The 60,948-nt window shown below is 36.0% G+C and overlaps 1 protein-coding gene and 1 pseudogene across 1 annotated transcript; both read right to left on the reverse strand.

Annotated features, from left to right (window-relative positions):
- Window positions 1–12,090: 12,090 nt before the first annotated feature.
- LOC122134074 (transcription cofactor vestigial-like protein 2) lies at window positions 12,091–16,254 on the reverse strand. Its single transcript, XM_042755949.1, is given in 5 exon segments — window positions 12,091–12,374; window positions 13,514–13,683; window positions 13,685–13,982; window positions 14,970–15,261; window positions 16,081–16,254. Coding segments are annotated over 5 exon segments (888 nt in total). The 5' UTR covers window positions 16,165–16,254; the 3' UTR covers window positions 12,091–12,330.
- Window positions 16,255–44,412: 28,158 nt separating this feature from the next.
- LOC122144787 lies at window positions 44,413–56,695 on the reverse strand (annotated as a pseudogene).
- Window positions 56,696–60,948: the final 4,253 nt, after the last annotated feature.

The following is a 60,948-nucleotide window of genomic DNA, read 5'->3' on the forward strand; positions in this document are numbered from 1 at the left end:
CAGGAATACAATAAATATTGCTTATGAAAAATAATGCTTGGAGAAAACATTTACATTCGCTATGTCATCTGCCTTCCAGAAGACCTTTCATCCACCCACAAGCATCTCAACTGAAAAAACGATGGGCTGTCCAAAAGCACTTCTGAAAAGTTTATCCCCCCCCCCCCCCCCCCAAGCTGGGCGGTTTTTCATGTGGCTAAAAACGCTTTGGTGGACACGCGGCATTAAGGCCAGTAAATCCTAGTTTTGAAACAAATCGCTTCACTGAATAATTAAAAAAAGGACAGGTCGTTTGTGAGCAACCTAATGGCGTTAACTATTGTAAACATGCAGAGAAAAGGTTGCGGAAAAAAGTGTATTGATATTATAGATCTTAAAAAGGCCATTATTACCACTATAAAGAACCGAGGGAAGAAAAGATTTATGTCAAAGGTTCTTCATGGAACCAAATAGGAAGATGCTATGTTATATTATATATCATAGATATAATAGACATACAGACCAGGGCAAAAGTCGGTAGGCCACTAGTATTTTTCACCCAATAAAAAAAATGGTTTTTAGTCGGTTATTTCGCTGTTTTTGCTGTAGTGCGTCATGTAGGAAAGTATCAGGGTTCATTTCCAAAGATTATTCTTGCAAGGTATTAATGTAATAATCCAGTGAGATTTTTGATTTTGACAAGGAGTCTCGAAAACAAACAGTGCTCCACCCAGAGATCTGATGCTCATCATCATCCAGCGTTGTTGGAATAACATGAAGAAACAGAAACAAACCTGAGACAGGACTAAATCCAGAAAGAACTGTGTGGCAATGTCTGCATATAGATCGTAGGGAGTGTTTATATATTTATACATTTTCTGGAGTTTGTTATGAAAATTGTTTTTAAGAATAGTCAAACTATATCTCATATTTACGCTGAAAAATATTGACCTTATAGAATATGACGTGAACCTACTTGGACCTCAAACTGGATGTCTGTAGAATTTGGCAGGGACTCCAGAGTGTCCCGTCCCTGTAAGAGACAACCACTCTACCTTCAGTGCAGCACCGCTGTGACCCAGTCTGTGTGGAAAGAGAATAACAGCCGCCACAGTAACCCGTCACATCAATCTCTGCCCGCTTGACAGGCGGGGCTATGCCCACCAACGCGTGAGGTTACTGATTTCCTGGGCCACAGGCTTGAGCTACGTGCGTGTCAGTTCTGTGGTCTGGCTCCTGCTTGTGCTTTTCAAGACATCAGAGTCCGTTATGTGCACTTTTATGACCCATCAGCTACTGTTTATCTCACAATCTTATACATTTAATCTCCACTTGGCCTGACATTTCAAACAGCGACAGCAGTGTGATTACAGTATAACTTTCTTAAAGCTCTTATACTTTAGATATATATATATAATATTTATAATATAATATATAACTATTATCTGATAATAACATATATTACTAACTTCAAGCCGATACAATATAATTTATTTTATATCTATGATTTGTGTGTTGTAGTGAACGGATTATTTAAACAATTCGTAATGTACTCCTGGTTGGAATGTTTAAGTGAAATGCACCTAACAGTAAAATAATATTTAAAGACATGGTGATTTGTTACATCATCTTAAGTGATAGTTATTTTCCCCTATGCATTCCAATTTTAAATTTAAAACCTCCATTTTGCTTTTTCTGACACAAACTTTTACGGCATTGACAAGTACACATACCAAAACTGTGAAATGGAGCTTACATCACTTAGTAGGCCTATGCCCTTATCTGATGTGATTAAGTATGAATTGGAAATTTAAGCTAAATCTTTGGATTTAATTGCATCATGGTTTCTCAAGATAATCACAGAGACAAATCTGATTTGAAATAAGTGCCATTCAGCACAAGGTCTGATGAAATATCTTCAGATTTCATGCTAATATTGTGATATATTCTTTATTTCAGGATGCAGTATAAATAACCCATGCAACAATGGTGGTGAAGTGTGACTGTCTGCTGTGACGGGATCCGTCAGATGCACTTAGTAAACTGACCTGATCATGAACTTAGTTGATGCAAGCAACACTACCCAAACTTATCAGTATATTCACCGTGTTTAAAGTTACTGCAACCCTACACTTACTAAATTGTGTTTATTTTATTATGCTCTATACAAATATCGAAGGTAGAAATATCTTATATATTATATGACAGATAGAAAATGCCTACTGAAAATTAGCCTTTACATTAAAGAAATAAAGAAAATGGCAACTGCAATTTAAAATTGCAAATAAAGTATTTCAAATATTACTGTTTTACTGTATTTTTGTCAAATAAAGCAGCCTTGGTGAGCAAAGAAATGTAAAAATTTCTGCGTGAAATTTGTTTAGTATATCTTCATGTTACCATAAAAGAACTCTATTTTTTACTTGCATGTTGTATGCAATTCTTTAAAACAAAAGCCGGGAAAGTGACGTGACCTACATTCAAGTAAGGTGACCATACTCAGGGAATTTGTGCTCTGTGGGGCATCACTGCACTATGCAGTGAACCCAGTCACCACCAAAGAACACCATCACCTGGAGCAGTGGGCGCCCTTTATGCTGCCAGCGCCCGGGGAACAGTTGGGGCAATGCCCGGTGCCTTGCTTCAAGGGCACTCTCAGTCGTGGTGTTTAAGCCGGCCTGAGACTCAAAACCCCACAACCTTAGAGTTAGGAGTCCAACTCTCGAACCACTATAGGCCACAACTTCCCTTAACCATTATGTAACTCCAGGAACTGAAATAAAGCCCCGCCAGGAATATTCACTAGTGGTAAAAAGTTGTGACAACATGCTCCTAATTCTCCCTTTGTTCCATTCGTTCATGTATTTGCATGTGTTGCTGACACAACAATTAAACAGTGTTAAAATGACATTTGACAGTTTAAAATCACATGCACAATTATCAAAAGTTCACAAGGATTCTTATACATCTGTGGTGATTAAACACACTTTACTGGGAGACCTTCTCTCTAGAGGTTTACCTTCTCTAGAGTAAGCACACTTGTTCAGTTCAGTTTCACTCTCTCCAGATCAAAATCCTCATCCTAAATCTCTTTCCTGCATCCCTTTCTCCTTCAGTTGCTGCCTTTCAGCTTGGCCTCTCCTGAAGTCCATTAGTAGCCTACTCCGCCTCCCCTCATCCCATAAAGGCCCTGCTGCACCCCTAAAGGCCCGGCCCTTACTGGCAGGGGGTGGTTGGAGAGTGAGCTCTTAAACGGATCCACGGCAGCGAAGTCAGCGGCTCTCATGTTACCTGAACAGGGTAAGACAATGTTTTGTTTACTTTTCTCACTGCGAACCGGAGTGAGGTCAGGGACATGAAGATTGTGCGAAGCGTTAGAGAGTAGGAGACTTGTTGCTGTTGAAAAGGCTGACACTCAATCCTGAGATCCAGACACATTCCTGAAAGCAAGTCAATATCTGGATCTGACAGTGGTTCGCCGGGTGTGCAGTTATATAACGATCCTCTGCGAGACTTCTCACAAACTCTAAACAAACATGTGTCTGCACTAGTAAACCAAAAGTTGTAATTTTTCTGCACAGAGGGAATAAAGATGATAAGAGTTGAGAGAAAATATTTCATTAATCTCAGTGTTACCTAGTCCACGTAGGTGGCAGTCTGAATCAAGGATAAGGAATATGTACATCACAAATAGACTTTTCTAACAATTTTACAAAAAATAACACCAGTACACTGATATGGTTCACACGGTTTGAGGTCCCGTAAGAGTTTTTTAATGAGAGATATCTCTTAGGTCCACCAAGGCTGGTTTAGAATAGAAAAAGTGTAATATGTGAAATATTAGTACCATTTAAAAAGCTAGTTTCTATTTGAATTATAAAGCTGAATTTTCAAGAGTCATACTTGTCTTCAGTGTCAAAAATTGTCTCTTTAAAAATCGTCCTTCCCGTGTGCTCATTAATTCCTATTAATATACTTAATATATATCGATCTATATATAATATATATACTAACAACTATATATTATTTTTTTTTTTTCTCACTCATTTTTGCAAGACCTTCAACCCTGAAATGTGATGTCAGCATGTGCCAAGGCATGTTTTCTCCAAAAGAACAAATGGAATTAAATAATTGATATTAGTCACGTATTGTTCCAATGACTATTTAGTATTATTTTTTCAGTCAAAGCCTGCATGTTCCTCCAGAAGCAAACATGTCCGGCCTTATTCATGGGCTTTCAGAATGGGCACCAGTCCGTTAACAGCTTTACTTCCCCCTTGTTCCAAGTCACTAGAGATTAACATCAGACAACCTGGACGTGTGAGACAGCTAACCTTTGATCCATTAAAAACGGCCCCAAGGCCCTTGGTTACAAAAATGCGAAAGGTGGTCCTGACGAAATAGGAATAACACACAAGAACTATTTACCTTTCTGTTTAAAAAGTTCCGAATGTTCTGTCCTTAATCTGTTTGTGCTCATTATGTGCAAACACACTACTGTAAACGCGCATTAGATAAGTTGACATGACAAAAAAGGATTCCACAAACTATTTTGCTAATTTTATGAAAAAATAGAAAGATGATTTAGAAAGTCATTGTTCACTGATTGACTCTCATTCTCACACCGACATGTTCTGTCCAGTTATCTGTCATCATACTGCAGGAAAAGTGGTTATTGGGAGTGAGGTATGAATATGTTGATACTGCTGACAAATGGTTAACTTTACAATAGCCATATATTGCGATGCTTTGTTAAACTTTTCACTGAATGACATTGAATTAGCAATAGAGAAACCAATAAACAAAGCATCACTTTACTGTATGTTTTGCTTCTACGTCACGGTAGACAGCTTTATGCACGCGGACGCAGGAAATTTACTGTTTTGGGTCTACTGTTTTCACCTAAAAAGGTCCAATATTTCCAATCAGTAGTTTTATAGAAGTGACAAAACGGAGTACACATTCTCGGAGTGGTTACTGTCAAGCTGGCAATGGTTTTTGTTGATGCTTGTATTCAGCAATGAGCTTTGGGTTGACCAAATGCCGTTGTTTACATGTGTTCTCCCATTCATTTAAAGTCTATCGCGGCACATGCCCTGCCCAGGGTATGAAATGGTAGCAAACCTAAAACACAGTCAAGGAAGAGCCCTGTTGAATTCCCATATTGGTTCAAGCAGGCTTGTGATTATTCGTCCCATTTATCCTGTTTTTTAAAATCCTTCATATGCCACCTAACCCTTTGGCAAATGCCTCCCGTGAACAGAACAAAGTCCTGTTTGAATCCAAAGGCTTTGTGTTCTCCATCAAAGAACTGTGGGCAAAGCACAACAGTTTGTGAGGAATTCCCAGATCAAGACCTTTGGATTCATTGGCTGCTGTCAGGTGTGTTCAGCTTCGGTGAAAACCCAAAACACTGTGCACTGGAGTAAAATGCGATATCTAGTCTTAGCGCTTCAGACACAACATCAGGCCCTCCTAGACCCGGCACGATGCTTAAAGTTAACGCTTCATCTCCCCCAATTCAAGGCGGAATTTGAGTGGATTCTGATTATAGTGTAAACCCTTAAGCTGGGGTATTTTAACATAGTGCTGAAATGAATGTATTAGATATAATTTTAGATATCATATATTTCATTTTTGTGTGTAGTCTTCTTTACTGAACAAAAAAATCTCTGAAAGCATTTTAATCATTACAAAAATGATTGTGGTCGTGGTATCAAATACGCCACAATACTTATTTTCATATTATGGTATTATAGGAAAGTTTTGACAAAAAACAAAACCTGAAAATGTTTTGCAAGGGAAAGTACATGTTTTTCATAATGTTTTTACTTAAATTTTTGAATTTATACATCAGTTAATTTTGTTTAAAGCACATATTTTTTTGTTGAAGGCCGCAAAATGTTATTTTAGTTAATTTATTCAGATTATTTCTGTTGTTATACTGAGATATTTTAAATGTATTTACAACATAATATAAAATATTTAAGTTAATATTGTTGAAATCAAATTTTTATACATTTTTTTGTTTATTTATTACAATTATTTCTAGTCAATTAGTCATATATAACTTGCTTAAATATGTTTTAAAATATATTTCAAACACTATATTTCCTACATATTTTAAGGCAGTTGTATATTTTGAAAATATAATGTATTTGTAATATAATATTATATAATATAATAAAATCTCTTTTTTTTAAAATTTTGTGACTTTAGAAGTTATTTTTGTTGAAACCACGCTTTATAGATCCTATAACATAAAGGGCACAAATAAGTTATTCGATTTATTCTGTAGGCATACTGAGATACTTTATTACTTATTACTTTAATACTTTATATTTAAAAATATATATATAAAAATTTTATGATATATTATAATACTTTATTAGTATTTAAAATCACTAATATAAGTAAAATTATTAAACAATGGTTCCTTCACTATTTTTAGTGATAGTGACATTTAAACCCTTTCAAAAGAGCTGTTTGAAAATCATGGTCTGATGTTTGTTCAGGGGGGGCATTGGTTGTCCGTTTTCCTCCTGATGAGTGACAGCTCTAAGCTTTTGGGGTTTGGGCCCAAAAATAAAGGGTTTTACAACCTGCTGGTCTTAGATGTGGGATCAGTGGCATTCTTCATGCATTAAAGCATCTCTGCAGGTCTCCGACCTTAAAGAAGTCATTACCCTCATAATTAAAATTGTAACATCAATCCTGTGACATGCTCCAAATTGTTTGAACATGGTTTTGTGCTAATTAATTAGCTAGATTAACATATTACCTCAGAGATGTGGTGAAGCGGTAATGCCTTGATACAGAAAGGCACGCATTCCCAGGAACATAGTTTTGAGTCTGGCTTGCTTTAAAAATAAAGTTAAAAATAACCAAAATTTTGCAAATCTATCTTTGTGATCTGTACATTGAAGCTGTCCATCAGATGTCTGTATTCAAATACTTACTGCTTATGTTTGGCTAATGTGAAAAATACCACCACAGTGGGGTGAAAATTGACAGCCATGTGGCACTTGTGGATCTTCTGAATGTCATACAGAGCTTGGTCTTCAGCTCCGCATTGCGAGGTTCACATTCCTTAACCACTAGGCGAGATCACACACACTCCAACATCTGCCTCTTCCAAAGAATAAAACCACAACCCTCATCATTTCAACTGTTTCAGAAAAGACCACACAAGAAGAGATGCCATGCGCAATTGGTTGTCATGAGGTACAACATGAGCTCTTAAAGGAGAAGTTGAACATTCTGTCATATGAGCTTTTCACCCTCATGTCATTCCAAACCCATTTCATTTATGTTTTAAAGTGTCAAGCTCTAAAAATGAAAAAAAAAAACACTAAAGTTTCATAATATTAGTTCCCATATGAATCAAGCACTATATTCCAAGTCTTCTGAGCATATTAAAACTTTGTGCGATAAAAAATTATAAGCTCTCAAATCTAATTTATTTCAATTGTATTTACAAAATGGCATGTCAAAAGTCTTGTATAATTTGTTTTGTATACCTTGATATCTTGTAACTGATATATAAGCACATCATTCCAAAATTTGGAATCATGATTATTAAAGGGGTACTCCCCCCCCATAATGAAAATTTTGTTATTAATCACTTACCTCCATGTTGTTCCAAAACCGTAAAAGCTCTGTTCGTCTTCGGAAATGAATTTAAGATATTTTGGATGAAAAACCCGGGGCCTGTGACTGTCCCACGACTGCCAAGTAAATAACAGTCAAAGGGCCATATAGGTTTGAAAGTCTGTTTCCCTTTTAAATCAAAGCTAAATACATGTAAAACACGCATCCTTGAAGCGCGGATGATCAGAAGGCATACACAGGCATACGGTGCTATGGAGAGACCCCCCCCCACCAAAAAACAGCAGGCGACTGTTGCAATGAATTGTTGGAATAAGTTGTGATTTTTGTTTTTCTGCGGATTAACAACAAGTGTCCGTCGCTTCAGAACACCAGATTGCACGTCTGATGGCAGATGGGAGTATTCTGACGACGACTTTCATACCTTTTAGGAACCTTATGTAATTAACATTGGCCGTCACGATTTGGTCAATGATAGCAGAACGCAAAATATCTTTTAACATAACTCAACTCATCTCCCAAGAATAGATTTGCATTAGGATTGAAGTTCTTTTTATTAAACAGTAAGCTGCAGGTGTGGCACAGTGCGCCCCCATCGCTGCCCCCGCGGTGTTTGTGCAGCTTCCAAGAGTGCTGTGAGTTTATACTGAGGCTAGAATAAAAAAACAGTATTCCCTCTGTGATTTAGGCCACAACACGTCTGTATTAACATTCGCCATCCTCGACTGTTGAGGTTGGGATGCAAACCACAGCGGATACAACCTGAGCTTAGGTTTGGCAGAATTCTGATGAACAGCTCCTACTCGCTTGTTATAGAATAAATGATAGCTGGAAGCTGTAATGCTTTGTAGTTGAGTGCATTCATTCAGACAAAAGAAGGGAGAGCTACAGCACGGCAGCATTAAGAAGTTTCATGCTCATTCAGACTGCATGTGCCTCTTCACATGTTCCCAGCCACCGAGGAGTTAAATGCAATTTCCAAAGAAAAGAAACTAGAGTACTTTTTTTATAAATTAAGTTTACAGTTACTATCGGTAAGTGTTTATCTAAACAGCAGTGGCAGAGAATGGGTGTGTGGTGTGTGTGTGTATGTTGTAAATTATATATTTAATATGGTACTATTAAAGTATTACATTTATTCATATACATTTTATGATATATCTTTATACAACAATATATTGTATTAGTTGTATGTAATAAAACATTAAAACATACAAATAAATATACTATTGGACAGCCTATTTGTTATATAAATGGAAAAGATTATTATATTTTTATATTTATCTAATTAGATTTATAAATTATATAAAATGCTGTGTAACACTTAGTTATATATTTATACAAGATACATGTCATATGTAAAATGTATATATATATAATATTATAATAATATAGAGATATATATATAAGTATATATCTAATATATATTAGATATAATTTAATTCATGGTGCTTTATGTGTGGTATTTACATATAGTTAAGTTAATACATTTTACATATGACATGTAATTATTATATAGTCTATCTGTTTATAAATGAAAATATTTTATATTTATATAAGATATATAAATTATATAAAGTGTGTGTGTGTGTGTAAAAAACAGTTATATAAAATATTAAATTATGTATATACATTCTATATATGATATGTGATTATGGTAGGCCTATATTCCTTTATAAATTAAAACATATGTGTATATTTATATAATTACATTTATTTAATTAAATATAGTATAAAATGTGTCTAAAAATAAATACACATTTCTATTCACCTTCTTAAATTTGAGTTTTGTGTACATTATAATAATGCCTTATATATTAAATATATGTGTTTTATATAATATTTAATAAAATATAACAATTTGTCAGTTTAATATTTTATAAATGCACCTTTAAATGATAGCTTAAATAAAAATGCTGTGAAGGAAAATATATGTAGGAAGATAAATGTAGTAATTGTTAGTACTAGTAGTAGTCCTTGTAGTGTTGCGCACATCTCAGGGTTGTAAACCTTTGTAAATGTGTTAAAAACCAGAGCTCAACCAATAATAATTTTACCAGGCAGAGCATAAGAGTTATCGCATGGTCATTTAACGTAACTAGTTGATTGATAGAGAACATTAGACTCGAGTTGATTAAAATGCCAGCGACCTGTTGATCTATTTTTTTTTTTTTAAAGTGTGGAGGATTTGACCTTTCACATGGCTGATCATGACGGTCCCTTCCACAAAACGGTGGACAAAGTGACAACTGGCCGCCAGAGCTCCTCGACAGCCACTCCAAAAAAATGTACAGCGCGAGTTGCTGTTAATTTTTGGGGGGATAATGTGACTGACAGCTCGGCCTCTCACCCCTATTAGTGCTCGGTAATTTATGAGCTACCCCTGCCGCAAGATTATGCATCACCATCACAAATCCTCCAGTCAGTGATACGGCGGAGATCGAGTGTCGCTCTGATAGTAATTGCGCGCGCTTTGCTGCGGCGCGGCCGAAATAGTCCCAGTCATGATAATCTTGGCGCGGAGTTACCGGGCAGGAGATAATGTGCCAGCTTTGCGTAATCATATGATTTTATGAGCACATTTAGGCATTTGTATATCTAATTATTGCATGCAATGTTTTATTTTTCTATCGCAATTAATTAAGCTAATCATAATCTTTTGGGCATTTGGTCAGTGTTTTAAGTCAAAAGACCAGTTATACGTTTTATATTTATTTATATGCTCTTTAATCTTGGTTTTAACACATCTGTTTTAAAATTAGAAGATTTTGCGAATTCTGTAGGCCTGCTCTCTTATTTTGCACACCATACTGAAAACCACACTGACACACATACTGCTCTTCAGAATAATCTTGTACATTTTAACTGTGTCATGAATTGTCTTTCCTAATTGTTTACTTTGTGAAGCTATTCTTCATTTAAAGCCTAAAACCAGTAGAGCCCCACTAAAGGTCAAGAACTATAGACCTACAGAAAGTAATGTTGATTCCGAATACAGAAACTGACATTTAAATATAATCTGTGACAGCCCTGCTCTCCTCTACGCTTGTAAATTCTCTATATCCAATCTTATGTATTTTTTTCTATATATTTCATTTTTGTTCATATGGCCTAGTGAGCTTGTCAATTTCATTGTCAACAGTACTGAATACTATAGTAGCCTACATTAATATAATGAACTCAACTTTGAACTCAAGGGACACAAACAGGCTACAAATACAACCAGAGTGACCAGAGTTTCAATGTCATAATTTATAAAAATACCTATGCTGCACTTTGCTGTCACAAAAACAAGTTGGCTTAGTAACTTACACCAGTTGTACATTTTGAAATGTGACTTGATCTGCCATATGAACTTTAGGACGCTCCTCAGTGCTGGTTTCAAAAAGAGGCCTTTGTTTTACCCACTTAAGCGAGAGAAACCCCTGGCCACACATCTCTTGTCCATCATTGCTGTTGTCATAAGCCAATATTAATCTACAGCTGTCCGGTATTCACTGCAACCATAACCAAAAAGAAAAAGGATCAAATGGCAGCGTGATAACAAAACTCACTCTCCCCGCTTTCTTTCTCGCTCCCATTTCCTTTTCATTGCCTGATGGCCGAGTGAACAAAACATCACACAGATTAAAAGTAGCCCATGGTTACATTCCTACTCATGTTGCGGACATATCGATGCAGAAACATTATATTGAAATAAATAATTTAATCTCTGATGGTCTCGCTTTTGAGGTTTGGAAGGTTGCAGCAAATTCATAATAGTCTTTTGTTTCCTTCAAGCATTAAAATAATAAATAAAAATATATTTCAAGATGTGCCTGGTATGAAAAATTTAACAAGCTTTCTCTAAAACACTTAAGTGCAGCAAAAAGTGTGTATCGCCTGATTTTATTTCCATTTTTGTTTTCGTACGATGAAGATAGACAACTGATAAAAACAGACAACACCTCATTCTCCTCAATGCACTGGAAAAATACTTTCAAAGGTAATATATTACATGTCATACATTCAAATACACCGTGGTGAGACGTCACTCTATAGGCTGAAGGTGACTGAAAGTGGTTGTTAAAAAAGTACAAATGAAAGAATGAATATTTCTGTCATGCTGTTTGCTACGTGTAGCACTGGAAACACTAAGACACATAAAGTATATACAGCACAGCGTAATGGTGTTTGTATCTACTTCCAGTTAAACCCACACCACTCCTCAGAAACAAATGAAAAGCCAAACCAGTTGTTCCCTTTCGCCGTGTGTCCAGATACAACAAAACGCCTGTTTAATGAAATCCAGGGTGCACAGTGCCATTTGTGTGTGCGTCTGCTAAGTTCCACAACAGTTGTCAGTGACAGGTGCTGAAAGCAATATTGATAGAGTCAAGTGGCTTCAAATAGCCGCTCTCTGTCTTCAGAGATGATAGGGAATGCTGCTCTCGTATCAGAAACTCTATTCTTTTCTGCAAGTTCGTCCCCTTGAAGTAACGTTTGTCTTTTTTTTAAATCTCATTTTGGGTCAGTTTCGCTGAGGGTCGGGGGAGGGAAGGGGTGAGAGCAGCATGCTTGCTCCTCTTTACAGTCTTTTCTCTATTGAGAGAGAGAGATAGAGTTTTGCATTCATCCGAAGGGTTCAGCTTAGGATGGTCCCGCTGCAGAGGGTGTAGCGCCGAGCTGCAAGTGAGACGAGAATCTGTTACAGAAAAAGCCAGAGAAAGACAAGCCAGCGGAGAAAGAAGCGGCCGCAGTGCACTAAAACCAGTACAAGTCCTTGCTCTTATCCTGGCTCTGTAGACCTGAGAGGAAGAAGGAAAAGGAAGAAAAGGATAAAGAAATGAGGAGAGGGAAAACAAGCAGCAAATATAGAGAAGTGAGGAGACTTCAGGCAAAGAAAGCATTGAAGAGTGAGAGTAAAAATGAGGAACGAATATCAGCAGAGCAAAGGTCAAAATCAAAAACCTTGAAGATAACTAGATTTTAAACTCAGAATATGTACTTCAAGAAGCTCTTAGACATTATTATTTTTACTTTATATGTTTGAAGTTTTTGAGCTGACTTTTTATGCACCATTTTTAACCTACAGTGACCCTAGAATGTATTTAGGCACACTTAAAAAATCTAAATGTCATTGCATTATATAATAAAATATTAAACTGAGTGGCATTTGCAGACAAATCATTCTGGAGCTTTTCTCTGAAATAACTTCAGTTTTCAGTTTTCTGATTTAGTAGATGTATGATGTCAATTTTCCTAAAATTCACATAGGCGTCCTTACATAGTAACCACAGGTTTAGTTCATCACATTAACTACACTAAACTATGTTCGTAAGATTGGGGTTAGTAAGATATTTTAAAAGTCAGTAAGTTTGCATGAAATTGATCAAACTGACAGTAAAGATATTTACAATGTTACAAAAGAATTCTATTTTTAAATAAATGCTTTCTATTCAGCAAATAATCCTGAAGAATGCATCACAGTATTCACAAAAATTAAGCAGAATTGTTTTCAACATTGATATTAATAAATGTTTCTTGAGCAGCAAATCAGCATATTGATTTCTGAAGGATCAAGTGACACTGAAGACTGGAGTAATGATGCTGAAAATTCAGCTTTGCCATCAAATAGAAAACATTTATATATAAATGTACAAATATATAAAAACATTTATATATAAATATATCCTCTATAAATAGATCCTTTGTGAACTTCGTGCTTAAAAACTACTAACATCTGGCAACCAGAAAGTTTTTTATTATTTAAAGCCAAAACCTTGTTTTCAGTGACATGTTTTTCTTGCAAAGTGTTCTATTCTTTCAAATGAATGCCTTTTGTTTTGATATTTTGTTTTCAAATGCAGTGACTTCCATAAGTTTTTTAAGTGTAGCTCATGTGAATAAACACTGCTGCTGTATGTAGACTGCATGCCGTTCACACCTGGATCCATGTTCAGACTCATATCAGAGCTCGCCGCTGTGAAAGCTCCGGTCCACGCCGAGCTGCCTGGCTCACTCTTGCTGATCTCGCACGGCGAGGCTCCAGGTGCGGGAACAGTGGCTGGGGGGAGTCTATGCGGCCGCACCGAGGGCACGAGCAGAGAGCTGTAACGGGTCAAAGTGCGTTCCATACATGTCGTGCATGGAGGGCCGGGGGTAAGCGGACCCCTGGGTGCCGATGGCTCCACTGAGTGAGTAAGGGTGATGGTGGTGAGAGGGGTGCCAGGGCTCTGGGGTGGCTTGGTGAAGGTGACTGTGTAGAGATGCGGTGGAGTACGGGTCTGCTGGGAAGGGAAGATCTGTGTGGGAGGAACCCAGGGTGCTGCTGAGAGATGCTGTGACCGACGGCTGATATGCACTGTTCCAGAAAGAAGGAGGGAAGCTTCTCTGGCTCATAGGGAATGATCCGTCTGGGGAGAGAAACATTTAGAGGTTCTGCATGTTAATGCACATAAAAGCATGTGATAATTCAAATATACAACATTATGAACCTTTAAATATTTTGTTTGAGATTAAAATGAAATGCCCACACATTTGGATTCATAAAACATAATTGCAACAAATTGATTGTAGAAATTATGTCCTGAATATCTTTATATCGCGATTTAATTTGCATTAGCTTAAAAAAATCTATCTATTGATACTGAAACTGAAAATTGTGCCTGTTGCAATAATTAATATCTATGCAATCATAATTGATTGTAAAAAATGATATCCTAAGTTAACTAATGTGCATGAGTTTTTAAAACTCTACCTTTTGATAATGCAGCAATCCAAAAAAATAAATAAATTGTGCCTGTTGTGATGACTAATGTGAAACCATAACTGATTGTAAAAATGATGTCCTGTTTATTATTTGCATTACTTTTTTTAAATCTATCTATTGATCTTACAAAATAATAATATTAATAAAAATGGTGACCATTGTCATGACAAATATCTGTACAATCAAAATTGATTGTAAAAATTATGTCCTAAAATTATTTTATATATTTATAATATACTATACTTTAATATATAACATTTTAATATAGTTTGATTAATTAGCATTATATTTTAAAAATCCATCTATTGCTTTTGAAACATTGCAAAAAAAAAAGGAAATTTGTTTCCATTGTCATGACTAACAGCTGTGCAATCATAAAGGATGCAAAGAAAAGTGATATTAAATTAAATGTAAAAAATTCTGTTCTAATTATCTGTATATCTTAATTTAATTTGAAATAGCTTTTACAATCTAACTATATCTATTTTGAAACAATGCAACAAAACAACAACAAAAAACACGAAAAGTAAAATCATTCCCATGACTACAAGCGGTGTAGTCATAAAGGATGAAAATAAAACATATATGAATTATAGGATAAATGAAATTGCAGGTTGCATCAGATTCCCACCTCTCCAGGACGATGTACCTCTTGCGGTTTTGCTGTTGGTGGATCCAGGTGCGTAACTACTGGACTGACTCAAAGCCCGACTAAAATGTTCATCCACTACCGAACTGATGTCCCCTTGGAAATACGTGAATAGCACACATCTGGAGCTGATGTACTCAGCCTCCGGCGGGTGATCTTTCTCCCGGGCGCAATCCTCCTCTTTTATAGGTGGCCCGGAGATATTAGAAAAAGAAGAGCTGCTTCCGCTCACTGTTTCTGGGGATTCTTGCATTTTCGAATAAAATGCCAGTTTCTGAAAGCATGTAAAAAGTGGCAAAAATCAGTTTCCATTCAATATTATTTCCATGATAGAGAATTACACTCACATACATTCTATTTAATACACAGACAGATATAGGGAATCAGTATAGTCGTGTATTACATCAGTGTGTTTGCTGTTGCACAATTTGTGTTCATATAATGTTTCAAACCCTAGCACACAGAAATATACTCTCCATAAAGCATTACACATGCCAGTATTTCTACACTAAATATTAATTTAGGATAACAATATGAAATCTATAAAATACAGAAAATCTGTTTTCAAGTCCATTTTTCTATTCTCGTTATTAAGGATAAGCTTATGAAACAGTGTAAGAAAAATACGACTCAAATTAAAACAATTTCAGAAAGATTAAAAGCACATTTTGCTTAATAGTTAATAGTAAGTTAATAATCAAGTTAATATGTCATACATACTGATCATATAACATAATATAGCCTATACAGTCAATATACACTGTGTGTACATTTGAAATGATTAAAAGCAAACAAGTAGACAATATAACCTATGACATGTCATATTTAAATTCTTGCTTTTAATCATTTTAAAACAACACTTAAATCCCCACTAATACAGTCACGTTTGTTTTCCATTAACATGTAACTATGTGACTTGTTTTAAAACTGTAAAACTATTTGGTCAAGATTACAGGCGCAACAAGTCAAAGAAAGTTGCGCGCAAGGATTCAAACAACATCAAAACAAACAGAAATGCTGTAAAATCAAATTAAAATGCATTTTCTTCTCACACAACAGAAGCATAATAAAGTTAACTTAAAAATGAACATACCTGATGGTGATATGGTGTGTATGCTGCGGTAAAATAAGGCTGAGGTGGACCATAAACTTGATACATGACATCCAAGCAGCTCATGGCGAAGACTGTTATATCACGTATAGAAACTTAATAGCGGAATGAGAGGACGATTCATTTGAAATATAGCGCTGGCTCAGCGTGCACAGACAGAAATGAACCTCCGCGTCGAGACCGGCTGAAGCTCACTGAGCAGCTTTTATGTTCTGTACTCTGTCTTTACGCACAAGTCTGATTCACTTTAAAGAGTCGGTTCATTCAAATGATGAATGGTTCAGTGAGTCGATTCATTTGAATTATCAGTCAAACGGTTCCCACCCGTTTTTATACAGTCTATGGTTCCCACAAGTCCTTGTGCGCTCGATGCAGGTTCTTGCTTGCAGGTAAAATAAATATTTATGTGTGTTGAAAAATCCTCGAACATAGTACTTGCGAAAGTTTTGTAAAACTTCAAATATTACGTGTTGTGTTTATAAGATGTTTCTTACCTCATCATGTTACTATGAAAGTTGAATTTCGCGTGATTAATAGAAAGATGCAAATCGTTGCGTGGAATCGCTAAAAAAGAATCAGTTCAAATAAACGACTCCTGATCGAACCTGTATGAAACGAGGCATTTTGACGTGTGTCTACACCAGAGACCATTATCTCCTTATTAATCGTTCCTGCAGGTAGCATAATGTCCCTTTAAACCATCAAACTGTTTCTGGTTTTACAAATAAAAGTATATTTTAGTTTTTAATTATAGATTTGAGTGCATATTTAATAACAAAATAGCCTACATCTTCTGAGACAGTGACTGCGATTATACAGTAGTCAACATTTGAAGTGGATCAAAACCTTTCATCAAAGTTGTATTAAAACCCTAAAACCAAAATGTGTTCCTGCCTTAGGACAACTTTGATTCATTTTTTTGATCCACTTCAAATGTTGACTACTGTATATCTACATAATTACATTTTCTGGTCTCTTCTGTCGCACGGGAGCAAAATTCAAAAAGCTCACATCATTTGAATAATAAACAACAACTTTCAGCTGAATAGAAAAAAATGTGTATAAGGCCTACAATATGATTGCTTGTACAAACTAAACAGATCAATTATCGTTAAATAAGTGTACTGCAATCTATTTAAAGTGTCATTGTTTTTCTGTGCCCAGTTGCCTTGGGCTCTTTAGATTTCCAGGTCAAAGGTCAAATAGTTTTCACGCAATTGGTACTGGGGTCAAGTGTCATTAGGACCCTTAAAATCAACAATATATTGCAACTGAGAAAACACTGATACACTGGTCCGTCTGAGACAAAGATGCTGCTGCTGTAGTAACCAATACACTTCAGAAGAGCAGCTGAAGTGGTGGCTAAAGCTCATCATGATTTTACTGGGAATTTCACAGGAATGTTTGGTATTCTGTCACGTTACTCACGTAAAACCCACTTCATAGAGTCTTTCACATATTAAGCTAAACTAGCGCTGTCCAGAGTGCTGGAGGTGAAATATTCCAGTTATTTCTCAACAAACACTAATAGCAGTATCTGAGGTGTAAAGTGATCCTCACAGTTGTAACTTCTGTATTTACTGTAGTCGGATTTTCCCAGGATTTGTACATTCTTGTACTAGAAATTCCCATACATTTTCTAAGGGCCCAAACAATGAGACAAATGGTTTTCTATTCAACAACAAAACACTTTCATGAACTTGGAAAATGAATGGCTTGTCATAGAGATCATCTGTATACCACAACTTTTAAGTTGACTCCCGTATAAACATAACCAAGGAGAAAATCCTTGTAGTAGAGGATGTCTGTCCATCCTGTCAATACAAATGACATTGTTAAATAATTGTCCACATAAAGATGACATTGTTAAAAAATACCACAATGAAATAACACATGCAATAGCATCAAAATTATGATGACAATTATGCAAACATATCTTAAAAAAATAGCCTTAATTTAAATAAAAATACAATTTCATATTTCTCAGAAAGCCATTAAATTACAGCAACACAGCAAACATATTGAAAACAAACACTGAACATTTTTTTCATACAATCAACAGAAAAATATAGCATGAAAAAAAAGTTGTAACAAGTAAAAAATACAATTGTAAAATAATCTAAAAACAAACTTTTTAAATCTATAATCAATTATAATTTGAAATAAATAATAATAATATTTTGTTCATAAAATAATTGTAAAAATATATTCTAGAAAACATAAATTGCATTGCTTTGAGAATATGGCAATAAAAGATACAAAATTGCTTCTTAATTCAACTCATTGTTCACGCTTCAAGTTTAGCGCTTTCACACCTGTTCACAGATAGAGTTACAGCGTGCAATAACTCTCCATTTCTGATGTGACAGCTCTCAAACAATGGAGGTTTTAGACTGTGTAACCTGACAAGGTTTCTATTTCTACCCAAATAGCTTAAGGACAAGGAAATGTTGAGTGCTAACACCCAGCTAATAGGACCTAACCTGCTGAAACAACAGTGCATTCAACACATCTAATGAATCAGGGAAGATCAGGGCACATCACTTACAGCTTTAACCGGCCTGCAGTTTTCAACATAGGCTCTTTGCTTTAATATGTGAGAATAAAGGAGTCTCTTGGCTTTGTGCCTCTGCTGACAGAGGGGACCCTTGGTCCCCAGTCATGCATTTGCAGGTAATCTGCCTGGGTACGTCAAAAAACGAGGGAGAGGGGGGTAGGAGATGAGAGAAAGAGAGTGGCAAAGACATTGTCAAGGCAAGTTGAAGAGAGAATGGAATGTAAACATGTACTTGAGTAAAGGATGTAGAAAATGTTTCGACAAATGGTGACAAAAAGTGATTTTTATGGCAAGCCCACATGGTGTTGCAATCCATAAGCACATTTATTAATGCCTGAAGCAAAAAAAATGTTGAAGGAAAGCCTCTCAGAATAATATGAGGGTGAGTAAATGGCAGAATTTTGGACTTAAAATTGTAGGCAAGCATGTCAAGAAGTGATTTTTATTTGGACTGTGGTCAGGGACTGTGTCAACAGTTGAGCTCCATGTGTTGCTGATAAGGCAACAGAAGCCCTTGTGAATTGTAGGTTTGTGACATGGAAGTGAACCGCTGCACTCAATGTGACCACGGCAACTGTTGAGAGAAGAGGGGGGTCTGCTGTGCAACACGAAACAGAGAGTGTCTGTTTAAGGAGAGCTGGAGTGGCACCTGTCCCAGCCGCAGAGACAGCACAACGTATGGACAAACCATTTCAGGCCACTGAGGGTCTGTAGATTTTACTGTTTCATAGTTGTGGGGGCAGAGTTCAGATTTAGGAAATCCAGGTGATATTTAGACCTTCCAACATTTTCTTTATAGAATTGTTTGCTAAAATATTACATTTTCATCTATCTATCTATCTATCTATCTATCTATCTATTCTATCTATCTATCTATCTATCTATCTATCTATCTATCTATCTAAATCAATCTAAATCAATTAATCGAAAACGAAAAAGCTTGATTCATATAAAAATATGACTTCATATTTCCCATTAAAATACAGCAACCTATTACCAGCCATTTACACGCTAAAATCTTGAAAAAGATTTGTACAGCTAAAATATAATAATGTTACTTTATTAATTGATTAATTTATTGCAGTTTTACATTAAATTCCAGTACTTTTACTTTGGGTCATGTCACAATTGAATTGTTGAATCGTAGTTCTGAATCGATTAATCGAAATGGCCAGTTTGAAACGATTCAAAGAAATGGATCGAATTTGCGAATTAATGCTGTTTGTGCTAAATAAGTGACACTAGGACAACATCTGTATGTATTTTATTGTCATTCGTTACACCTGCCTCAGGTCCAAATAAGGATAACTTCTAAGCGTAGTAACAAACAGATGTAGGCCTACATGAAACGAGTAGCCTATTATATCCGAATTCAAACCTTTTGTAAAACAAAAGGACTTTTCCACACTTTGAAATAGTTAATCCTGGGTCATTCTGGGTTAACTTTCTTCATGTTTCACACCGCTTCCTACTCAGGGTTAAAAGTTAATCCTGGGTAGGCTATTCATAAGCTGCTGCTTCACACTGCACATTCCTAAACACATTCCCTTATTTGCATATGGACGAAGGCGGCACGCGATGTGTTTCGTAACTTCTGTAGCCATACGCATCCACATTTACTGTATACTGTATATATGGCCAACTGTCATATCAAGTTACCCAGAATGGATGTTTCAGACTATATGGTCTCCGAGTAGGGTTACATAACCCAGGGTGAAACGTTTAACTCTAAAAAAAATGCTGGGTTAAAACAACTCAGGGCTGGATGAAATATGGACAAACCACAGCATTGTTTTGGGTTGTTTTGACCCCGTGTTTGGGTTAGGCTACATCTGCCCACAACCGTCCGTTTTCCAAAAGTTTCTCATCCACACTGAAACTTCAGAAAAAAATTTAATTCACCTTACTGCGCATGTGTAAAACCTCATAAAAGCTCACTGAGATGATATAAATGGAACAGACATAATAAGTTTTCACACAATTCAGTAGGATCATTACTTTGTACTGCTCTCTTGGATTTCAAAGATTCCGACTGTTGCCTTGAGTTTTTGTGGATGTTTTGCTGCCTGCCCTGACTATCGCCTGTGTCTGGATTACGCTTTTTGTCTTGCCCTTATATATTACTATTTGCTGGTATTCGGACCTTGCCTGTTTTTGACAACAAACTGTTTTAAATAAAGCTTGCAGGGCCACTGCTGGCCAAATGGGTGCTGAAAGCAGAATAGTATTGTTGTGTCAACTCCTTCAAAAAACAAACAAACCTACTATAAGGGGTTAAAATAGAACTTTAATAGAATATAAAAGTAAATTAATTAATTGTAATTTAATTGTATTATTTATAAAAAATACAATTGTAGCTCTAGACAGTTACCTATGGCTATGATTTTATTAATACCATTGTCTGATTGATTTTATAGTCTCAAGCATTCAGAAATCACACAAAATAAAATTAAGCAATTTTACTACGATAAAACCATGGTTAATTTTGGTAAGGGTTGTGATGTCCACATGTTTTTGTTGAAGAAATTATAGAGGGGGAAGCATTTCTATCGCCATTATTACTGACATTAAATATGTTACTGATGTCAACGGTCAAAAAAGTTTCACAGGATTATAAACATTGCCTGCAAGTTTGCATGGGCTTCATCTTGGGCTTTTTTCTTTCTCTTTTCTCTGCAAATGAACAGGCCCTGAAGATCCAGAATAGCTTGGCACGTGTGCTTATACTACCTACTGTGTTCATCATAAAATGCATTTTATATATATATATATATATACTGAGTGTAATGTTAATGTTTAGATTTTTATTTATGCATTTGTATATGTTAATATTTATACAGTTTTTTTTTTTTTTTTTTTTTTTGAGCAACTGGGATGGTGCCCCCCTGGGAGTTGGAGCCCTATGCAAACTGCGTACTCTGCATATAGAAAGCGGCGATACTGAAAGCTTGCATTTGGATCTATAATCGTTGTCACATCAAGTCCTCATTACAGAAGACTTCACCTATCACAGTTCCGGCAGCTTTTATAAAACACCAGATCACCATGGATCCAGCATCACGCCTCATTCGCCTCTGTCAAGGTAATCGCTCCATTGAAGTATATGTGGCAGACTTTTGTGAACTGTACTATCAAGTAGACTTCGATGATACTTTCTTAAAATACATTTTTCATTTTGGTTTGAGTAAGGACATCTTAGCCTTTAATGCCAAGCAATACCCGTTACTGGACACTTGCCTGTTATATTGACTTTGCTTTGCTTTTTTGAGTGGCTCTGCATTTACTGTGGGGATAGCTGTTGAGGAACCTTACTATCCTCTTGTATCCACCACACCAGAGTATTTGCACGTCATGTCTGGAATTATTCACGACATGCCACAGTCCGATTACGTCATGTCTGCTACTCCAGGGCCTGTTCACGTCATGCCTGCCAAGCCAAAGCAACTCATGTCATGTATGCTACTCCAGGGTCTGTTCACTTAAGTGCTCCAGGGCCACTCTGCTACTCCGTCATGCCTGCCAAGCCAAAGCCTGTTCACGTCATGCCTGCCAAACCAAAGCCTGTTCACGTCATGCCTGCCAAGCCACAGCCTGCACACATCCACTCTGTCAAGCCAAACCTTGTTCACAACATGTCTGCCAAAGCCAGGGCCTGTTCACAAAATGGCTGCTGAGCCAAGGACTGTTTACAAAATGGCTGCCATTCAAGAGACCATTCACAAAATGGCTACCAATCCAAAAACTGTTTACAAAATGGTTCCCACATGAGAAACTGTTCAAAAGATGGCCGACACTCAAGAGCCTGTTCACAAGATGGCAACCATGCCTGAGTGTCACCACAGCCACCATCCCAGAGCCTCTTAACACCACAGTCGCCATGCCATAGTCTCGCCACACCTCCGCTGATCTTCCAGAGTCTCTTCACATCTCGGCTGATCTTCCAGAGTCTCTTCACACCTCCGCTGATCTTCCAGAGTCTCTTCACATCTCGGCTGATCTTCCAGAGTCTTGTCATGTCTCGGCAGGTCTTGGCTGATCTTCCAGAGTCTCGTCACGTCTCAGCTGATCTTCCAGAGTCCCGTCACATCTCGGCTGATCTTCCAGAGTCTCGTCACGTCTCGGCTTATCTTCCAGAGACTCAGCACGTCTCGGCTGATCTTCCAGAGTCTTGTCATGTCTCAGCAGGTCTTGGCTGATCTTCCAGAGTCTCGTCACGTCTCGGCTGATCTTCCAGAGTCTTGTCATGTCTCAGCAGGTCTTGGCTGATCTTCCAGAGTCTCGTCACGTCTCAGCTGATCTTCCAGAGTCTCGTCACGTCTCGGCTGATCTTCCAGAGACTCGTCACATCTGGCTGATCTTCCAGAGTCTCGTCACGCCTCAGCTGATCTGCCAGAGACTCGTCACGTCTCGGCTGATCTTCCAGAGTCTTGTCATGTCTCAGCAGGTCTTGGCTGATCTTCCAGAGTCTCGTCAGTCTCAGCTGATCTTCCAGAGTCTCGTCACGTCTCGGCTGATCTTCCAGAGACTCGTCACGTCTCGGCTGATCTTCCAGAGTCTCGTCACATCTCGGCTGATCTTCCAGCAGTCCGTCACGTCTCGGCTGATCTTCCTGAGTCAAGTCATGTCTCAGCTGATCTTCCAGAGTCTCGTTATGTCTCAACTGATCTTCCAGAGACTCGTCACGTCTCGGCTGATCTTCCAGAGACTTGTCACATCTCGGCTGATCTTCCAGAGTCTCGTCACGTCTCGGCTGATCTTCCAGAGTCACGTCACGTCTCGGCTGATCTTCCAGAGTCACGTCCTGTTGCGGTTTGTGTTACCACAACCCCCCACAGTCCTGTCAATAGAACCTATCATTAAGCGTTACAGGTTGGCATCCAGCACGGAGGATCCACCACTGGAGTCAACACGACAACATATATGCCTAAACTACTCCCAAACCAATTCACTCTAGCCCTCCTATTCCAGAACTGATTCCCCTGTCTGCAGCACTTCCCATAATGGGGGTTGCTTTATGAGTTGTTTGGGGTGCATACACTACCAATGAAACTCCCAAGGTGATGACGCCTGCTGCAGTTTCTCCAGGGTTGGCAGTGCATGCTGCAGAACCTCCCGATGCAGTGGCGCTCGCTTCAGCTTCTTGCACAGTGGTGGCACCCAGCAATGCACTCCCAGCCTGTCTTGTCACAGCCACGGAGGCTGCCTATGTACTCTTGTCCTGTCCTGAACTGGCTATGGAGGCCATCTACGAACTCTCATCCTGTCCTGAACTGACCATGGAGGTCGTCTATGAATTTGTGTTCTGTCTCAACCCAGCCACAGAGGCCGTCTGTGAACTCTATGACTGTCCAGTTGCCTCTAAGGAGGCTGCCCATGAACTCACTGTGTGTCCAGCCTCAAGGACTGATCCTGGTTGTCTGAGCATCCAGCCTTGGCCCTTGGAGTCTTGAATAAATGGTTTATGTTTTATGTTTCAGTGTCTCCGATGCCTTAGTCTCTGCCATGGCTTACTTATCCATCTGCTCTGCCGTGGTGGACCTCTGCCTTGCTCTGGTGGTCCTCTGCTCCGCCTTGGCTTCCTGCTCCACCAGCTCTGCTTCACTCCCCAGGTCCTCCATGGTCCATGGTCTGCCATTGCTCCATGGCCCTGGTCCTCCAGTGTTTCACACTGTCTGCCACTGCTCCATGGTCCAGGTCCACCACTGTTCCACAGTCTAGACCTGCCTCTGCTTCATGGCCCAGGTCCTCCAGTGTTTTTTTCGGTCCAGGTCCGCTTCTATTGCTCAGACCTGGCCCTCCGTTTGACCACAAACTGTTTTAAATAAATCTTGCATTTGGATCTATCATTGTTGTCACGTCAAGTCCTCATAACAAACACAGTGTCTCCATTCAGTCATGCCCTCCATAAAGCTGTGCTTTAGACATGCTCATCATGTCCTTCTCAGGTCTGGGTTTTTAAACCATTTCTGTTAATTTTTTTTAAAGTATTGAATTAAAATTTTTTACATTATATTAAAATGCTTGTTTGTTTGTTTTTTAAATTCATACCCTTAAAAGTGTTTTATTAACAGAATATTTCAATTTGCATCTCAAAAACTATAGAGAACATTTTTATAATGGCAGGAATGTTTGAGCTTTGATTCCGGATAGTATAAATAAATGGGCTTTTTATTTTTGCTACATCTATGCATTTAAACACAGTCACTTAAAACCCTTTGAAATTGCAATGCAGAGATAGGTTATTGCAATGTGCAGAAATACAAGACAAAATTCTCTCTATTCAGAGATTAAATTAAAAAACTACATCAATTCTGCATATTAACTTGAAACAGATATGTGCCAAAAGTTCAGCACGGATGATTTTTAATTACTTTTTCATTCACGGTCAACTTTTAATTACAGAAACTGATTATTTATCCTTGCCAAGTTCTTCTATTATTCTGTTTGGGCAGTGTTAAAACGTCCTTTCAGAAAACACTTTCTCCTGTTTTATTGTTAAAAATAAGCCACTGCCCAGACATTTAAACATCAAACTCAATAGCCCATACAAGTGTCATTATGTTTTGTTAAATGTGATTTCCATTCATTTTTTAAAGTTATTCTTACTGTTAAGAATCGCAAGGCCAGCTATTTCAATTGATGTTTGAATAACCCAATGGTTTTGGTGGAGCTGTTTTGGCCATTATAGCTGGTGCAGAAAGTACTAATGGAGAGTTCCTGCTGTAAAAACCTTGAAAGTTCAGGGACTTTCAAAGTGTTAATGTGCTTCTACTTAAGAATTACCTGCACCAATCAATTTGAAATCTCCTGTTTGCACTGTCAAACCACAAAATGCAGTCAGTCGCTGTGGTTCCTTTATTTGTTTGTTATCAAAAAATAAGATAATTGGCAAGGAACATGAATCTCTTTCAAAGGAAATCATAAAGGAAACCTCCAGTTTGACCTTTTAGATAAACAATGTGGAATGTGAAATTTACTTGGGATTCATCAGCACATGTTCTACATGCATTACAGTTCATCTGAGGATAATGTCTCTGGGTACTTTGACGGATGCTCAGGAAGACATTTTCATTTTTCAAGTGGTTTTTGTTGTAGAAAAAGATAATGTTTTCTCCTGAACAATGCATTAAAAATTGCTCTGTATATGAGTACCATCATCCAATTAGCTAGTTCTTAAAAAAAGAGAATATGTCTGAGATGCTATTTTAGACTAGAACTTAAAGGACCATTTCGTGGAAGAAAGTGCGTTCTTCTCCGTTTACCTATTTGGAAGAACTCTTGAGTTTTGTCTCATAAAGACTACAGAGAGATGCTGCCATTTTAACATGAAAAGAAATCATTTAAAAGTTTGTAGCTTGTACAAGGCCATGTTATGGTTGTGTATGATGTATTTGCAGAATATAATTTTTGACAAAATGTTCATTATTCAAATATTACAGCATTTTGTTCATCCTTTGTACTTTGTATTCGGAAATATGTAATTTGGTTGTGTATAAATTTGTTTTTCTTGTTTCCCAGAACAGTGTTTCCCAAATGGGTTTGTGAGGGAAGTGCAGGGGTTTTGATGAAAAGCTAATAATTAATTAATAAAAAGGTAAATTTAAAATTCTTTTTTTTTTTTTAAATAAAGGAAAATAAAAGACTAAAGAAAAAAATATTTGTTTATACCTGCATGTCAATGGCTTTTACTCTCTGAAGACTTCTTTGAGTGTGAACCATCCTTTTATTGCTGAATGATTTGGGGAAGAATTTGAAAAATTGGGTTTACTTTTTACAAGTATCAACTCAACAAGTATCAACTTTTAAGTTTTAAAAAACTCTCTTTCCATTTGAATTTTCATAGGCCACAGTATGAGTGTAAAATAATAACAATAATTATTATTATTTGATTACAATTACCAATAATTTTATTGTGATTATTATTAAATAAAAATATTTAAAATTAGGGTTGCACAGCGCATATAAATTAAACCACAGCTGCTGTGATTTGACAGTTATCCATATCTCAATATCAATTATAAATTATCACACAGACCTTACAGAGAGAACATCAGGAAGCAGCATCATATGTGTTAAACTATTGTCGGATACTTTAACCAAATGATGTGCATATTTATTTGCTGAAAGACATGCAAAAACTAAAGTATATGCAAATTAATATGCAATGGCATAGAAACAGCTTTTCTTATTGGAAATTAACTCCTTTTACTCCATCCTCACTGTGCCCATTCAATTGCAGATGCATTTAGGGGTTTTGATTAAGCCTGACAGGTCACAAGTGGGGCAAAAATTCTAGGAGGAAGATATTAATGCTGCATTTTCACAGGGGCAAGAAATTCCAACCCGGCCCAAATGTGTTTTGGCTTCAGTCCTAGCTCCTCGTCAAACCCATGACTGTCAGTCGGTGCGCTATTTCTGGCAGGGACTTGGATCCAGGGCCGGGCACATTAGTGGTTAAAATTAGGGTGGGCCGTTTGTAACAACACACACTCTCTTCCAACAAAGGCATGCGACGGTGAGGGATAACGGAGCGCTTAGGGTGCTGTGCGGTGTCATGGTCATGTGCCGTCCATCATCCTTGGGTCCTGTGATTCGGGAGACAGCTGAGAGCGAGGGGAGCGGGGCGCTGTTTGTGGGCTTCTGGGTAGTGGAGGACACCCTTAGGCCAAAGCTTTTAGTGCAGTATGAAGTCATGAATGGGGTCCTAAACATTATCAGTGCTGGTTGATTGAAAACTCACTGGAGAGACAACTAGCGCGTGTGTATGTGTGTTTGGGATCAAATGGGTGTTAGCTGACAAAACGAAGCGCTATCTTTGTGTTCTTCAGCTCCGGTGGGGCGATAGGGCAGTCGGTGGACAATGCAACACAATATAACGTGATTTGATTGTGCCTCTGCAGACTACATGGGCAGATGTGTCCTTGGTCTCTGAGCCCTCTATTGAAGTTTTTGTTTCTTCGTCTTATTTATAAAGAGGCTATTAGGACTGTGGGACAGCACACATCTCTGCAAGAAAATGAAACACATTTTTATTACCAAAAAAATTATCATTTTAAATTGAATCTAAAGATCAGCATTTAAACCAGTATTTAAATATTTTATATTCTGCCCTTAGAAAATAAGCTTTTGGTAGAATTTATTAAAAAAATAAATAAATAATAAATAAATGTTTCATTTGACTGTACTGTTATATGACTAGTTGAAAGTGTAATGCACATTTGTCTGAATGGTGACAGTCCTATGAAAGCTAAACCTTGCTGTACAACTTAGGGGCTTTTTTACTTTTTAGTATCGATGCAGTGAAGTTTTATTTACTTTTCTGCTTAGCAATACTCAGACTGAATTATAGGCAGGAAGTACACTGAAAGATAAAATTGCAAGAGAAAAACATAAACTACAAAACAATACCTGAGAAATATAAAAACAAAATTTTCAAAAACATACTACTCCCAAAAAAAAAAAAAAAAAAAATGAGTGAAGATATACATATGCACATATGTACATATACGTCTGTCCATTTAAATATCTCCAGTAAAAGAAAGTTAAAATAAAGTTTATAGAATATCTTTATCATTAGTATTTGTAGTCAAGTTGTCACTGTGTTGGTAGATAATATTGTTTGAATGTCCTTATAATGTTAGGTTTTAAAGGTCATTGCGAAATTCTCTAAATGTTCTGATTACATTAAAAGATCTTTAAATAATGTGGATGTTATAGCTTAGATGACATATTTTATTCATACTCCCTTAGTGACATTATAAATCAACATTCCTAGAATGTTGTTAATTAAATGTAAAAAAATATTATTTTAATGTTTGAAGACCCCTATGCTCATTATGGCTGTATTTATTTATGCACACCAAGGCTGCATTAAATGAAGTTTTTTTTTTCTTTTTTTTTACAATTTAAAATGAATTTGAATATATTTTATATATATATATATATATATATACAAACCCGATTCCAAAAAAGGTGGGACACTGTACAAATTGTGAGTGAAAAAGTATCAAATTTTGAATCAAAATTTGAAGTTCTTTTTGGAAAACTGGGACGCCATGTCATCCGGACTAAAGAGGACAAGGACAACCCAAGTTTTGTATCAGCGCTCAGTTCAGAAGCCTGCATCTCTGATGGTATGGGGTTGCATGAGTGCATGTGGCATGGGCAGCTTACACATCTGGAAAGGCAGCATCAATGCTGAAAGGTATATCCAAGTTCTAGAACAAAATATGATCCCATCCAGCACGTCGTCTCTTTCAGGGAAGACCTTGCATTTTCCAACATGACAATGCAGACCACATACTGCATCAATTACAACATCATGGCTGCGTAGAAGAAGGATCCGTGTACTGAAATGGCCCAGCCTGCAGTCCAGATCTTTCACCCATAGAAAACATTTGGGCATCATAAAGAGGAAGATGCGACAAAGAAGACCTAGGACAGTTGAGCAACTAGAAGCCTGTATTAGACAAGAATGGGACAACATTCCTATTCCTAAACTTGAGCAACTTGTCTCCTCAGTCCCCCAGATGTTTGCAGACTGTTATAAAAAGAAGAGGGTATGCCACACAGTGGTAAACATGGCCTTGTCCCAACTTTTTTGAGATGTGTTGATGCCCAAGAAATTAATAAAATCAACTTATTTTTCCCTTACAATGATACATTTTCTCAGTTTAAACATTTGATATGTCATCTATGTTGTATTCTGAATAAAATATTGAAATTTGAAACTTCCACATCATTCCATTCTGTTTTTATTCACAATTTGTACAGTGTCCCCACTTTTTTGTAATCGGGTTTGTGTTTATATAAATATAATATCAAGAAACATTTCTTATTACTATCACTGTTGAAAACTAACTTTTTTCATGATCCTTTGATGAATAGAAAGTTCCAAAGAACAGCATTTGAAATGAATCATTTGTAACATTAAAAAAATCTTTACCGTTACTTTTGGTCAAATTACAACATCTTTTACTGAATAACAGCATTCATTCTTTTAAAAAAAAACTTACTGAACCCAAACTTTTGAACTGCAGTGTATTTTTTCAGGAAGGTTATTCTAACATTCTGCTCACAGACAAGAAATCTTGACTGATTTGTCCTTTTCATTCATTCGAAGGTCCAGAATAACCATATTTCTTCAGTTTAACTTTTACTAACTGGAAGTTGCTTTCAGAACATCTTATTAGCTGTGTGTGTACATATGTGTTTGTTTGTGTGTTTTATAGGTGGGGCCAAGCAGACGAATAATGTGAAACGATGAGAGACAGCTGATGACAGCGAAATCAGATTAGCAGAAAAACAAGTATAAGGTACATACCACAGGAGCACCTAAAGCCACCCAGTGCCTGCAGTCAGACCCCGGTGGTGACAGAGGCAGCTGTCCTGTCTTTTTTGCCCTTCTCTGTCGCCATTAATTTCCTACAAAGGCCCCCAGTGACAGTTCCCTCATAGTGGCCATACTTGGAAAGAAGGTGCATGACAGACACGGGGAGAATGGGATACACAATTTGGACTCATGAAAACAGCACTGAGGGACCACAGAGAGGGAGAGATTTGGACTCATGAAAACAGCACTGAGGGTTGCACTTCCTTGCAATTATTCTGTTAAATCATGGCTTCTTATACATGTTAAATGCAGTAAAAATAAAAAAAGTAAAAATATAAACACTACCTACAATAAAATTCAATGCATCCTTGCTAAATAAAATTATTAATTTTGTTGAATTTCTTTTTGCCATCCCATATTTGGAACAGTAGTGTAGTTATATTTAAAAATATGTAAATATACAGAGGTGTAATATTTGAGTGACTGTCTTGGCAGTAAAGCTGTGTGTGCAATATAATGTGCCACAAAAACAGCAGTGTATAATTTTGTCATTCTGGAAAAGTTAAACTGTTTTGGAAACGGCTAAGCCACTGTCAGACTACTGAAAATGTAGTCACATTAGTTGCACTGCTAATTTGAGTTAGTTCTCAACACTGAAATGCATCATGCAACAATTTGACAATTACATTTCTGCAGTGATTGTGTGGTTTAATAATCAATTATAATAATTATAAAATACTTGGAATGTACTATGCATTTGTTATTTTATATAAAAACAATCCTTGACATTTTCAGTTTCAGTCCACCAGTTCCACAATTTGCTTTCCTCCAGTTTCATATCATACATTATATTTTAAGAAATCACTTTAAAATAAACCAAAATTTGATTCAGCTGAACTGAATGATGAGTCAATTAAAAATTTCATGTTGCATTTCATCATCTAGGAAAAAATTGTGATGAAATCCAATTTTTGTTATAGCAAACATTCAGAAGAAATAACAAGTTTTGTAGGTTTGATCATTTTACAGATTCAGTTTTAAATTGCTAGTAAAGTATCTTTTGCTATATGGTTTCTTAAGAAACGGTCATCTATCTGGTAGTTGCTCCTCGGGGCCCTAAATATTGCCTCTCAGCTATGTAAATGAGGTATGTTAATGAATAGCTTCTTTCATCACATGGAGTGCAAAGCAACAATTCTGTCTATGTGTACCTAGGCTTGTGTTTATGAAGAGAGTGTGCCAAACACTCAGAGTAAATGAAAATATACACTGGGAGAACCATCCCAGGCATCTCCTATAACAAGCTGCAGAAAGTCTCTAAAGCATTGCTGCAATGTTGTGGGGAATCTTGAGAATCTGAAGCTTAAACCACCATGCCTTCAAGCCTTCAGAGAGACCTCAGGGGTGAGGGGGTGTCTGTGGATCATCACCACCCGCTCACACGATTAAAACGAGTTTCCAGGATCTGGGCCACAAAGGTTTATGTCACGGACAGCTGGAAAGTGATTTGCTGGAGTCTTAGTGGAACGAGTTGGACGTCATTGTGTGGTCTTGACTTAAACCTAAACTTAAGCCACATATGTCTCGACTGAAAAAAGCTGAAAATGCAGAGTGATTGTGTGAATACTGGGTGCTAAATTGAGCAATGCACTTGGAGAATGCACACTTTTACAGCATGGCACCTTGGGAAACTCACTGGTTTCACTTACTTATGGATCATGTTCCGCATAACAGGAATTCCTGATTCTTGTGGCGTCTCAATAAAACCAGACACAGTAAATAAACATGAACGTACAGTATTAAAACGCATCATCTTACTCAATATAGAGTGTCAAGAAGTCAATCACAAATGTTGATATAGATGCAGATGAATGTCACTGGGCCTCAAAAAAAGCAGAACAAACGTCTGCATTGTTTGTAAAACCATTTTTCTTACATAAAACCACACAAAAACTGCAGCTTTTCATTCAATGTTTTATGAAATAGTGGTTTTCCAAATAATTTATAATATATGGGCAGATGTGTTTTACCAGTTACTATTACAAAATGTATTTATTTATTTATTTTTTATTTATTTTAAATAATTAGGTTTATAACATGACTAATTTTCTAATATATAGTGTTTAAAAAAAGTGGAAAAAAAAATCTAATTTTTTAAATAATTGAGTCAACAGGTTGACTTGATTATTTTTTGATGTCTGGAAAATGAAAATATATATATATATATATATATATATATATATATATATATATATATATATATATATATATATATATATATATATATATAGATATATATATATATATATATATATATAAAGTCACGTTATAAACCCAATAACTTAAAGAGACAAATTTTGAAAAAATAAAAGTAAAAACAAGAAAAAACCTTGACTTATTTTTTGGTGTCGTAAATTGTTTTTTATTATATATTATATTATATATTGTATTACTCCTATTTTTTATTATTATCCAGACTTAAAAAAAATCTGTTATTAACCCAATTTTTTAAGAAAAAAAATCATCTTGAATACAAATATTGAACTTTGCACATTATCTGTCATAATCCATTTGTTACTGACCCTAATATTACTCTTGTAATCAATAACTTCGATGTACTGAGGAGCCCAGCTTCAGAAATGGCTGTCGTCGCTGTCATGTTTACACATTGCTTTGACTTGATCAGGTTTCATTTGAGAACCTAGAAAAGCACTTTTATGTCAGTAGCTTGGGTCCTGTGACCAGCAGGGCCATCATCTTGCAGTATTTCAGGATGAGGTCACAATCTTTTTCTTTACTCAGGCGCTCTGCCAGTTTCTCGACACCTGGCTCGGGACTGACGGCTCTATGGGCGTCCCCATGAATCACCGGTCATGTGGCGGGGCCTCCACACACTCGGATAGACACCGAGTTATAAACAGCTCTGTAACCCTAGTAGGACAGCTGAAAAAGAGACTCAAGAAACAAAATGAGCGGTCAAGAGAGAAGCAGAAGAGATCAATGTATTTGTGTGTCGTTTTTAACCCTTTGATGCAGGTGAGTGTGATTTCACCAAGTACAACATGTTCCTGGATCAACATCCTTGTTGATCCTGGAACAATATTCCAATCAACCAGTCAGAATTGAGATATAATTTTTCAGGAAATATCTGTTTTAGGCGTACAGTCAGGGTTAGGTGCTTCTACGGCCTTGTTAATCAGCTATCATTTCCCACTGATTTTAGGACTAAATTATGGGTAGGGTTAGGTTTAGGGGAAGGGATTGGGTTAAGTCTATATTTTTGGACAATAATGTTGATCCAGGATCATCAAAAGATGTTGATCCAGGAACATTTCTTACCTGGCAAAATGACCTTTAATGCACAACATGGGTCTAAAGTGACTGGACGGAGTTTAATTTAAAATTAATTTCATCATTCAGAATTCCAGGAATTCCTTAATTAACTTGTTTTTGATCATTACAAATTCTTATTTTTAATTTGTCTTTCTTTTTGAATAAAAAACGTTTTTGTGTCACTTCCCTTTTAATGCACAGCATGGGTCTAAAATGACCTGTATTCATTTCCAATGTTATTTCAGTAATGGATGAGTGTTTCTTTGGTGAATCTCTGAAAGAAATGCATTTCATCATTTATTTTTCCAGGTATTCATTAAATATCAGGTTTTTGATTTCCACAAATCATTAAGTTTATTTTTTCTTTCTTCAATTTTATATATATATATATTTTATTTTTCCAGGTATTCATTAAATATCAGGTTTTTGATTTCCACAAATCATTCACCATGGGTCAAAAATTACACCATATTTTTTTTTTTGCAATTATGCAATTTATTTACTGCAGACAACTATTCACTTGCCTCCAGTTTCACAACTCAACATGGCTGCTTTTATATAATTGATGCATTTAGTCTTATTTTATAATTTATTACCACATAAAATACTTGATATACTGTACAGCTCTCCTAGATGAAGAAGACTCATTTGATGACATTGAAGACTTGTCTGATGAGTCTTCTGAAGAGTAAAGTCAGATCCAGTCCAACAGATTGAGTAAAAATGGTTTGTATTTACTCATGTAAGCGCAGAACACCTAGTTGGCCCATGGTGCAATGTTTTTGTTGTTGCCACCATCATTGCCTACACCAGGGGTGGCCAGTGTTGGTCCTGGAGAGCCACAGTCCTGCAGAGTTCAGCTTCGACCCTAATCAAACACACCTGAACAAGCTAATCAATGTTTAAGGGTTACTAGAAAGCTAGAGGCAGGTGAGTTTTTATCAACCCTGCAGGACTGTGGCTCTCCAGGACTGACACTGACCACCCCTGGCCTATACTGTACTAATTTCACTGCACAACACCCCAGTTACATGGGTGGTGTACCCAATGCATGACAGCTATTCATCAAGGAGTCTTGCGATAAAGCACTTGGAGGGCAAGGCCCCATCTTCAAAATCATATTAAAGAGGCACTGGGAAGATGTGGGATAAAAAACAAAACATAGTCACCACCCGGCAACAGGTATACATAAGGCAGGAGAGGAGGAAGAGGTGCAGGATCTGGCATTTCCAGTGCACCAGGCCTGTGTGCAAGAAGCACAAACCTGTAGTTGTCATTTGTGAGGCATGTAAACACTGAGATGGCATTTTGAGATGGTGCTGTACCTGTGTGATCCATCTATCTATCATTCTGTTTGTCTGCTGTCTATCTATCAATGTGTCCATTTGTCTGTCTGTCTATCCGTCTGTTTGTCTGCATTGAAGTGTTAATCAAACACATTAGTCTTTAATCTATGCAAACTGATATGAGATGCCTGAGGGGCTCATAATTAGCTCATTAGAAGTGGTATTTGCAATAATTAACATCTACGTATCGTTAAAACCCGTTAAGTATGCTGATGCCGTGGAGGGACACGGACATGTGAGCGGAGACTTTTCTGAGGAATACATTACAGTTGCCGTGGGCTCAGGTATTCATCAGCGTCAAGTCAGACGGGTCATTTATTCTGCAGCTATAAAAGGCATCATTATACGGCCCTAAATACACCATTTGAAAAACATTTCTCACATTTTAGCTTTGCTCCATTTGGGGTCATCTGAGAATTTGTTCATTGACGCATTGATATCGCTATCCCGGCATCACCTTAATTAAACATATAGACATATCTCCTAATTAAGACCCTTTTCAAGCCTTTTCAATGTCCTCCTGGAAGAAAAGGCCTGTTTTTCTTGCCCGTCTCCTGCCCAGAATTTTTCTGCCTCCTCCAAAGACTTTAATTGAATGCTCATATAGTGCGTTTGCTGTAGGTGAGCAGGCGGGACAAAAGGCAGGGCAGACGATGGGATGAAAAGGATGTCGCCAGCTTGAGGAGCCTTGCTACAAACGCACTCATTAACAGATGAAAGATCTGCGCTCTACATATTCCTCTAATTCACACCGCAACAGGTGCAAATCAAAAAATGATTGTGGCTTGGTGATATGACTCTTTGACCCTGTTTGTTGGTACAACACTCTCAAATGATTGCTTGTGCGTGCAGGGCCTTTGTGTGAGTGGCGATTTTTCATTATGACGTATTCTTAAGAGACTGATGTGCACTGTTCAAATACATCAGAGTAACTGTTGTACTGCATGAATTTAGTAATATGTATGTTCATACATTTTTGAAGGGAAGATGTTTTATACAATGGAGTCAGGAAGCACATGTCTCCTTATAAAACTCAACAATATAGTATTAAAGAAGGTCCAAGAATAAAGCATCTCAATCTATTCTTCTGGTTTCCATGCAACCTGGAATAAAAGGTTGAGCAAGAAGGTGGACTGATAAAATAATTCAAGGACTCTTTCCACGCTAAAACAATGGAAATTGCAAAGACAGAAAATTCCATTTCAGAAGTCTCCCATATGTGCTTGATTATTGGGCAGTTCAAGTTTCTATGATTTTCTGACCTTTAAATGTGACTCGGGTCCCTCTTTCAGTGAAAGTTCAGTTTTATTATGTATATCACAAGTTCATAAATCCTAAATGTAATAGCGTACATCTAGGAATAATTAATGTTCACAGCACAAATGTGGCATGTGTGCTGATATTTAATACTTAGGTTTAGGAGGTTTTAAAACGTGCCTTCCAAACACCACTAATTAGTGAACATCTCAGACAGAGATTTTTCCGGTTTGATTTAATCTTGTTTTAAATTCAGCCTTAAAATATGCACGTATGCATGCATGAATAAATGATAAATACCTGCTATAGTTATATTACATTACCTTATTTGTCTTTTTTTTTCCCCTGTGGGTTTTATTCTTAATATAGTGAAGACAGACGAAATGAAATATTAAGGATAAGAGGGAGGAATGAGAACGGGAAATTTGTCATTTAAAAACTGCTCAAATTAATCGATTTCTCTTTCATACAATGGATCAAAAAGTAAAGCAAAATAAGTTTATTCTAACCTGTGGCCACCTGGTAACACTTGAAAAGCACTTTATTCTTCCATACAGTGACTTTATATTGAGGAGGACTACATGACTACATACACATCAGACAAAACGATTGTCATTAAAGTATGTGCCACATTCTGGAAGTCATTTATTTTTACCTTCCCATTGTTAAAATGATTCATCTCTAGTTGAAAGAACATCATAACACAAGAAAAGTTCCTCTTCAGAACGCTGTTGATTTTCCACAGATATTGAGGACTGTTCCATCAAGGTCAAACAAGAGAAAAATAGTGCCCCTCGAGAGGCACCAAATGCTTTAATAAATAACATCTTATATATAAAGGCAAGAAAGTGTTTTCAGTTTATATTGTTAGCATCCACATACATCATTCTCAACAGATCTATTAGTGGTCAGAGTAAAGTGTTAGAAAGTAGTAGTGAATATACATCTGAAGTGATTTATTGTTGTTCAGTAAATCTGTTATATACACACACACACGCACGCAAGCACGCACACACGCACACACACACACACACACACAATACATGATAAGTATAATTAAATGCTATGACTACTGTCCTATTTTCCTTTCTCAGCAGTTTATTCTAACATAATAAAAAATCATGTCCATTTATTTTATATATATTATTAATATATGCATCTATACAATACATGCTAGATATAATTAAAATAGTTAAATATATCATTAAAAATAATTAAAATATGTAATATAATAAATAAATGTAATGACTGAATGAATAGTATTGTCCTGTCAGCAGTTTTTTAATATTAATATTACATACATAAAATAATATTAAAGTCAGCTGGCTACATAATGAATCACAATAAATAAAGCCCATAGCTTATTGCATAGCAAAATTATATTTTGTATAATACAATATAATTTGTCATAATCCAATTATTTTAAAGTAGCTTTTTATTTTTAGGTTGAGGTCTAGTATGTGTTCTTTAAAAAAAAACGCATTACTGTCACTTTTAAATGTTGTCTTAATATTTCTGGGAGATATTTGTCTTTGCACATTTCGACCGCCCCATTGAAAAGAGCCCTGTCACACCTGGCCATATTCGCCCAGACATCACATGTCTTGCCTTCACTGAACCTCATCTGGGCTGCCATAGAGACATGGGACATCCTCACAAAAGAGACACTGACACAGGCCTGTGAGGCAAAGGGTCTGTAACAAAGAGACGGGGGATGGGGGACATCCATTTAGCTTGACATACACAGTCAAACGCAATAGCAAAAATATCAAAAAGCTACCCAGAACAACAACAAAAAACCCTCGTGTGATTCATGCATGTTCTTCATCAAATTCAGTCAGCTGCAAATTTATATGAACACCTAAGAGCATGTTTTGCATATAATGTTTTACTTACATTATGTGGAGATTTGTTCACATATCTTTTGCTTCTTGATGCCGAGGCATGAGCGTGGAGGAACATATTCATTTGATTTCACCCATTTGACACTTTAATTCCATTTGCATCAAGTGGCACTCACAAGTGGCGTCTCACATCCCGCTCTAATTAAAATGATGTAATGAATAGAGTCCTTTCACTCCACCCAGCTAAATGATAAATGTGTAAAGACTCCATCTCCAATAGACCCTCCGTCGAATGGAGATCATACAGGGCAAAAGCAGGAGAGGAACCAGCTGGATGCTCAGTGTTTGCATAGTTCACACTGCACGATTAAGAAAGCTAACGACTGGATTTGCAATTATTTTTTGCTTTAAAAAGAGCATGGGGTGCACAAAAGAGGTTAAGCTGTTTTGGCCAACCTGATAACCATAAAGACGGTGAAACACTGTAAAAGGAAAATCAGAATGCAAGATAAAAGCAAACGTAATCTTGCAGAAAAAACCCAACATAATTAGCATTTTCCTGTTTTTCCCATAGTAGCTAAAAACAAAAAAGTATACAATTAAGCTTTAAGAAAAAACAAGTCTTATTTGAACAAGTACTTTATCCTGTTTTATGACAAATCTAAAGGGATATTTTTTTTTCTTGAAAATGCGTTCTTGGTAGCGCATGGTAGCAATGCCAAGGCCATGGGTTTTATTCTACTGAAACTGTTGAATGATCTATCTATCTACTATCTATCTATCTACAGTATCTATCTATCTATCTATCTATCTATCTATCTATCTATCTATCTGTCTATCTGTCTATGTGTGTGTATCTGTCTGTCTATCTATCTATCTATCTATCTATCTATCTATCTATCTGTCTGTCTGTCTGTCTGTCTGTCTGTCTATATATCTATCTATCTGTCTGTCTGTCTGTCCCTCTTTCTGCCTGTGTATTTCTGTCAATCTGTGTGTGTCTGTCTGTCTTTCAGTGTCTGTCTGTGTCTTTCTGTCTGTCGGTGTCTGTCTGTCTGTGTCTTTCTGTGTGTGTGTGTTTTGTGTATGTGTGTCTGTCTGTCAGCGTGTGTCTGTCAGTGTCTGTCTGTCTGTCTCTATCTGTCTGTCAGTGTGTGTCTGTCTGTCAGCGTCTGTCTGTCTCTATCTGTATGTCAGTTGTCTGTCTGTCTCTGTCTGTCTGTCAGTGTCTGTCTGTCTGTTTGTCAGTGTCTCTCTGTCTCTATCTGTCTGTCTGTCAGTGTCTGTCTGTCTGTCTCTGTCTGTCTGTCAGTGTCTGTCTGTCTGTCTGTCTGTCAGCGTCTGTCTGTCTGTCAGTGTGTCTCTATCTGTCTGTCAGCGTCTGTCTGTCTGTCAGTCTGTCTCTATCTGTCTGTCAGTGTCTGTCTGTCAGTGTCTGTCTATGTTATGTACAGTGCTGCAGGAGGTTCTCTGTCAGGCAGCCCATGAGAGATTCCTCCACACATTTACCACCAGTGAGAGAAATGCCCACAATGCTCTCCAAATACTGTTACAGCGGCCTGTTGCTCACTCCAGGTTAGGGCACATGCAGTTGTGGAATTCTTGAGCTGCTTGTTATTCAAAACCTTTGAGCTGATAGACAGCCTTTGGCTGTGAAGAACTGTGGGGAAAACTGTGAAGGCCCAAGAAAAGGAAATGCAGGTAATTATTATAATCAGCACTTGGATGTCAGAACAATGAAAAATATGTCAGTTTTTATACATACAGGTCTTTCTCAAGTGTGAAAATATCAACCCAAATAAAGATTTTTAAAGTCTTGATTGTCAATGATCAGTCTCAGACTCTCAGTCTTGTTTGCCAAGAAAAGTCAATTATTTTTCTTTATTTCCTTTATTATTTTTTCTTACCTGATTTGATAAATATTTAAATATAATAAAATGTTATGGGGTTTACACTTTTTTTCCCAATAGAATGAAAATAAGTCTTATTATGTTGCTACACAAGTTAATTTACTTTGGGTCTTTCACAGCAAAAACTGCTGTTTAAAGATGCATATTTTAGCATTTCCTTCTAGGTCCACTAAAAGATAATAGCTTTTTGTTTTATATTTATTTATTAAGCTGCTTTTATAAAGGTCCTTAAAAATGAGGAAATGCGCAATCAAAAAATGTCAACATTAAAACACAAATGTTTTAACATTTAGTGCAACCAGATTGAAAGGGCTTTGGTGTATTCAAATACATCATCATCTAAAACAGAGATCATAATGCATGAAACAGGTTCATGATGCAGAGAGAGAGAGACATTAGTCTTCAATCTCCTGCACTACTACCTGCCCCTATGTGGACATAAAGCACTAAACACCTAATACTACTCGTACATGAGGATATGATGCATGTGGCATTAGGAGAGAGTCATTAAATTGAAAAAAAAAAAAATTAGACAAAAAGACGGAGAACTAAAATTAGTTAGCACTTCTTCTCCCCATATGCCAAAATGAATGCGACTGAGAGCAAAATGTCAGGGTAGCTTAATCATGGATTCTTTTTTTTTTCTTACAAACACGCAGCTTATCACTTCACAAGACGTTAATTAATGGACTGGAGGGGAGTAGATTACTTGTGGATTAATTGTGGTTTGATGCTAAATTTCTCCAAATCTGTTCGGCTGAAGAAACAAACTCATCTACATCTTGGATGGCGTGAGGGTAGGTGAATCTTTGGCAATTTTCATTTTTGGGTACACTACTTCTTCAACCCATATAGCCTGATAATCTAAACCGCTAATGTTGTATCAGTACAGAAACATTTAAAAGGACCATTCACCCGAAAATTGAATTTTTTTTAATTATTTACTTGCTCCATACCTGTATAAGTTTCTTTCTTCTGGTGAACAGAAAAGAATATATTTTAAAGAATGTTGGCAACAGCAGAATATTTGTAGTCAATGGCTACCATCAACTTTGGTTACCAACTTCTTTTGTGTTCAGCAGAACAAGTTTCCCATCTTAAGGCCTCTGTTACTCATTTAATTGGCTACTGACACTTAGAAAGTTCTCTGACAACCTGTTAACAAACCCCTATGGGAAATCTAATCAAAAGCCTCCTTTGCAAACTGTACACAGTGATAAAGTTCCTTCATGGATGTGTTGCTATAGATGCTGTAGGCTTTTTTTTTCCTCTCACCCCTGAAATCTCAAGTGTTGAGGAAACACTTCTGCTGCAGAGTTGATCCTGGCGATAACATGTTGACTATTTTCTGTCTGAATGCAGTCTGCATAGCTGTGTGCCGCCTGTCATTAAGGCTTTCTGTGTGAGCAATGAAAGCACAGCTAGGCTGCATTTATTTAATCAAAAATACAGTCAAAACAGCAGTTTTGTCAAATGTTGTTCTAATTTGAGATAAATATTTTCTCTTATATTATATAATATTATTAAAAATGTAATTTATTCCTGTGATGCAAAGCTGAATTTTCAGCATTATTACTCCAGTCTTCAGTGTCACATGATCCTTCAGAAATCATTCTAATATTCTGATTTGCTGCTTGAGAAACTTTTGAGAAAATTTTTGTGGAAACTGTGATTTTCTTTCTTTTTTAGCATTCTTTGATGAATAGAAAGTTAAAAAGAACAGCGTTTATTTGTAATAGAAATCTTTTGTAACATTATAAATTAGTTTACTGTCACTTTTGTTAAGTTTAATGCATCCATTATTCTTTTTTCAAACTAACCAAAAAAAATCATACAGACCCCAAACTTCTGAATGGTAGTGTTTCTGCAGTATATATTATGCAAATTTTAAGTATGTATAGATATATATAGATGTCATATTTACAAACAAAGGAATTGTTGAATAAAGTTGTTATTTTTGTTTTCTTCGCTTACAGAAAGTGTCCCCGTCGCTTCATATAACCCAGATTGCACGTCTGATGGCAGATGGAGTATTCTGATGATGACTTTCATACCTTTTATGGACCTCGACACTGTTATTTACTTGGAAGTCTATGGGACAGTCACAGGCCTCCCGGTTTTCATCCAAAATATCTTCAATTGTGTTCCGAAGATGAACGGAGCTTTTACGGGTTTGGAAGGAGATGGGAGTAAGTGATTAATGACAACATTTTCATTTTGGGGTGGAGTATCCCTTTAAGCTGGCATGAAATTACCCAATAGATACAAAAACATCTTATGTACACATAAAGAGTCTGGGGTCAGTAGGATTGATTAATTAAATGACTGAGTTTTAAAAAATAAATTAATATTTCTTTATTCCGCAGAGGTGCATTGAATTGATCGTAAGAGACAGTAAAGACATTTTGATATAAAAGATATAGAAGATTTTCTTCTTCAAATGAAAAAAACTGTTATTTTACACTTTCTATTCATCAAAGAATTCTGAAAGAAAAAAAAAATCACGGTTTCCACAAAAATATTAAGCAGCACAACTGTTTTTAACATTAATAATGAAATATTTCATGAGCATCAAATCAGCACATTAGAATGGTTTCTGAAAGATCATGTGACACTGAAGACTGGAGCAATGATGCTGAAAATTCAGCTTTGCATCAGAGGAATAAATTACATTTAAAACATACTAAACTAAGTAAAGAGTTGCACAATAGTACTGTTTTTACTGTATTTGTAATTAAATAAATGCAGTTTTGGTGAGCATAAGAGACATCTTAAAAAAAAAAAAAAACTTGCAATGAATGATGGTTATATTCCTAGGCTGAGAAAGAAAGCTACAGATGTGAATTAAGATTTGAAAGCTATTGTGAGAAGATTGTCAATGATTATAAAAGCGTGAGAAGTAAATATGATTGTGACAGTAGTCAGTTAAGCACACATTACTGCACTAAATCTATCCATCTCTCTCTCTCTCTCTCTCTCTCACACACACACACACACACACACACACACACACACACACGCGTAATTACACAGGATCTGTTGATCTTTGCTCTGCCAGAGCTGCATATGGAGTCTCCTGCCTAATGCAAAGTTCTAGTTAAACATTGTCCCAAAGTTTGCGTTCTGCCTTCTGTTGTTTTTACACTAAAGCCCAGGCAATTGTTGGAGGCATTATTGACTTTGTAATTAAACTATTTTAACGTCAGGATTTTGTAATCATTACATTTCAAGCCATCTGTTCCTGTCTGAGGCCCGAAATGGATTTTCCCTTTGAGGAGATAAAGGCCAGCACAATGTGGCCGGTTTTATCATTTACCGTCACATCTTTACACACAGACAAATGCTGAAATCCTCATCCAAGACGTGCCAGTTTGCACCAGCACCATACATACAAATATATTATGATGCAGTTATATCATTTCAGATGATCTGATTATGGATATTTATTAGCGTCCATCTGCTCAAAGACTAACAAAGCTGAATTTAAAGAACCCAGGGATTAATAAACCACACCAAAAGAGTCACAATGCATGAACAGCTTGTGTCCTGGATGCCTGGTTTTAGTCAACACCTTTATCAACGTGATTGTTAGCAATGCAAGAAATCAATTAATATCTTAACAAGAAGATAACACCCAAATTAGATTTTGAGTAATTTGTAATTACCTCAAACTAAAACTACTTAAAATAATTAATTGAAATAAAAAATGGAAATTAGAAATGTTGCCTTGGCAAACTAACTAAGCTAGGTTTAAGTTGAAGAATTACTTAATTTACTTAAGTTGAAGAATTAATAAAATTTACTTACTAAATGTAAATGTTATGGAAATATTATTTGTCTATTTGCACTTCAAGAAACCCTAGAAACAGTAATTATACTACTATTCAAAAGTTTGAGGTTGGTGAGATTTTTGAAAGAAGACTCTTATGTCCAACAAGGTTGCATTTATTTGAAACAGTGAAAACAGTACAATTTTGAAATATTATTACAATTTAAACTGTTTTATATTTTGATATATTTTAAAATGTCATTTAAATTAAACCTTACAATTAAATAATACAATCTTAATACAATTAAATCTCCTTGGTGTGAACCATGGTTATTATATTATTTGTGTAATTGAAAATATAATTCAAATAAAATTCAAATATTACATACAAAACATAAATGAAATGAAAATTAGAAATGTTGCTTTGGCAACTAACTTTAATGGAAATAAATTAAACTTAGTAATATTTAATAACATAATAATAGAATAAAAACACAATCAATTAAATAAATGACAAAAAATTAAAAATTAAACAAAAATTGAAAAATGAAAATATAAAATGAAACTAAGTGAAAATATTAATAAAAACTAATAGTATATAAATACAACTAAAATAACTCTGGTGTGAACAGGCTTCATTATATCTGATCTGAAACATCTGCTCTATTAATGTCCTGCTGCTTTCATGCTCGTCTCGTTTTAATGACTGCATTAGTAATGTCCTTTATGGATAAATGCTTTTTCCAAGAAAGATATCATTTGAATTCAAAGGCTTAATGCCTTTAATTATGGAAACATTTGTGGAAACATTTACGAAATGATATGAGATGGTCACAGTGTAGATGTTTTTTAGCTTGTAGTTTATTAAACAATAAAGTTAAAGTTTGACCTCCAGAATAAAGAAAGCAAAAAAAGTATTATATATATTATAAAAATATATACTATATATATATATATATATATATATATTCTAGTTTATACAAGAATACCAAATAAAGAACAATAATGAAACTGTATTCTATAATATACTAAAAAACCTTAAATAAAAGATATAATTGGGCCATTACCTGTCATAATCCTAACTGTAAGCACAAAGAAACAACAATTTAGTAAATCAATTAGTCTTTTTGCAATGTAATTGGCAATGAAAAATACAGATGAGCTAAAACATGCCTCACCTTCTGTGAGTACAGAAGAGATGTTGAACTACAGATAAGGTTTCAGTCAGGACGGCCCTCCAGTTGACCCCATGAACACAGTGTTAATGGGGGGCAGAGACGACACCATTTCTCTGATCTCTGTGGTCCCCTGGAGAGGCAGCAGTGCATTCTGGGAGTGATAAGGAGCAGGAGTTCCATACATGCAGGGTGTCGAGACGGAGCAGGAATGAGCAATGCTGGATCCTGAAATAGGACAATATAAAGAAGCATGAGACAGTAATGGAAGATATGATATATAAAAATGGCCAAAAATAGCCATGCATAACGACATCATTAAATATAAAAGGGAGACTGGGGCTAGTTGTCACACTATGTATAAGCACATACCTTAAAGTCTTGTTAAAAAAAAACAGCTGAAAATATTCACTGTTTGTCTTTGTTTCTTGATTTTTTCTACATTAATAGAATTACTGTAATGATGCTGAAAATTCAGCTTTGCATCACAGGAATAAATTAGATTTCAAAAGATATTCAAAAAGGAAAAAAACTGTTATTTTAAATTTTAATAATATTTCACAGTATTGCTGAGTTTTTGAACAAAAAAATGCAGCTTTGGTAAGCATAAGAGACTTCTTCAAGTCTCTATAAAAGATTTTTGAAAAGACTCCAAACTTTTAACCGGTACGGTAGTGTAAAAAAAGTGATGCATATAAAAACATGTGACAAACTTGCCTAGCCTGAAATATAGTCCTGAGAACAGATATCTTTTGTTTAAAATTTCCCATCATTTGTATTTGACTCTTGTTATGCCAGTGTGGTTTTTAGAGCGTTATAAAGTGCTGAGATACAAAACTATCCCTGGATTTCTGTCCTCACCTGCTGTGTGTGTGCCCATTGCAGACAGGTCCGTGTAGTAGGGTCTTGTTGTCTTCCTGCTCGTGTCGTCCAGGATGTTGAGAGGGTCGTGTACTTCAGCATAGGCTGAAACGGAGCGATGCTGCTCACAACTGCTGATAACTGACACATGCTGATCGATAAACGTGCCCATCCTCTGAGTGTCCACATACCCCGCTGCTGCTGTAATATCCTGGCCAGGAGAAAGAAGAACAATAATGTTTCAATAGGAGCATCTGTAATTTATTCCTGTGATCCAAAGCTGAATTTTCAGCATCATTACTCCAGTCTTCAGAGTAACATGATCCTTCAGAAATCGTTTTTTTTTGCTGATGTACTGGGATTTGCTGCTGCAAGAAACATTTTTTTATTTTTATCAGTGTGGTGCTACTTAATATTTTTATGGAAACCTTAATTCATACAAGATTTTTGATGAATAGTAAGTTCAAAAGAACATCATTCATTTGGAATAGGGTTGATAAGGGTTGGAAAATTTCTGGAAAAACTTTCCAAAAATTCTCTGAAGATTCTAAAAAATCCCGGAAAGTTTCTTATATTTCTAGAATGTTTCCGAAATTTACTGGAAATTTTCCACCTTTTTGCAACACTAATTTGGAATATAATTTTTTAACATTAATTCTTTTTTAACCATTATAAATGTATTCACTGTTACTTCTGATCAATTAAATGCATCCATCCTGAATAAAATAATTAATTTATTAAAAAAAGAAATAAATCTTACCTACCCCAAATTTTAAACAGTAGTGTCAGTTCTTATACATTTATTTTAAATGGTCAATAATCTTTTAGTCTTTTCTCACCATTGTGACCAGAGCTGCAAACTGGACCTGAACATCCATCTCCACTGGCAGCACTTCCTCCAAAGCTGTACACTGTGGAGTCCAGCAGCTGTACGCCCTCAGTATCCATCACAGGGGTCACCTGAGGCTGCGTATCCAGTCGCTGCAACCCTCGAGCTGTAGGGAGACACAGTGCAGCTGCTGCTGAAGCAGTCTTTGGTCAGCTGGTGTCCAGAGAAGGGTGCGTAGCGGCCGCTTTCAGCACGAGCCTGATAGGCTGATGTTGGAGTGTGAGTCTGAGCTCTGAACACAGGCTGGTAGTAAGACGAGCTGGGATAGGAGCCTGAACTAGCATTGTGCAGACTCTGGTACATGCTGTCGGAGAGCTCTGGCAGGACACTTGGGCTGGATGGGGCAGCTGCTCTGCGGGCCTCACAGCCCATCGGGCCCTGGTTGATCACGCTGCTGCGGTTGATCATGGCAGGAGAGATCGGAGGGGTCATCAGGGGGGCACTGTTCTGCAAGTAATCCATTTGACCTGAAAAGTGATAGTAATTATATTAATACAAATTATTATATTAAACATTTTCACTCAGAAATTTCAATTAATGACAAAGAAACAGCAACACATTTGAATTAAACATGAAATTTAGAAGCAGAACGACTGAAACAGTATTTTCTTGTAAAATATACAGTTCTTACAGCAAGTAATACTTTTTCCTTTGAAAAAAAATTATTTTTAGAGTATAGTTAATGTTGAAATTAAGAATTGCTTCATATACTTAGAGAGAAAAATATTATATTATTTTAATGTAGAAATCTAAATAAAAATTATTTTATTAATATTAAATAAAATTGAGAAACAATAACAGCATCACTTTGGAGGAGAAATGCATAAATCTGTTTAGACAAACCTAAAAGATACTGTAAATAATTTTCCAAAGTTGTACAAAAAACAAAGATTACTGTAGTATATTTGACAAAAAATTACTATTTCAGTTTTTCTACATCGAAATTTCATGTTTAATTCAATTTTTGTAATTATTTGTGAAATGTACTAGAAATTTCTGGAAATTGTTTGTACACTAAAATTTGCTTCCATATATGAACAGATATATATGATACAGAAATATTTTTCATTCTTTATTCTTTTAAATAATTTATAAATGTAGTAATGTTTAAAAATCTTGTTAAATTTAATTTTATACTCTAGTCTTTGGTTTTGAAACAATTCATTTTCTCATCTTTTCATCAAATAATTGCATGTCCTTATGAAGAACATGCTGTTGCACTCTATAGTCATAAGAAGCCCTTTTTTGCTATATTAAACATGAATATGTCTCAAATTGGGTTGAGCTGCTGCTTTCAAGTACCAGATATAGTAAAGTTGTCCGGATCGGTACTACTGGTACACAACAGTACTGGTCCCGAGCCCCTGCTGTGCAGTGTGGAGTGACAGGAAGTCATGTTCTGGTGGGTTTCTCGTCCTTGACAGTTGAATCACTGGACGCCACACACCGGATTTATTCCGATTGGCCAAGAAACAGAAACTTGGGGAGGCGGGTAAAAGTAGCCTTACTAGCATCTGTCAAAAGAAAAGATCACATTAAACAGGGTTTAAAGACATTTGCATATACACTGAAACATTTGGGGGTAGTTAGTTTTTTATGTTTAGGAAATAAATACTTTTATTCAGCTAGGATACATTAAATTTGACCAAAACATTTATAATGTTTACAAAATATTTTCTGTTATTTTGAACTTCCTGATTCATAAAAGAATTTGATCAGTTCACAATAATATTAAGCAGCACAACTGTTTTCAACACTAATAAAATATTAAACGTTTCTCAAACGCCAAATCAGCATTTCAGAATGATTTTGAAGGATCATGTGTCACTAAGACTAGAGAATGATGCTGAAAATTCAGCTTTTCTATAACAGAAATAAATGAGATTTTAAAACGGTTATGGTTATTTTAAATCATTTTCACAGTATTTCTGATCTAATAAATGCAGCCTTGGTGTTTCAAAAACATTAACAAATCTTACTTTAAGCAGTAATGTACAGTAAAATAAACTATAAGGGTCCCTACTAATATCCATAAATAGAATAAAAATATTAAGGTACCTGCACTCCTCATGTATTTCTCCAGTAGATTCTGAAGGTCTTGCTCTCTGTCGTTGTTGAATTGTGTTTCAATGGCTAGCAGGATGTACTCATCCAAAAGCATCCGAATGAGATGAAACACGAGCCTGTAAATAACATTAAACCAGGCTGAACTGTTTTGTTTTAGTATATGTTGCCAAAAAATCACTCCTAAATCTTAAAACCATAATAATCAAAGGTATCCGATCTTTGATTAAAAAAAATGTTTCACTCAGCAGCACACAAACTCTGGCTTTGTTCAGAATAGCACACTACTTGTCCTGTTTTTGCAGTTCATGGTAAAGTATTCCAGGACCCACTGGATTATAAAAAAAAAAAAAAACACTATGCAGAGTACTAAATCCCACAATGCAATGCACACAACCAGAGTTTTCCACGGGTTTCAACCAGCTTTTGCTGAGGTCAAATGTGTGGCCTTCCAGGTGAATCTGTTTGGCTTTGTGAACACCTGTGGGGTCATCAAATGTTAGGAGCACTGAAAAAAGGTTGCTCCCTAATCAGGGTGCACACACGCGACACGAGATAAAGCTTTGTTTGTACAGGCTTTTTATGGCTCATTCTCCGCTAAAGAGCCTGAACGAATAGTACAGATTTGACTATACTACTATGATTTTTCAATTATATCTAGAATTTGAAAGCAACTGAATCAGTGACTGCAATTTATATGAATGCATACTAAAGGTTTACCAAAGCTAGCAGCGTTGTTTAGGGTGAGATTGTGCATCACTCGTGCTCCAAAAAAACTCCACTTCAGAAGGAAATCTTGAGCTCGCTTCTTCACTGACCGACCATTTTGTTTGCTGGGCTAGAAGACAGATAATATGCAATTTAACATTAACAGTCATGGCTAGCTTGAATACTGTGAGTTTGAAATGTGACAAACCTTAATAACTTTCTGCGCGACCACTGAGTCCAAACCATTCAATGAAAGACTCTACTGTGGCGTTTTTCCTCAGGAGGTCTTTCAAACTCTTGAAAGACTGAAATGAGTCATCTAGCAGATAAGATCAAGAAATCATAAATATAGTTTGAGGCTCAGCATAGAGATTTGAAAAAAAAAAAGCCATCAGTGACTCACAGTTCAGAGTAGAAGTCTGAATCTTGGTCATTTGTAACTGAAAGGAGTGCTTGAGAACCAATACTGTTCAGATCCACCTTATCAATATCAATTCACCATAGAAGTCACTACATTCTGGTCAAAAAGTGCAGGTCTTGCAATCTGAAAAGATATAAATCTATACAGTTGCACTTTTATATAAAAAATGACCAAAAGCAAGTTTTATTGATGTTTGTATTAGTGCTGTCAACCATGATTTAACGCGATTAATCGCATCCCAAATAAAAAGTTTTTTGTTTACATACTATATGTATTGTGTATATTTATTATGTATATATTAATACAATACACATACAGTAAATATTTTGAAAATATTTACATGTCTATACATTTATATTATTTATAATTCTTATCTTTTATATGATATATATAAAATATTTAATATATTAACATAACATATTTTTTTTAAATGTATACATGCAGTTGTTTGTACAATATATATACCCTAATAAATATACACAGCATACACGCATATCTTATGTAAACAAAAACTTTTATTTGTGGATGTGATTACCACCCCCGACCCGTGATTAATCATTTGACAGCACTAGTTTGTATTACAACGATCTACCTGTGCAAGACTGTAGAAAGAAAGGAGGTCTGTCTCTTAAGGAAGACACAAATTCGTCGCGTGCTATCGGCAGTTTCTTTTTCTGAGAGAATTTCTGGAAGATTTTCTCTAAGGAAGACACCATCCGGTTGTCCAGTGGCTTGGCCAAAATTTCGAATATCTGCCAAAAAGACTGAAGAATATTTCCCTAAACCTCACTCAAAAAAACTTAACCGCATCATATTCCACATCTTTTGGAATCGACTGCATTTAAACCCAAATGTGTATTCTATAACTGCAGCAGTTTAATAGACAAACCTCTCTGGCATTATCCTGCATTGTAGGCCGGGCTGAGAACCTCATCAGTGCAATAACTGTGGACAAATAAGTTCAGACAGGTTTTGAGTCTCCCAATATGCGCGCGCCGGCTGTGATGTGATGAGCTAGCACCCGGTGTGCTGTGGCAACCCTGACACCTACACACACACACCAACAAAGTAATTCTATGGGATTATTTATGTAAATTATAACATTCTTTGTATATTTTAAGTTATTTGGTTACATTAGCTTTTAAAATGTAATAATATTTCTGTAATGTTTTTTCTTATTTTAAGATGCAAAGTCTAGGTTTGGGACATGGGTAACAACAATAAAACTGACACCATGGGGTCATAAATAGCACTTGAAAAGTAGCAAAAGAAAATTGGGTCATAGTAGAAGTGCGCAGTAAAGACATTTATAATGTTTCAAAAGATTTATATTTTAAAATAACGATGTTACTTGAATTTCCATTCGTGAAAGAACCCTGAAAAAAACTATCACAGTTGTCCACAAAAACCTTCAGCAAGCACACTGTTTTAAACAACCCAAATCCTTTGATGACAGTATAAAAAAGCACATGTACATCCAGATATGTCAAATCACTCACTTTTTAGTAGTAAATCACACATCACACAGAAGATGTCCACGATAACCGGATTTCTCTACAGTGGCAGAAGATGTTCAGGCATTCCTTGCCAGAAGTGAAGTAGAAAGTTCTGGATCTGGAACCAATGGGATTGATTACTGAGCTTTTTTCTAGAATCTAGATGTCATGATTAGAGATACTTTAAGAGCTTAAAATTGCACTCCTCAAAGTTGACATTAATGGCATTGTCCAGAATGCACTGACAGTGGGTTTTGTACATCATAATCAATGTGTCGACCTAACAAATAAAAAAAATAGCAAATTAGAAGTAGCAAATATACAGTAAACAGCATTTTGGAATGGGTCTCCAGCATTTGAACAGACCTTATCTTTTGAAACAGACTCCTGAAGCATCAAACAAGCAAAATGGGAATTCAGGTAAAGAGCCCCTGTTTTGTCCAAGAGGAGGGGTATTTTTCTGGTGAATCCTCCCTGCGGAATAACAAAGAAAGAGCATGGCAGTGGTGGCCATGCCTACTTTCAAATGTTGAAGCACAAAAAATATGACAAAAAATTTTAAAATGCTACATTATGCTACCTATTTAGCTGGGTGGCTTATATTCCTTGTAGCAAATACATGGAGGGCTCCTACACAAACAGAAGTTTGGGGCCATTTTTATTCAGTTGATATTTTTATTCAGCAAAGGATGCAATTTCATTGATGTATCAACATTCTGGTGAGCCATTGTGAATTAAATCGTAGCATGAATGATTTCCTAGAAGGGATCTGAAGTTATGTGTGCATACTGAAAAAATCAGCCTTGAACTCAACGAACAACAAAATAAATTGCATTGGAACTTATCTTGAAAATGCAAAATTGCACAATAATGCCATGCATTCCTTATTTTATTATTTTTTTATCACCAGCCCGTGCAGCCTCCTGAGAGCATAAGAGGTTTTATCAGAGCATAAAACATACCAACCCCAAACTTTTGAACAGTATATATCAATTTCCTGAGAATGTTGAGATACTAAAATCGAAGTGCAGCACTTCTATTTAATATGAAAAATAGTAAACCGCCAACCTCATTTTTTAGCTTGCTTCCAGAGAATCTGTGCAAAACATATAAGAGACATGATAAAACATGGCAATGAATCATGAAAATAAACGTCAATAAATATAATGTGTCTCAGTATGGGCATTTAAAAATCACTTGCATTACAGAATGTTCAAAACATTCAAGGACTTGCAATTGGGCGCTGAAATGAAGGGATGAAGGTCAAAACTAACCGTGTCAAACCTTTCCAGAGTACCGGGTGATAAACGCAGGCTCTTTGATTAAAATCCCCAAAATAGGATACCTGAAAGACAAAACAGGGCTTTGATTTTAGCCATTTAAACGCACAAAAAATAGTAAAAAAAACATTTTCAGCAGAACCGGGGCCATTTAGCTCTCTTTATTTTAAAAAAGGCCTCTGGTCCAGCCTTGGGTTGTAAAGGGGAAAAATTTCGCCTTATGGTCTGAAAGCAAGATAGAGTTAAAATATAGTACAACGATCCCAGCACGAAAATAAAAAAACAATATTTTGTTGTTTTGTTTTTTAATTATTTGGAAGCACAACCTTTTCCCCAGAATTTAATGAAGATTTCTAAAGATCAACAAAAACAATCTAAAACCAATAGCTTCAGTAAAATGGGTACAGTTTTAGAACTGAAGATATAAAAACCCTTACTTCCCAAAAGTGGGCACAAGCAGGATCCAATTTTCCTCCAAAAAAAGTCTAAATAAGGCATAGAGGATGCACCGTGGCAGGAAAAACACCTTCGAAAACGATGTAATTTCCTCGAGCCAATAAAAACAACAAAAAAAAAAGGTTTTATCATTCTTTGTTTCCATTTTTCGTCATTATTTAAAAGGCAAGTTTCATTAAAAGAAGAAAAGTAAAGGGGACCTTTTGTAAAGTAATTTGAGTTGTTTTCTTGTCCTTGAGACTGACTGAGTTTTTTTTGGGCCCACAGTTTGTTGACAAAAAAAAAGTTTCAAATTCCAGGGGGGCCCAGGCCCTTTTCGGGGAAAGTTCCTTACTTTCACAGCTTCTCCCAAAAGTAAAATAATTTTTCAAAGGGTGACGTTCCCAAAAACTTTTCAAAAAGTTAATTTGTAAACAAACAGGCGACAGTTTGGAATTTCGAACAAAAAGCATGCAGTAGTTCAATAAAAGCCGTTTGAAAAAAATTTAAAAAAAGATGATTTCCCCACCGATTTTTCCCAGAACCCTCCTCATCAAGCCCGGCTTAAAAAACATTTTTTTCCGAGTTTGCGGTCAAAAAGAATTTGCACGGGGAGGTTCGCTTTTTGCAAGCCCCTTTTTGTCGCGCGCTTGGGTGATAAAACGGATTTTAAATGGGTTCCAATATTTTTTTTATTGGCATGTTCAAGGAAAATAAAAAAAAAAAACGGATGCAAAATTAAAACCAACAAGTAAAATGATAAAAAAAAAAGTGCCCTAAAAAATCAAATTGTTAAAACTTCCAAAATCAACAGCCTTTTAAGTTGGCATGTGATGCAAATCCATTCCTAAAATGATACGCATCTCCGAAGGTCCCAAGAATTTCCCAAAAAACATTTAAACAATTTGTCAACTATGTGTGTTGCTTCCTCTTCCTCAGAAACAAATGCTCACAAAATAACCTGTGCATGACGGAAACCTAATAAAAACCGTTAAATTAAAAAATTCACCCTGGAAAGTTCATTAATCCAAGAATGGGCAAGATAAAACCTTCCAGTCAAAAAAGCTTGCTCTTTGAAAGGGCGCACAGAGGTGAGCCCCTAAGGCCATTTATTTTTTACGAAGTGGCATGGATTCTGGGTTTTAAGTTTTAACCAAAGAGGGATATCTCCCCTTTGAAATATGGTGTGGCGCCAGTCAGCCCCCAAATGGATTTGCCTTATTAATGCTTTATACACTATTCAGAACATTTGGTTTTAGGTTTTTATTGGGACAGTGAGGAGTCCCGTGGGTTTCCCTACTTCAAAAAGCCATTAAAAATAAGTAGAACCTGTAAAAATAGCAACATAAACAATTTGGACAAAAATAAAAAATAAAGGTTTAGGTGTTTTTTTGTTTTTTTGAACAGTTAATTTAAATCCCCCCAAAAACAGTGATTTTGTGACCCCATGCCTCTTTATTGCAGAAATCAAACAGTAATCACATAAGTTTTTGTTTTTAATTTATAGCCCTGAGTTTGGTGATTTTTTATGTTCGGGTTTACCCAAAGAGTCATAAATAAAACTTTTTTTTTTTTTGGGTTTTAGAAAACAAAATTTGTAAAATTGGAATATATAAAAATCTACTATAAAAATACTGATATACGGGAACATACCGGTGGACAAATAGCCTTTGGGCCCTTATTTTGTTTGCTGAGCAGATTTTTACACACGTGTCAAGGCCCCCCAGTTCCAGAAAAATTGACGCCCGCTCGGGAATTGTCAGGGGAAAAGGGTAAAAACAATCAGTTTAAAATTCTGCAGACAAATGTTTAAATAATAATTCGGTATTAGGCTCGGATAAACAAAAAGCATTTAAAACACAAATCCCCTTCATAAAATCTGTCACGCAAAAGTTCGACTTTTGGGCATGCGAGAATCTAGTAAACGTTTCAAATGAGAAAACAAAATAACTAAAAATTTGGGTTCTAATAGATGTTTGCATTAACAAAAAAGAACTGCAGTGCAGGTGATGCTGCAACTCTTATTAGGTTTTTATTTATGTGACATGCCGTGCTGCTCAGAAAGTAAAATAATCGCACAAAAAACCTACTGTAAAATATGTAGGTAAAAAAGAACGTTATGTGTTGAAAAGCTATTTTATTAGGGGTGACCTCCCCCCCGCGGGCAGAGTGTTTGGGCCTTAAATTTACTACGACTGATGGTTGTTGGTTATCCCTTAGAGTGGAAGGAGGGGTGGTTTTGACTTTGTTTATGGGCTAACTGATTTTTTCGGTCATGTTCCGGATTTTTATAGTGTTTGTACAAATGATGTGCTGGGGTTTTGCAGTGCATTTTAATATAAAAAAAAGTTTAGTTATGTCATTTGCTTATTTTAAAAAAATAAAAAAAAAGTACACCAGAAAATGTTAAAATGATTTAAAGGGGGTTCCCCCAAACCCAAGTCCCTACGTACCTTACCCCCAATTGTTTTTTGTTGAATCAAATCACAGTCAATTAATTTGTATGACTTAAAAATTTTTGTTTTTGGTCTTTTTTGCCTTAAATTTGGAGGTTTAAAGGGGTTTTAAAATTTTTCAGGCAAGGCCCCCTTTAGGGATGAGACATGGATCAGGGACCCCAATAAAAAAGTGTAAAGCGAGCCATTTTAAGCTTTATCCCTTTTGTATTAATGAAACTAACCATAATTTTTATGATTAAAAAAAATAAATATTATGTTAAGTTATTATGTAAACAGTAGAAAAAAATATGCACATATTTGAGGCACAATTTGACAATGATTGGGGGAAAAAAAAAAATAAAATTTCATTTTTTTTTGCATTTGTTGAATTTTATTTGAAGGTTTTGCAGAGAATACATTTAATTTATGTCAGATGGCATTTTCGTTACCTGAAATTTAAAAATAGTTTTTAAAAAATTCATTTTTTAATTTTATGCCCGAAGGACAAAAAAACTTTGTTAATTTAAGTTCAAGTTACTAAATGAACTTTTAATTTTTTCGTGAGAGGAAAATAAGAAAAAATCATGAGTGGGGGTTTTTTTTTTTTAATGAAGGCAGATAAAGGAAAGCAAGGGCTGCACCATGACAAGAATGAAATGTAGGGACCCCCGATTTTTTACAAGGCATATTTTTAAATAAAAAAAAAAAATAAAATTAAAAAGGAAATCAGTTCTTAAAAAGTGGGAAAAAAAAGAAAAGTGGCGCCCCCCCCATTTTTTTAATTTATTTAAAAAAAAAGTATTTTTTAAAAATTTTAAAATGTATGTATGGTCCCCAAAATTAAATCATCAGTCAATAATTAAATAAAAAGTTTTTCAATACAAATTACACAAGAAAGTGTGATCCCCAAACAGGACAAAAGGGAGATCCCCAAAGTAAACTAAAACCTGCCTTTTACACATCGGATCATTCGAATCGCAAATCTTGCCCGTAATCAGCATTTTTTTATAAAACACCTTCTTAACCCAATACACGCTGAAAATAATTTATGCACTGGACAAAGTCACCTTCTTCTGTAACGCTGATGAAATGGGCCCAGTTTTCTTCCATTAGCGCGTTTGAATCCTTTTTGTATTAATTTACTAGATTACTTCCAGCCCGGCCCCACTTCAAGCACTAAAGGTTTTAAAACTACATTGAGTGAATTTTTTTGTCGCAGCTTTGCCCTAAGTGTAAAGAGAAGAGATTTACATGGAAATAGAAATTTAAATGCATTACCTAACTAGGTAAACCCCCTCCCAAAACCCTACCAATATTTTTTTTTAAATTTTTTTTGGGGAACTCCTTATATTACAAAAGTAAATGCTTTTCTGATAGTTTTTAAAATTTAAAAGGGAAAGAAAAAATTTCGCCAAAAAAAGGATTCGAACCTGGGTCGATCGCGTCAAACTGAGTAGATAGATATTTTACCTTTCGCACCATGAAGGACGTTTTTGACTGATTTTTGTAGATGATAAAAAATACAGTTGGGGCACAGTGATTAAAAACCTTGAAAAAGGGGGCTATTGCATTGGTGTAAATAGCGACTTGAATTTTTTTCTAATATTTTCTGTATTATTAGTTGCAATTCCCTTTGAACACTTTTTTTTGACATCCCATTTTTTTGTCCCGTGCTTGTATCCAATATTCAGAAAAGTTTCGATGAATCACCTTTTATGGAGTATAATTTTCCAAAAATTTTGCAGTTTTTTTTGGCCCATGGGTCCCTTAGCGGCAAAAAAAACAATATTTTTTATTAAATGGAATTAAACGTATAGCCCCCAAAAGGGCAAAAGACCTCTTTTTTAAAAACATTAAAAAGTGTCACTATTCATTTCCGTTTCCACAATGTTCCAACAAAATAAGTTTTACAGAAAATTTTTTTTCCCCTATCGTGCGTTGTTGTATGAGAAAAAAATTTTGAAAGGGATATTCCCCTAAATACATGACGGTGAGGGATTCTACTAAAAACCTCTGTTTGGGCCCCCTTTGTGTTAAGGACAACAAAAAGTCTGGATGGCAAAATTTTCCAGCTGCAAAAAATGGAAAATGGGAACATTCCGTCCTCTGAGAAAAAACTAAAAAAGAAAGGGGGTTTTGCAAATCGTTTTCCCAAAATATTGATCTTTGCAGTACAATGGGGGTGCTTTGTTTTTGTTTTAGGGGGTTTATCTAAAATTGACTTGATTTTTTTTTTGTTTTTTTTTTTTTTTTTTTTTAACCCCATTTTTTAATTTTAAAAAAACTATTGTGATAAAAAAATTAATTGACGGACCCGGTACTGCTGCGGGACCCCGGTTGAATCCCTTTGGGAAGTTATTTTCTTGCGGGTTCCCCGTCAGACAGTGTTTGTAGTGTTTGTGCCAAAAGATGTTTTAGAGCCCAGAAAAACACCAAAAAATTTTAAATTTTCTAGAATCAGTGGAAAAAAAATTTTTTGTATTTTTAAAATTGATAAAAATTTTTAAATTTAAAAGATTAATAAAAGAGCTGATATATGTCTTATTTTTAGAATATATCTGTATTTGAACGAGGGTTTTTTGAGTAGTGGCGAACATTGTGTGCCACAAAACAATTAAAAATCAATGCAAAACCCTAAACCAATTTTAATGTTGCAGGGGCCCTTTCCCAAAAAATGATTGGGTTTCATTGGGTTTCTCCAAAAAAATGTGACCAGACGTGGGTGTTTTAAATACCAACATCTTTGCAGTGGTTTTTTTAAAAGAAAAGCCCGAGACTTTTTAATAACTTTTTTTAATTCTTCACTGTTTCTTACTTTGTTGTTCTTATCTGTTTTTTTATTTGGACACGTAGTGAATTTAGCATTACTGAACTTTGTTTTAAAAATATTCCAGACAGTTGAATCTGGCCGGATTTTTTTCCCCCCCTTTTTAAAAAATTTCTTCTGTTGAAAAAAGGGGGTAAAGTAATTGCTTAATATGGAATTTGAACAGGATTTAATTGTTAGCATGGATGTTGTATGAATTTTAAATTTTAATGATTTGCGTGTTTTCATAAAACAGTTTTTCCCGATAATTGGTTATTTTCCTTTAAGCGCATTTGCTAATTTAAAGTAATGGTTAAAATTTAATAATTTCATAATAAAAATTTTTAAACAATTTTAAGCAATGCGTTTTTTATCAAAATTTAATTGTTCTTAGTTTATTGAGTACTCGTAACAAAGTTGTTTAACAATTTATTAAAGAGCACAGAAAGAAGATTTTACTATTTTTATTTAACTTTTTTTTTGTTCATTGTGATTTGTTTTGAAATAGGCCTATTTCTCTTTTTCTTTCTTTTTGTTTTTAAAAAATACTGCAAGGGTTTTTTTTTGTTTTATTCACTTCCCATTTTGCTTGTGACAGTAAGCTTCAGCGTATTTTTTTTTGCAAAACATTTTTATTTTTTTATTTTCATATGAATTTGCCCATGCCAATATCCCGGGAAAGGTATTTTAAAAACACCACTGCGTTTTGTGAAAAATGAGCCAGCGTCATTTACCCGGTCACAGATTTTAAAATGCATGTTTAAAATGTTTCAGAACGTTGATAACAAGATTTTTTTTTTATTTTGGGAAAAGAGGAGCAAAACTCCCGGCCAGTGTTTTGGGCCTATAGAGATGAAGTGACACTGACTGCAGTCCTGAGGACACGGTACACTTTCAGGGCCAAAATTGAAATCGTGAAAGGGGCTACCATTTTCAAGTTGAAATTCAAAATGTGTGAAATCGAACTTTCTGTTAAAATGGAGAACTTTGTTTTGGAGAAGATGCGTGTTGGCCGCTTTCAGAGGAAGAGTCCAAAAATCCAAAAGGATTTTTTCCCCGTGTTTTTGGGACCAGGAGGTGGTTTTTGTTTGGGCCTAACCGTTTGTCCTGTATATTGACACAGTTATGCTCCACAAAGATTTTTCCCGGGTTTTTTTGAACATCTGCCGTCCCGAAACCCCTGGGACGTTTGACCGAGAGTTATTTTTCCCTTCCCTTTATAGGCAGTCGATAAAGGATATATCCAGCGTCGCCGTACCTGTCCTCTTACTTGAAGCCAGACATTAATTTTGCTTGTTAAAACTGAGGTGGGGGACATGTGGACACTAGTAAATTTCTGATCTAGTTTAGGCTCATTGAGGAACCATTACAAACAAGAATCTGTCCAGATTCTTGTTTAAACCCAAAGGGCAGAAGTTGCCTCAAATCCTAAGCCGGGGGCTTCGAAGGATTTTGCATCAAGGCCCCCAAACTGAAAGTTTTGGGCAAAAAATAAGGTTGTTGTAGCTGCGCTGTGAACCTAGATTATTCTACTGTGATGTGTCCATGACAAGGCCCACAAGAAAGTCAAACAAATTGGCACTTTCATGTGAATCAGGCGTGGTTCCCTTAAGAGTAAAAACCCCGAAAATCTCGGTTTCTCTGTGAGTCAAAAAGGGAAAAATGAAAAATGGCACAGAGGTTTTTTTTTCAATTCTCCCTCAACTTCAGGTCCAGTTGTGTTTGTCGACGTGGCTATGTGAATCGGGAAAAGTTGAAAACTCCTTTAGCTACCCTAGAATTCCCTCCAACACGTCATGGCATTTCCCCGTTCATTTTTTAATTGGAAGAACAAGAAGAGGGCTGTTAAAAACCAACAACTAGAGCTTCTCAAGACTGGGTTGGGGGGAAGGGTTTTTGAGGTTTAAATCGAGACTTTCACAAAAAACGAAATTTTATTGGTCACTTGAGCCCTGCTGGGAAGCACCAGGGAGCAAGTGAAGTTAAAAGCTGAAAGGAAATGTTTTACAGAAGTCCAACTTTTCCCAAAAATCCCCGAAAAGATGTATGCAACAGAGGGGAAAGCCCGACCAGATTTTGATACAGTTTCCCAGTCAAGCATTTCCTGAGGTTTTATTGAGGGTTTTTGGGGCATGTCCCAAAATCCAAACATTTTGGAAAACAAAGAACAAAATCCGAGTTTTAAAAAAATGATGAAAAAATCAAAAATTACTTCACCCCAAAATACCAAAGAATGAGGGGTTTTTTTAAAGACCAGGGCCTGGTGCACTTTGCTGTGCAAAGTTGAAAAAGACATATTTCTAAGGGGCATTTTAGAGTACTTTGGAAAAAGGGGTGGGTGTTTTTCATTGATTCGGGAACACTGAAAAGGGCCAAGCAGTACTTAAGAAACTTCCCAGAAAGTTTTATTTAAAAAAAAGAATTTGCCCCTGAAATGGCTTTAGCCAGTACTCCCATTGAGGACATTGGGCAACCCCCCGCACAGCTTCTTAGGCAAGTCACTCAGAAAAAAACTTTGAGGGGTTCGTCATTCACAGGAAAAATGGCAAAAAATGTTGTTGACTTTTTGAAAGAGGAGCTGAAAAAATACTGCATTGCAACCATAACAACAGAAAAAGGCCTGGATTTGGGGATAAAACCCCGATTTGGGATTTTTAAAGGGAGCCCTCATGAAAGTCATGGGGAAAGGTTAGCAAGGGAAAAAAAAAGAAAGGGCTGTTGTGAGACCCTTTTTTAAAGCATCTTTAGGCCAACCCCTATCATTGGAACCCGAGGGAAAAAACAGAAATGGCTGAAAGTGTACTGCCGTGAGCAACAAAACCCAAGGTCGTTCCCGCTGACCTTTAAACCGATACTTTTAAATGGATTGAAATAAGGTATTACTCACAAATAAATTCTCCCTCGATTTTTTGGGGCCAAAAGAAAATCA

Source organism: Cyprinus carpio, unplaced genomic scaffold (genome assembly GCF_018340385.1).
Source record: "Cyprinus carpio isolate SPL01 unplaced genomic scaffold, ASM1834038v1 S000006759, whole genome shotgun sequence".
Classification (NCBI taxonomy): domain Eukaryota; kingdom Metazoa; phylum Chordata; class Actinopteri; order Cypriniformes; family Cyprinidae; genus Cyprinus; species Cyprinus carpio.